Source organism: Miscanthus floridulus, chromosome 10 (genome assembly GCF_019320115.1).
Source record: "Miscanthus floridulus cultivar M001 chromosome 10, ASM1932011v1, whole genome shotgun sequence".
NCBI classification, from domain to species: Eukaryota; Viridiplantae; Streptophyta; class Magnoliopsida; order Poales; family Poaceae; genus Miscanthus; species Miscanthus floridulus.
In genome coordinates, this window is record NC_089589.1 from 64,856,802 (window position 1) to 64,928,647 (window position 71,846).

At 42.8% G+C, this 71,846-nt stretch overlaps 2 protein-coding genes and 1 non-coding gene across 5 annotated transcripts; 2 read left to right on the forward strand and 1 right to left on the reverse strand.

The window, feature by feature from the left end:
• Positions 1-23,497: 23,497 nt before the first annotated feature.
• LOC136484804 (uncharacterized) lies at positions 23,498-28,755 on the reverse strand. Of its 2 annotated transcripts, XM_066481759.1 has the most exons (4): positions 28,475-28,755; positions 26,837-26,951; positions 25,508-26,760; positions 23,498-24,016 (listed from the first exon to the last, which is right to left on the reverse strand). In XM_066481759.1, exons 3-4 carry the CDS (start codon positions 26,592-26,594, stop codon positions 23,976-23,978), a joined length of 1,128 nt encoding a protein of 375 aa, XP_066337856.1. In that variant the 5' UTR covers positions 26,595-26,760; positions 26,837-26,951; positions 28,475-28,755; the 3' UTR covers positions 23,498-23,975. The 2 variants fall into 2 exon arrangements, with proteins under 2 accessions (XP_066337856.1, XP_066337855.1); XM_066481758.1 differs by having other exon boundaries at positions 25,508-26,951.
• A 2,050-nt stretch (positions 28,756-30,805) lies between these two features.
• LOC136486687 (protein ACTIVITY OF BC1 COMPLEX KINASE 1, chloroplastic-like) lies at positions 30,806-39,176 on the forward strand. Of its 2 annotated transcripts, none has more exons than XM_066483649.1 (15): positions 30,806-30,978; positions 31,399-31,736; positions 31,823-32,029; positions 32,139-32,228; positions 32,349-32,495; positions 32,711-32,875; positions 33,068-33,208; positions 33,300-33,479; positions 33,714-33,909; positions 36,171-36,298; positions 36,400-36,471; positions 36,665-36,777; positions 36,853-37,000; positions 37,099-37,168; positions 37,272-39,176. In XM_066483649.1, the coding sequence occupies exons 2-15, from the start codon at positions 31,422-31,424 to the stop codon at positions 37,340-37,342; spliced, it is 2,043 nt and encodes a 680-aa protein (XP_066339746.1). In that variant the 5' UTR covers positions 30,806-30,978; positions 31,399-31,421; the 3' UTR covers positions 37,343-39,176. The 2 variants fall into 2 exon arrangements, with proteins under 2 accessions (XP_066339746.1, XP_066339745.1); XM_066483648.1 differs by having other exon boundaries at positions 30,807-30,978; positions 31,382-31,736.
• Positions 39,177-39,229: 53 nt separating this feature from the next.
• TRNAA-UGC (transfer RNA alanine (anticodon UGC)) lies at positions 39,230-39,302 on the forward strand. Its single transcript has one exon. It is a non-coding gene; the product is annotated as a tRNA-Ala (tRNA).
• The last annotated feature ends 32,544 nt before the right edge of the window (positions 39,303-71,846 follow it).

Genomic DNA, 71,846 nt, shown 5'->3' on the forward strand with positions numbered 1-71,846 from the left:
GAATTCTGGCAAAACTGCTACTGACCGAACGCTGAATCGTCCCGACTGGACGTGTCCGGTCGTCCCGATCGTTGAGCCAGCAATATACTGATCGGACGCTGGCCAGCGTCCGGTCGCCTGCCACCGGACGCGTTCGGTCACAGATTTGCCGCTCTGGAACCTCTCTGTACTCGATCGGACGCTGCTTCCCTACGTCCGGTCGGTTGCCGCCAGCGTCCGGTCCAGTGTCCAGTCGCCTATCTGCCGAGTGCTCTGCCCAGCGTCCGGTCGCTTGTCTAGCGTCCGGTCACTTCAGTGAGCTTATTTCTTCGTGATCTTGCGTACGGCTTGGTTTCAATCTTTGTGCTTGGACTTTGCTTGATATCTTGTGTCTTCTCTTGAGCTTCTATGTTTTTTCTTAAGGTGTTGATCATCGGATCACCACGTCGCCTTCGTCCAAGTCACGTCTTGCACCCTATTGAACTACAAAATAAACACTTGCAAATTCATTAGTCCAATTTGGTTGTGTTGGTCATTAAACACCAAAATCCAAAGTAAATGGGCCAAGGGTCCATTTTCTTTACAATCTCCCCCTTTTTGGTGATTGATGACAACACGACCAAAGCAAGTAAATGATAAGAATTTGGAGATTAAAAACTACCTACTTGCTAGGATGCAATGCAAAGGGAAAGGTTATATGATACTAATTGACAGATACCAATTAAAACTTTACTTAAAAGCTTGTCTTGCCCTTGCAAATGTCCCCATGTGATATTATGGATTAAAGCCTAGCTTTCTAAAAAAAATTCTCTCTTTACTTAGACTAATCCATAATTCACTTTCCTCCCTTTCTCGGATCATTACTACTTGTAACTAAATGCTTGTCTTTGGTCCTTCAAATTCTCCCCCTTTGGCATCAAACACCCAAAAAGGAATACATTAGTAGCACAAGGGAGGGTCAAACTTTGTGAACCAAAGGAAGGATTTGATTAGCATGGAATAGGTCACAAAACTTGACTATCACATTATATAGACTAAGCTCCCCCTAAATTTATGCATACATATGATAAAAAGCAAAGCATATGCATAATTAGCAATTTATTGCACAAGAGAGGTTAATCTATATAATGCATGGAGAAAGCAAATAAATATCAAAGAGAGATCAACATGGTGATATCGGTTTAGAAATACCACATGTGAAAATCAATTTGATTTCTACCAATTGAAGTATAATGCTTTCCTCCGGGGACTCTATTTTCCTTGCAATGAGACTACTACACACAAGATAAGCTTGAAAAGGTGTTAGTCTCAAAGCATCCAACTTGTAGATTAAGCTCCCCCTAAATTTATGCACACAAGTGTTGAATACTTATAAAATTTGTGCACATTGATTTAAGTATCAAAATACCACTTGAAAGATGATATTTGGGAGAGATTATCTACAATTTGGACTTTGGCACATATTAGATAAATAATTATAAAACAAGCTATGTGCCGTGCTCCTAAACAATTTTAAACCATGTAGGTTTGCTCCAAGGGTTGATAATGAAACCGAGCAAGCCTACCATATGATATACCTATTGAATGCAAGACAAAAGATTAAGCATGTAAATGCAAACATAGGCATGAAAGATAACTAGATGCTTTAAGAGTGTATCAATTGAAAAACAATACCAATTGAAATGAATACTAATTGAAAGTAATGACATCTAGTTACCTAGCATAGGAAGGGGAATTTGGGTCCATAGTATTCACTAACCTACTTGGTAATGATTTTGACCATCATGATGCACCCCATGAAATGCACCCAAACTTTGGCAAGTCTCCAAATTCCCCGATGTCCGATGGACTTCTCACTTCCCTTTCGGGATTCAAACCTTCTTGGTGCTCTTCACGTTTGAAATGATTTCCTTTGGCACCCAAAAGCATTTGACCCCATAGTTGGCTTGCTTGTTCACCTTGATGGCACAACTTTGTCGTTTTTCTTCTTCTTCAAGAGATAAGGTGTGGAGGCCTTCTTGTCCACCTTGTTGGTGTAGGTGTTGGAGAGCTTGCTTGTTTGCCTTTTCTCCTTCTTCTTTGCTCCTCCCCCATTCTTCACCTTGCACTCATAGGACTTGTGACCTTCCTTGTGGCACACGTAACAAACCACGGTTTGTCCTTCAATCAAGCTTCTTCACTTCCTTGACGGTGTTATCTTGATGAAGTTGGGTTTGCTTCGCCTTGCCTTTCACTTGAGTCAAGTCCTTGGTGAGGCGAGCTACTTCTTGCTTGAGTTGCTCATCCTCCTTTGCAACCTCTTGTGTGCATGTATCTACAACAACTTTCTCAACACAAGCTTGGTTGCACAAAGGTGAGTCTAAACATAAATCATTACAAGAAGTAGAGGCATCCTTTTTAGACATGTTAAAGATAGAACTTTTTTTAGATGCCTTGGTGGGGGTTTTGTTAACAGCTTCAAGATTAGCAACTTTATTAGTTAGCTCATCACAGTGTTTGCACATGGTTTCCATTTTAGCAAGCAAACTATTATATGCTTCTTGTGAGCTAGCTAACTTTTCTTTTAATTTTTCATTTTTTTAAAGAGTTGCTCATAATTGATTGTGCATGCATTTGTTGTTGCACTAGTCTCAAGTTTCTCAATTTTAGTCGATAGTTCAACATTGAGATTAGTAAAGTTCTCATATTGTTCAAGCAAGGTTTTGTATGCTTTTTGTGAACTATCTAGCTTTTCTTTTAAACTTTTGAGCTTCTTGTGTTGACTAGTGCAAGCTTTAGCATAATTAAGATTTTCTTGCACAAGATCATGATAAGAAGGCATATCATCATCACTATCACTCTCACTAGAGGAAGGGCTTTCGTTACCTCGTGCCATAAGGCACACACGAGAAGAGCTTGGTGATGAGTGCTTGCGACCTTGCCTCTTGTGATGGGGTTCTTCTTCACTTGAAGAATCATCCCATGATCTTATTGATGTGAGGGCTTGGTTCTTACATGCCTTCTTCTTTGTGTTGGGTGTGGGCTTGTTTGGACAAACTTCCACAAAGTGCCTCAACTCGCCGCATCCATAGCATCCTCTCTTTCTTTGCTCGTTTCTTTGATTAGTGAAAACGAGGTCTTGAATTTGGATGGGCGCACCCTTGACATTGAGCCTTACGATCATATTCTCCACCTTTTTGATAAGTTTGATTGATTCTTCATCAAGGTCGGAGGTGGAGGAGGAAGATTGATCATCATCACTTGATTCTTGTTCATCATCATCATCCTCATCTTCTTCTTCACTTGAGGAGCTTGAGCTTAAGCTTGACTCAACTTTCTTGCCCTTCATCTTTTTCTTCTTGCTACAAGCGAGAGCTTTGCCTTTGCTTGATGAAGAAGCTTCTTTTTGACCCATCTTATGTGACATTTCAAATGCCACTAGCTTGCCAATGGCTATGCCCGGGGTCATGTTGCTCAAATCCTCCATGTTGTGAAGGATGGTGATAATGCTTGCATATTTCTTTTGTGGTAGCACGAAGATGATCTTCCTCACGATGTCCGCATCATCTAGCTTTAATAATCCTATAGAATAGAGCTCATTGATAATTAGATTCAAACGAGAATACATATCACGTACAAGCTCATCATCATTCATAGTAAAGGAATCATAGTTTTGCTTAGCTAGACAATGTTTTTGCTCACGGACATTACTTGTGCTGTCATGGAGCTCTTGGAGTTTTAACCAAATTTCATGTGCCATATTTAAGGTGAACACTTGGTTAAACACATCTATGCTAAATGATTCAAACAAGCAATTCTTAGCTCTAGCATTAAAATGCATTTCTTTTTTGTCACTCTTTGTGGGCTTTTCGGGATTCTTAATGGGTTTCATCCCGTCACGAGTGACTCTCCATACACCTAAATCAACCGCCTCAAGGTGGCAAGCCATTCTAGCTTTATAGTAGGGGAAGTTAGTGCCATCAAATTGTGGAGGCCTAACGGTATCCATCCCAACCACTCTACAATAGCGTCGGCTCAACGGCGGTTAAGCCAAAGGTCCAAATATGAGCCAACCGGCTCTGATACCAATTGAAGGGACCATGACGCCTAAGAGGGGGGGTGAATTAGGCAACTTACAATTCTAACTCTAAACTATAGCCGTGTTTTCTAACCCAAGCAAAACCCATGCAATAGATAAACTATCTAGATGTGCAACTATGGTTTTGCTAGTGTGTTGCTATCTCTACCGCAAACGTAGTAAAGTAAATAATATAAATGCGGAAGCTAAAGAGCAAGGTAGAGATATGCAAACTCCCGTCGATGACTCCGGTATTTTTACCGAGGTATCGAGAAGCGCGTAAGCTTTCCCCTAGTCCTCGTTGGAGCCCCTCGCAAGGAATCCCTCGCAAGGGCCAAGCTCCCGGTCGGGTAACTCTGTGGATAGCCTCGGGCCTTCCCCACGCGCAAGTGGGTCTCCGACGTGCCTTCCGGCAAGCCTCTCCTGGATGCTCCCCGCCATCTTCACTATCAAGCTTCCAGCTAAAACACCGCGGGCCTTGTTCCCTCTGGTACACGGTGGCGGCCACACCACAAACGCGGTTGGTGTGATCTCGCAAGACTTCAAGCCCCTCCGATGTACAACAATGGTGCTCGCAAGCACCGAGTGGTAAGAGGTATGCAAACCTCACTAAACACTAGGCCTAAACCTAGAGCAAGCGCATAAGCGGTGGTCTAATCAACCTAAGCACTTCGCAAAGCACCTATGCTAATCACCTGATGAATCACTAAGCACTATGCAAGTGGAGATCACTAAAATGGTGTATCAACACCCTTGGTATGTTTCCTCAGCTCCACACTTCTCAAATGGCCGGTTGGGGGTTGTATTTATAAGCCCCACTGAGAAAGTAGCCGTTGGGGTCGAATTCCCACGAAACTGCTACTTACCGGACGCTGAATCGTCCTGACCGGACGCGTCCGGTCGTCCCGACCGTTGAGCCGGTAATATACTGATCGGACGCTGGCCAGCATCCGGTCTCCTGCCACCGGACGCATCCGGTCGTAGATTTGCCGCTCTGGAACCTCTCTGTACTCGATCGGACGTTGCTTCCCTACGTCCGATCGGTTGCCGCCAGCGTCTGGTCCAGTGTCCGGTTGTCTGTCTGTCGAGTCCTCTGCCTAGCGTCCGGTCGCTTGTTCAGTGTCCGGTCACTTCAGTGAGCTCGTTTCTTCGCGATCTTGCGTACAACTTGGTTCCAATCTTCGTGCTTGGACTTTGCTTGATATCTTGGGTCTTCTATTGTGCTTCTAAGGTTTTTCTTAAGGTGTTGATCATCGGATCACCACGTCGCCTTCGTCCAAGTCACGTCTTGCACCCTATTGAACTACAAAATAAACACTTGCAAATTCATTAGTCCAATTTGGTTGTGTTGGTCATTAAACACCAAAATCCAAAGTAAATGGGTTAAGGGTCCATTTTCTTTACAGGGGCTTATAAATACAACCCCCAACCGGTCATTTAAGGGGCGTGGAGCTGAGAAAACATATCAAGGGTGTTGATACACCATTTTAGTGATCTCCACTTGTATAGTGCTTAGTGATTCATTAGGTGATTAGCGTAGGTGTTTTTGCGAAGTGCTTAGGTTGATTAGACCACCGCTTTTGCGCTTGCTCTAGGTTTAGGCCTAGTGTTTAGTGAGGTTTGCATACCTCTTACCACTCGGTGCTTGTGCGCACCATTGTTGTACATTGGAGGGGCTTGTAGTCTTGCGAGATCACACCAACCGCGATTGTGGTGTGGCCGCCACCGTATACCGGAAGGAACAAGGCCCGCGGCGTTTTGACCGAAAGCTTGATAGTGAAGACGGCGGGGTGCATCCGAGAGAGGCTTGCCGGAAGGCACGTCGGAGACCCACTTGCGCGTGGGGAAGGCCCGAGGCTATCCACGGAGTTATCCGACCGGAAGCTTGGCCCTTGCGAGGGATTCCTTGCGAGGGGCTCCAACGAGGACTAAGGGGAAGCTTGTGCGCTTCTCGGTACCTCGATAAAAATATCGAAGTCGTCGACGGGAGTTTGCATATCTCTACCTTGCTCTTTAGCTTCCGCATTTACATTGATTGTATTACTCCTTTTTACGGTAGAGATAGCAACACATTAGCAAAACCGTAGTTACACATTTAGATAATTTATCTCTTGCATAGGTTTTGCTAGGGTTAGAAAAAGAGACAAAGTTTGGAGTTAGAATTTTAAGTTGCCTAATTCATCTCCCCCTCTTAGGCGTCACGGTCCCCACAATGCCATTTATAAATAAAGGAAGAAAAAATAAAGAAAAATGGCAACGCAATGTAAATGAAAATTCAGGCATATATGATGCATGCGACAAATCCTGCCATGTACTCTAGAAAAAAGAATAACTTCTGTTCTAAAAAGCTTTGAATGAAGGGAATAACTAGGTAGTGCAAAACAAGAGCAAAAGGTCAGATAATGATATATATATTATTTTCATAAAAAATGATATATATATATACATATACATACATACATATATATATATATATATATATATATATATATATATATATAGAACTGCTGTTCTGTCGCTGGCTATAAAATAACTTATTCTGTGGCTACTTTGAGTTACGATAATTACCATGCTAATTTACGAGATTACAGTAACTACTTACTAAATGATTTACTATAACATTATCGTAAATATCACCGTGAGTTGTAGTAACACGAGTATCATAAATACATATTCATATTATCGTAAATTGGTACAAATATTATCATAAATCAAAATGGTTATAGAATAAGTTATTCTATGACTAACTACAGAATAGCCTTAACCTATATATATTATTGGTTGCGTCAGATTACCTTCTCACTGATGTGAGCGAGCTTGGCCTTGTTCTCCTCTGTTTTACACCACTTCTCTAGTTCCTTGCAGTAGAGAATATCTAGGCTTTCGAGCTTGGTTAGCCGCTGTATGCTCTCTGGTAAAGATGTGATGTGGCCGCAATAGCTTATATACAAAGTATTTCGGGAGGGGTGAGGCACCCAATGCTCTCTCTGGTAATGACGTGATGCTTGAGAGAGCTGAGGCGCCCGATGCTCTCAGCCCTTGTTTAGGGCGCGTTTAGTTCCGAAATTTTTTGGCTTTTGGTTACTGTAGCATTTTTGTTTATATTTGGTAAAAATTGTTCAATTATGGATTATTTAGGCTTAAAAGATTCGTCTCGCCAATTACAGATAAACTGCGCAATTAGTTATTCTTTTTACCTACATTTAATACTCCATGCATGTGCCACAAGATTTGATGTGATGGGAAATCTTGAAAATTTTTTGTTTTTGGGTTGGATCTAAACAGGGCCTTAGTTTCACTAACTTTGCACCTCTAAATTTTACACAGTACAAGATTCTCCATCACATCACATCACATCAAATCTTTAAACACATAGAGTATTAAATATAGGTAAAAAAATAACTAATTACACAGTTTGGTTGTACTTTGGGAGACGAACGTTTTAAGCCTAATTAGTCAACGGTTGAATAATTATCACCAAATACAAACGAATGCTACAGTACCGCTACAGTACTGTTCGCTTTTTGATGTCCAAAATTTGGGCAAAACACACCCTCAGACAAATCATTCAGGTTTTCACATCTCGATATTTTCAACCGTTGCAGAGATGTAGGGGTCCCCACCCATTGCTGCAGTGTAGCCATGCTTCCAAACGCAGATAGATGCAGTGAACCCAACCGAGCGAGATGTGGGAACCCAACCTCGTGGCAGCGTGCTGTCAAATCCTCAAGTGATGCAAGCTGGCCCAACCAATGCGGCAGTTCTTCTATATATCTCGTATCGTGGATTATTTACTACTCACTGGTTTGATGTAAGAAAAAAACACTATTCTTAGCTAGAAATTTATGTTTATTTACGAGCAAGCGAACAGGCTGCTAGTGTGTGGAGGGAGGGGAGGGCTCCTGTGATCTCTGGTGAGCTACTCAGATCTCCACAATTATGAATTGGGCCTTATTTAGATTAGGGTTATGAATCAGTATTTAGCATTGTAGCACTTTCATTTGTATTTGATAATTATTATTCAATCATGACCTAACTAGGCTCAAAAGATTCGTCTCTTAATTTACAATTAAACTATGTACTTAGTTATTTTTTTTATCTACATTTAATACTCTATGCATATGTCCAAAAATTTAATATGATAAAAAGAGAGTAAAAAAACTTACAATCTAAACAAGGCCTTGTTAATTCAGTGAGCGAACGGAGGTAGTGAAGCAGCCTCCACTGATGCATACGGACTAGGCACCTTGCAGCCACTTACAATCAGACTATGTACCCGGAACAGAGGCGGAGGAAGTACTGTAACACTGATCTGAGATGCCCCCTCCCCCTCCCCCTCCCCCTCCCCCTCCCCCATGATGATATTACGTCATCACTTCTTCCCTCTATGGTCCACCGAGAAACTCTGAAATGCCATTCAGGCCTTGTTTAGGCCGCGTTTAGACGACGAATTTTTTTGGTTTGGGCTACTGTAGCACGTTCGTTTGTATTTGGTAATTAGTATCTAATTATAGACTAATTAGGTTCGAAAGTTTCGTCTCGTGATTTCTCACACAACTGTGTAATTATTTTTTTTTCGTCTACATTTAGTACTCTATGCATATGCCGTAAGATTCGATGTGACACTTTAGGGTGAAATTTTTTGGAAACTAAACAGGCCCTTAGTTCGGCCGGAATCGGCATTTACACAGTGTTTGATGTGACGGCAAACACTGTAGTAATTTCGTTTGTATTTGTGAATTATTGTCAAAACATTGACTAATTAGGCTCAAAAGATTCGTCTCGCAAAGTTCAACCAAACTGTGCAATTAGTTTTTGATTTCATCTACATTTAGTACTCCATACATGTACCGCAAATTTGATATGATAGAAAATCTTCTTTTTACATAGTGCCAAAGTTGGGAGTTTGGGGAACTAAACGTGGCCTCATTCGTTTAAGGTTCAGAAATTTCAAAGTGGTGGCAATGCTGTTGCACTTGGAGAAATCGGACATGGAAATAGAAACAAGATTTGGGAGATGAAAGGCAATGCTACCAACAAACCACTTAGGGTCTGTTTGGAATGCAGAAATCAAAAACACAGGAATAGGAAAAATGTAGAAATGGGGTAAGTGTGTAGTGGTAAAACAGAGGAAAGAAAAAACGCGGGAAATAACTAGAAGGGATGTTTGGAACGCATGAATTCATAACACAGGAAAAACACGAAAAATAACTAGAAGAAAGGAGTGTGCTGCGTGAGCGAGCAAGCGTCGTAGGAAAATTTCCCTTAGCTCTGAACACATGTTTTATTTCCTTTGTTTTATGAGCGATACAATCCTTTCCTCTAGAATGAACGGCATGTGTTCCCGCGTTCCAAACAGCATGTGACGTCATCAAACTTCCAAAATTCCTACGAAGATCCTCCGTTCCAAACGAGGCCTTAGGGACTCTGACACTATTGGAACCGGCTATGGTTAGGTACTCTAGAGTTGTTGGTGGCACTAGCTCTCCCAACACTTCCATGTCCTCCACAAACCTCTCAACATCTTTCGTCCAGTTGAGTTGCATTTGTTCCATTCTTTCTTTTCCAGCAAGTTTGATACTCCGCGCCTCTTGCACGGACTTTACGTTTTCAAGTTTGCTTATCACCAGGTCAGTACGATTTACATCATTAATCAGAAAGAGGTTGCTTCCAGAATCATGACTATCAGAGTGGACCACAAAGTATGGTAACACTGCTAGATTTTTGTTGAGGTGATCCTGCTTCAACATGTCTATCAAGCAACCATTCAGCTCTAGAAACTTTAGCCCATCCATTTCGTTGATAAATGATGGCAAACCCTGCAGATTCATGCAGTCCAAGAGATCAAGTGTATGTAGCAGACTTTCATTACTGGACAAGTCCAGATGCTCTAGATTCAGAAGGTTACCAATACATTCAAGGAAGACGAAAAATGCTTGTTTTGGATGTTCTTGAGTTCCTGAACAATGTGATAAATTCAAATAACGGAGTTCGGTGAGATTCCCGATGGCTTCTGACATGCGTGAAGGATACAACTCAGTGCAGGCATCAAAGCATGAACATCCTGACAAATTCAGATATTGGAGTTTAGTAAGGCTACCCAAGGTGTCCAGAACACCATGGACACCACTACAGCGTGATAAGTCAAGGTAAACCAGCTCTTTTAGATTCCCAAATGCTATTGGTCCTTCCCTTCTGTGGAGCCAGTGTTTTCTTAAACCTGATAAGTTTAAATACTTGAGGTTGGTGAACCTGTTCAAAGCTTCAGGTAGATTTTTTATAGTCATAGGTCGTGGCTGTGTTGATGACAAATTCAAACATTCTAAGTTTAGTGAGAGTAAACAAAACTTCTGCGTTGGGGCAACAGTTATCGTGACTGCAAACATATGAGCTATGTGATAGGTTCAAATTCCGCAGTTTCGAAAGGCTACCCAAATTTTCTGATAGCTCTCCAATATTCAAGCAGTATGACAAGTCCAAATATTCAAGGCTATTGAGGCTCTTGACGGATTCCGATACATATGTAACCTGATAACAATTCGAGAAATACAGATGCACCAACTTTATTAGCTTGCCAAATGATACTGGCAATTTTTTTATTCTGCAACAACCTGACAAATTAAGGTACATCAAGCCCTCCATTTCACCGATCGAATCTGGCAGTGCCAAGAGCGAAGAAGACCCACGGAGGCTGAGGTAAGTTAATTTTGAGAGCTTCATGACACAATAGGGAATCACCCAATATTGAACCTTTGGAGTCGCAGGTCCTCACCACCGCCACCGCTCCTTGCCTCCTTCCCAGGGTCCGCCACAGGTCCTCAACGGCCGGCGCCGCCAGAGATCCTCCACCCGCTGGCGCCGCCAGAGATCCTCACCAGCCAGCGGCCACGACAGCCACCCACCCGCAGATGGCCACATCTCACCGCCGGTAGCCACGGCAGCTCTCCGCAGGCCGGTACCCACAGCGTCCACAGCTCGTCATGGGCATCCACCACAACTCAGCACCACCGAAACCCGCCGCCGAAAGCATCGACTTCTGTAATCCTATCTCCTTCCGACACCAAATTAGCTCTGGGCGACGCCAAATTTTTCCCTGACGGTCGGCAGCCGACGGGAAAGATTTATATTTTCCCTGACAGTTTCCCTCGACCGGAAGGTTTTCGTGACGGAAAAGGAAAAACCGACGCGGAAGCCCTTTCCTGACGGTTAACCGTCAGGGATCAGTCACTGACGGTCTCCCGTCAGGAAATGTGGACTTTTCCCGTCATTTTTTCCCTGACGATTACCGTCACTTTCCGTGATGGTCCCGTGCGTCAGGAAAAAATTGGCTAGGGTAGTGGGCGATGAACTTGACAATACGCAACACCACCTGGCTTAAATGGAAGATGACTTGTGGTGAAAAAACACGTGAGCCACGAGAATTTTACTTCCTAAAAATCTTATCTCCTACAACTAAAAAAGAACAAAACTAAGACAACAGAATGGTGCGACAATTTTTTGGGGTCGCTCTGCCACCGCCCTGCGATCCTGTGAATGGCCGCACGCTCACTCGTCCCGTGTGACCTAGTTCCGTGGCCAGGGATCGATTCCCACGCTGCCCCTTTTCTCTACCAATTCCAAAACCGATAACCCTCCCCCCACCACAAAAAAAAAAGAAAAAAAGAAGGAAACACCTCCGGACCCCCGGTCTCCCTCCCGTCGTCGCCCTCCTCTCGGGCGAGGGGCGGGAGGCAAGAGGCTCAGGTGCCACTCTATAACTATGCTTATTTGAGACGGAGAATTGAGCGGGAGACGGAGGCTCCTGTGATAAAGCCGCCGGCACCAACTCTACCCCGACTCCTGCAGCAAAGCTGTCGGCTACTTCAGCCTGCAGTCAGTTCAGTGATAGGGTGGCAGAGTTCAAAAATTTGGGTGGCAGAGTTCACAAATTTGTGTGGCATCACTGGTTTGATACTCCGCGCCTCTTGCACGGACTTTACGTTTTCAAGTCTGCTTATCACCAGGTCAGTACGATTTACATCATTAATCAGAAAGAGGTTGCTTCCAGAATCATGACTATCAGAGTGGACCACAAAGTATGGTAACACTGCTAGATTTTTGTTGAGGTGATCCTGCTTCAACATGTCTATCAAGCAACCATTCAGCTCTAGAAACTTTAGCCTATCCATTTCGTTGATAAATGATGGCAAACCCTGCAGATTCATGCAGTCCAAGAGATCAAGTGTATGTAGCAGACTTTCATTACTGGACAAGTCCAGATGCTCTAGATTCAGAAGGTTACCAATACATTCAAGGAAGACCAAAAATGCTTGTTTTGGATGTTCTTGAGTTCCTGAACAATGTGATAAATTCAAATAACGGAGTTCGGTGAGATTCCCGATGGCTTCTGACATGCGTGAAGGATACAACTTAGTGCAGGGCCTATTCGTTTGGCTGTGGCTTGTCGTAAACGATCGTAAATTTCCAGCCGGAACAGTATTTTTCTCTCACACAAACCAGCCAGCAGTACTTCTTCACGAACCAGTAACGATACGAACCAGCCAACCGACCATGCAGCATGAACATCCTGACAAATTCAGATATTGGAGTTTAGTAAGGCTACCCAAGGTGTCCAGAACACCATGGACACCACTACAGCGTGATAAGTCAAGGTAAACCAGCTCTTTTAGATTCCCAAATGCTATTGGTCCCTTCCCTTCTGTGGAGCCAGTGTTTTCTTAAGCCTGATAAGTTTAAATACTTGAGGTTGGTGAACCTGTTCAAAGCTTCAGGTAGATTTTTTATAGTCATAGGTCGTGGCTGTGTTGATGACAAATTCAAACATTCTAAGTTTAGTGAGAGTAAACAAAACTTCTGCGTTGGGGCAACAGTTATCGTGACTGCAAACATATGAGCTATGTGATAGGTTCAAATTCCACAGTTTCGAAAGGCTACCCAAATTTTCTGATAGCTCTCCAATATTCAAGCAGTATGACAAGTCCAAATATTCAAGGCTATTGAGGCTCTTGACGGATTCCGATACATATGTAACCTGATAACAATTCGAGAAATCCAGATGCACCAACTTTATTAGCTTGCCAAATGATACTGGCAATTTTTTTATTCTGCAACAACCTGACAAATTAAGGTACATCAAGCCTTCCATTTCACCGATCGAATCTGGCCGTGCCAAGAGCGAAGAAGACCCACGGAGGCTGAGGTAAGTTAATTTTGAGAGCTTCATGACACAATAGGGAATCACCCAATATTGAACCTTTGGAGTCGCAGGTCCTCACCACCGCCACCGCTCCTTGCCTCCTTCCCAGGGTCCGCCACAGGTCCTCAACGGCCGGCGCCGCCAGAGATCCTCCATCCGCTGGCACCGCCAGAGATCCTCACCAGCCGGCGGCCACGACAGCCACCCACCCGCAGATGGCCACATCTCACCGCTGGTAGCCACGGCAGCTCTCCGCAGGCCGGTAGCCACAGCGTCCACAGCTCGTCATGGGCATCCACCACAACTCAGCGCCACCGAAACCCGCCGCCGAAAGCATCGACTTCTGTAATCCTATCTCCTTCCGACACCAAATTAGCTCTGGGCGACGCCAAATTTTTCCCTGACGGTCGGCAGCCGACGGAAAAGATTTATATTTTCCCTGACAGTTTTCCTCGACAGGAAGGTTTTCGTGACGGAAAAGGAAAAACCGACGCGGAAGCCCTTTCCTGACGGTTAACCGTCAGGGATCAGTCACTGACGGTCTCCCGTCAGGAAATGTGGACTTTTCCCATCATTTTTTCCCTGACGATTACCGTCACTTTCCGTGATGGTCCCGTGCGTCAGGAAAAAATTGGCTAGGGTAGTGGGAGATGAACTTGACAATACGCGACACCACCTGGCTTAAATGGAAGATGACTTGTGGTGAAAAAACACGTGAGCCACGAGAATTTTACTTCCTAAAAATCTTATCTCCTATAACTAAAAAGAACAAAACTAAGATGACCGAATGGTGCGATAATTTTTTAGGGTCGCTCTGCCACCGCCCTGCGATCCTGTGAATGGCCGCATGCTCACTCGTCCCGCGTGACCTAGTTCCGCGGCCAGGGATCGATTCCCACGCTACCCCTTTTCTCTACCAATTCCAAAACGGATAACCCTCCCCCCACCACAAAAAAAAAGAAAAAAAAGAAGGAAACGCCTCCGGACTCCCGGTCTCCCTCCCGTCGTCGCCCTCCTCTCGGGCGGGAGGCAAGAGGCTCAGGTGCCACTCTATAACTATGCTTATTTGAGACGGAGAACTGAGGTGGAGACGGAGGCTCCTGTGATAAAGCCGCCGGCACCAACTCTACCCCGACTCCTGCAGCAAAGTTGTCGGCTACTTCAGCCTGCAGTCAGTTCAGTGATAGGGTAGCAGAGTTCACAAATCTGTGTGGCATCACTGGTTGGAGGCACTTGACCCTTTAGTACCACGGCTATTGTGTGCCATCAAGGCATTTGGTGCCAGCTTCAGTCCTACAGATATTGGCACTCTATTTGCAGATAAATTCTCAAATAATTTCTACTCACCTGTGATTGGTGGATAATTGGCATGATTCTTTTTTACTCCATCCGTTCCAAATTATAAGTCTTTTTCGTTTTTTTGGGTATATCCATTTTGTTATGCATCTAAATAAATAATATGTCTAGATACATAGCAAAATGGATGAACAAAAAAAGTCAAAGCGACTTATAATTTGGAACGTAGGGATATATGCCCACTGATTTATTAGTTTTGATCTTGTTGCTAAAAAATACATGGAAGTTCAATGATGCTTGATTTGGCTATTGCCATGATGATTAGTTTTATCTATTTTAGGCTACAAATTTCAGAGTATCTGTACGGTATATTTCACTTAGTGAGTCACCTTTTTGTAGCATTGATTTCTCATCGATGTCAGCCTGAAATTCCTATGGTCATAGCATATATTTACATGTTTACTGAAAAATGTCCCCTTCTTTTGCATACAGTGATGAATGAAAAGTCACAAAATAACTAAATAAGAGTAATCATGATACATGAACTGCAGCCATTGTGCTGATAATTGTTTCAACTTTTATACACTCAAAAGCTTTCCTGTTCGGTAGTGATTAATTGCAGCCATTTCGGCTGCAGCTGCAAGCCAATTGTACTACCATCTACATGTTTTGCTTGTGGAAATGTAGGGGTGTGTGTTAAGTTATTGGAGCCTGCTGTCTCTTTTGCATTTAGCTGATAGCTAAATAATAAAAGCCACTTGTTTTGCACTTGCATTTAGTGCTTCTACTTGGACGAGAGGCGTGGGCTGATTTTTGTGCTGGTGATGGTGGTTATGCTGCCTGTATACTGTTGTAGCAAAAGGTATGGTTTAATGAAATTTTCACTTCTGATTTTTTCGATTTGGCCATATTGCTCAATGGAAAGTACTCTTCTATTGTTCCTGAAACTGCTCACCAGTCAGTAAATTAAAAAAAAAACAGGCAGCAGATTGCATAGGAACTTCTGGATACCTATGCCCATCTGGTCTCTGGCTCCTAGGGGCTCTTGTCGCTGCATCAACACAGGAAGGAATTCAGTGCCGCTCACAAGAAATTTTGCAAGCTTAGGGCCATATGTTCCGCCTCAAGGCAGGCAGGAGGTCGACGCCGCTAACTGATTTTAGATGCCTTAATTATATTTTTTGAGCAAGAACGAGGGAGTGTTGTATAAGGAATCTAAGCGTCCTGATGCACTATATAGTGTTTTGTATCCATACTATGCAAACATTCTATAAAAAACAATAGGTATTATAATCACTAAGATGTGAATATTCTGTTGGTCCTGATATTTGCATTTAAACAAATAAATTTCATTCAAGTTTCTTGCTTCGAAAGAATATATTTGACATGCAGTTACGTGCATATGTTTATTTTTTTATTATGGTATATGCACCATCCATTTTAGGCGGATGAGCATTATAGGGACCAGGGGAACTTGTGTTGTGAAGAAATCATTTCTCTCGTTCCAATAATAATGATGTTAACCAATGAGAAACAAAGGTAGCATTAAAATTTTTAATTCATTGTAAGTCCATAGAAGATATAAAATTTATGGCATGTAACTATAGCATATTGTTTTTTCTTTTCTCACACAACTATCACGAGTACTTTTAGTGTAGCATGGCTGACAAGATAGATATTGTTGAAGGGAAGTCTCATGTGGACGGTATAACACCCGTTGTAATGCACGTGCACGATCCTAGCTAGATAATGTTAGGATAATGCTTTTAGATTAATTTGGTCTAGCTATGACACTTTGTTTTTTTGATTAAATATCACTTTAATGTTGATATTTAATTTTTACAGTATTGTTATCTTATCGTGCGATCCGTGTGTTTTAGTATAAATTATTAGCTATCTCGTAGCAACGCACGGACACACTACCTAGTTCACCCTCTAAAGTACAATTAATAAGGACAAGAGGTTCAGGAGATGTGCTCGCATGCGCTGGGGATGGAGTAGTGTTTGAGAATTGTAAATACAATAAGCAACTGAAAAGATGGTAGGTCAAACCCATAACCCTGCTACAGCCCTAATTAATATGTCTGCTACGGCCCAAATCGGTACGTCTGTTGTGGTCCTAATCAGTATAATTCTGCAAGTCTAATCAGTATGAACCAGTACATGACTTATGTTTGAGCAGGCTGAGTAGACGGTAGGGCAATCCTTATTAGTGTGTGTTGGGTAAAGAAATCACACAAGCATCTAAGTTTGAACATAAGATAAAGTTGTATTCATTTCATGATAGTATTGTATATGTCAGAGAGGATATTTATAGGGGTCTTCGTACTTTACACAAAATGACTATTTTACTCCTAACTCAAATAGTTACATGGTAGTGCTGAGATAGTTCAATAGGGCGATGTTCTTTTTTTGAATTCAATGTAGTGCTGAGATAGTTCTATTGCCCATTTTCCCAATCTTCCAGATAATCTGCAACTTTGCAAAATTTCTTTCAGAGGATAATTTGTTGGTACTCTGATTTTGTGATCTTGGAAATAGTGCTTCAATTTTCTTGTTGCCGTTAAAACTGCATAAGCTATTTTCTCAATCTTCGAGTAATAGATTTTTGAGCCAGACAAGGCTTCTGAAACAAAGTAGACTGGGACTTATCTTTTTATGTGTTCATTTTCCTATTTTTCAACTAAGACTGCACTTTATGTTGCTGAAACATATAGGAGCAATTCAGCCCCTGGAGTTGGTGTGGCTAGAGTGTTTTGCTTTGACAAGTATCTTTTTATTTCTTCGAATGCGTGTTGCTGCGAAGGTCCCCATGCAAAGTTTGTTTTTGTTCCTTTGAGTGCTTGAAATATTGGAAGGCTTCGCTCAGCTAATTTTGAGATTAATCTATTTAAGGCAGCAGGTCTTTCTGTCAACTTTTGGACATCTTTTATATTTTCAGGAACTTTCATGTTGAGGATTGCTTGAACTTTGTCTGGGTTTGGGTCAATTCCTTTTGCTGATACAATGCAGCCTAAAATTTTTCCTTTCTGGCCTCCAAAAGTGCACTTTTCAGGATTTAACTTTAAGTTTGCTTCCTAAAGATTTGAAAAAGTTTCTTGGAGGTCTTTGATGTGATCTTCTCTTTTCTTGCTTTTGACTACTATGTCATCAACATAGGTGAGTAGATTTTTGTTGATTTGATCACATAGCACTGTTGAAGTCATTCTAACAAATGTTGTGGCAGTATTGCAAAGCCCCTCTGCCATTCTTACAAAATAGTAGGTCCCAAATGAAGTGATGAAACTTGTGAATTCTTCATCTTATTTTCTCATTCAAATTTGATGATAGCCAAAAAAACAATCCAAGAAACTTAACATTTGACTTCCAGCTGCTTGATCAACTAATGAGTCAATTCTTGGTAGTGAGAAATTGTCTTTTGGGCATGCTTTATTTAGATCTGTGAAATTGATGCACATTTGCCATTTTTCATTCTTTTTCCTGACCATGACAATGTTTGCTAGCCAAGTTGTGAATTGAACTTCTCTTATAACTTTTGCATCAAGCAATCTTTGGACTTCAGCTTTGGCAGCCTGAACTCTATCATCGGCTAGTTTTCTCAACTTTTGCTTTTTTGGTCTAACTTTTGGATCGATTTCTAGTTTATGCTCAATTATGTCTTTGCTGGCTCCTCCTAAGTCATTGGATGGCCAAGCAAATACATCTTTGTTGCTTCGAAGAAATTCCATAAGTTTGTCTTCTTCTTGAGAAAGTCCAGTACCAATGATGACTTGTTTGTCTAGGACTAATGGATCAAGAGGTACTCTTTTTGTCTCTTGACAAGCTTGAGCTTTGGGTTGAGGCTTCGTATTTTCTATTTCTTCTTTTTCTGCTTCTTCAGCGATTGCGTGAACATGCTTTTGTCCTAGAGTATATTCTTTTTCAATATTTCTTGCCTCGGTTTGGTGTCCATGGACTGTGATTACTCCATTTATTGCTGGCATTTTCATACATAAATATGAGTAGCTTATGACTGCTTCAAATGCATTTAATGTTCCTCTTCTGAAGAGTGCATTGTATGGATAGTACATGTCAACCACATCAAATGCTATTTGCTCTGTTCTTGCATTGCTTACTGTTCCAAAAGAGACTGGTAAAACTATTCTCCCAATTGAGTGTATCTTTTTTCCACCGAAGCCATAAAGTGGGTGTTCTGCTCTCCCTAATATTTTGCGATCAATTTTCATGGCATCTATTGTTGATGTGAATATGATATCTGTGGAGCTACCACTGTCAACCAAAATTTTTGAAACTGCCCATCCATCAATATTTGCTTCGATTATCATAGCTTCTATATGTGGGTAATCTTTCAACTGAAGGTCTTCTTCTGAAAATGTGATTGGCAGATGGGACCATCTTGTTTTCTTATATGTGCCTTCCATTGAAATTGAATTTACTCTTCGGAAGTAGTTTCTTCTTTGACTGTTATTTTCATGGTCCATGCTATTTTCTCCCATGATTGTCAATATGTTTCCTCTGCTTGGGATGATTGCATTATTGTCCACCGCTGAAACTAATGGGGAGTTGTTTTCTTACTTGGCTTGACTATTTTGAGGGTTGTTGTTTGCAATCGAAGCTTCTGGTTGTGTTGATTGAATATTGGATTGCTGAGGTTGATTTTGCCCCCATTGATTTTGCATGGGATGGTACATTGCTAGGGGTTCATAGCTGTATGCGGGTGGTGGCCCTGGAAGTAATGCTTGGTCATGTCCATAGTGCATTGGGTAAAAAGTTTGATGAGAATTTTGCTATTCTTGTCTCATATGATTGATAACTTTTGATTGGCTTGGTGCCTTGTTCTCTTCTTAGGCTTCTTCAATGCTTTTCTTTACTTTGGGACACATCTTGGATGTATGTCCAACCCCTTTGCCATGAATAATATAGTACATATATTTAGGTTTTAAAGGTGCTCTTCCTTTTCCTCTTCCTCCTCTTCCTCTTGTGCCGAAGCCTCCTCTTTCAAATGTTCTCTCATTGAATTGACTTTACTGGTTGTATTGACTTTGGTGAGCATAATCACTTTTAGCTGTTGAATTGTTGTCATTCTCGATTTGATTGACTTGGTTGTGGGATGTAAATGGTCTCCGCTCATAGTTGTTTGGTCTTGGAGGGTGGAAGTTGTTGTTGCTTTGCTTGATTTGAGCCCTGAAGTTATTTTCTTCCTCAATTTTTTTTTCTGTAATCATCATCTATTTGCAATATTTTTGAATGACTTCGTAAAGCTTAGCAATTGTACTTGTTTTTTCTCAAGCGAGATGAGAAGCACATTGGCCTACTCAAAGTCCTTGATTGCGGCTATTATCACCACTTCGTCTGGGATATTTGAAATGTGTGCCTTGATTTGGATGAATCTTTTGAAGTACTGGCTTAGGAGCTCTTTGATTTGTTGCTTCCAATTAAATAGATCTATGTTTGTGAGGCCAGCTGGTTAGAATCCTTAGAAGTCAACAAGCAAATTTGCTTTAAGTTGATCCCATGAATGTATGGATTTTGCTTTTAGTGAAGAGTATCATTGTTGTGCTGGTCCTTTAACTGCCATGACAAGAGATTTTGCTAACGTAGTTTTATCGTCACCCCCAGAAATTACTGTGGCTTCAAAACTCATCAGAAACTGCCTTGGGTCAGATTGGCCATCAAATGTTGATATCATGTTAAATTTGTATCCCAAGGGCCATTGTGCTAGCTGCAAGTTTATTGATAAGGGAGAGCTTGTGTCAATTGATATGAATGACTTTTGGGAATTCTTCACTTGAGAGGCTTTGGTTGCTGAATTTGGTTCTTCTAAATGTATAACTTCGTGACTTGCGCTTTGAAGTTGTTCGTTTAGTTCGCGAAGAGTGGCTTTGGCTTCTTCTATTCTTTGTTTGAGAGACTTTTCTCTTGCTCTTGCGCGACATTCTTCAAGTTCTTTTTATTTTCTCAACACTTGTTCTTCTAGTTCTTTGAGTCTTTGTTCTTTGACTTCGCTTGCTCCTGTCTTGGGGTGCATCTTTTTCAAGACTTTGGTCTTCGATTCTTGGTGGGTCATCTTCGGTTACCCTAGTGGTAACTTCTTGTTAGGCCTGCCCATTAGCTTCGCGTGGTCGTTGCCGTCTTCGAGCACACACAAACGGTGGGCGCAAGATGTTGGGTAAAGAAATCATACAAGCATCAAAGTTTGAACACAAGACAAAGTTGTATTCATTTCATGATCGTACTGTACATGTCAGAGGAGGTATTTATAGGGACTCCAGTCTTCGTACTTTACACAAAATGACTATTTTACCCCTAACTCAAATAGTTACAACCCTTTTCAACTATAAGGGCGAAGTGGTCCTTTTCCTTATCTAAGCTTTCATTCTTCAACTTTTGGTCTTCAACCTTCTTAATGTCTTCGTCTCTTGGACTTAGTTGATTTTCACTATGTCTCTTTTCTGACTCCATAATGTCAAGTGAAGTCAAACCTTTGTATTCGCTTGGTTTTGTTTCCTTCTTTTTGGCGAAGACGAATTCCTTCTTGCGAAGTCAAATTTTCATCTTCGCTCTGCTTCTTTTCCCTGCAGGCAAACTTTGTTATGGAAATCACTATTTCAACTCCAAAGTTCCAGGGGCTATGTTTTCTTGGCGAAGTCAAATCCCCAACATTGTGCCTAGTGTGACCCCTAATCAGTAGACGGTAGGACAATGCTTATTAGTGTGCCTAGTGTGACCCCCTAATTAGCATGAATGTTATGATGCTTGTCAGTATGATGGATTCTATGGGACTCTAAAGTATCAATATAATCGGACCGTGGGACAAATGCTATAACTCTAATTAGTATGTCTATTGTGACCCCTGATCATTATACTTGCTAGGACCTAATTAGTATTGTTGGTACATAAATTATGTTGGGGCATTTATACAGAATCTCTAGATGGGCAATAATGTAAAATTAGTTTTGTAGAAAATTGTGTGTATAATTGGTTGATAGAAGGGCTAGCGCCTGGACATCCCGCACCCCAATGCCTGCATCGCATCCCACACACTCAGTCATGTTCCCAACCATCGCCAGCGTCCGGAACTGTGGCCCGCGCCCCCCACGGCAGAACCGCACCCCCATGCCCATCCCACGTCCGCACGGTGGAACTTCGACCCACACCCACACGGTGGAACCGCGACCCACACCCACCTGCTCCGCCTACGGATGCACGCCGCGGAGGTGTCTACAAGCCTCAGGCGCCAGCACATGAGCCACGGTGGCGCCTCAGCAGCAACAGTAGGTGGACGGCCGCTTGCAACACCTGATCTATCTTTGAAACATTCAGATAAAACATTTGCAACATAAGTCCAAAACAGATGAAACACTTGAAACATGCATGTGTGGCCACTACAACATGTGCAGCACCAAGATCTATTTTTAAAACATTCAGATGATACATTTGAAACAAACGTCTGAAACACATGAAACGAATTAAATATAGGCGTGCAACATGCGTATATTGCGATTGCAACATATGCAACATCCAAGATCGATTTTTGCAACATTCAGATAAAACCCTTGAAACATAAGCCTGAAACACTTGAAACACCGCGTCAAAAACTGCGGCCATGGCCTACCTGGTGGGGGACTCCAGTAGCCAACAAGCTCGGGTCCAGGGGGAACGTTGAGAGCAAACGGCCTAGTGTGCGCATGCCTCCCCTTCCTACCGCGTGTCTTCGGGCGGCCATGGGAGACGAAGTCCAGACCGGCGCCAACCTCTCCTGATGGCGCCGGGGTGGTGATGGCATGGTGTCCGCCATGGCCGCGACGACCGAGATGGATGTGGGGCACCAGTGGACAGTGGCGAGCCGCGGGATGGTGGCGCGGCGTGGCCGGCGCTGGGGTGCGGCGCGGCAAGGGAAGGGTGCGCATGCGCGGGGCGGGCGCGCGGTGGGGGAAGGGGCGCACGGGTCAGACGCCTGTGGCCAAGCATTAGCATAGATTTAAAAATATGTTGCTATACATTTAATACATAATTAGCTACTATCATAAAACAAACTGAATTAAATAGACACTCTATAATGTTATCGCATTTTTTAAAGTAACGAGCATAAAGGAAAACACGTGGCCCTAACCACCGCCTCCCACAAGTGGTTCCCATGGTAAAAGTCCAATAGAAGCCTCCTGGGCTGGCCCAGCTCAGAGGAGCCGTGCGCTCGTGTTGGAGCATGATGGGTCGCCAGATATATTGCCGTGTCTTAACGACTCCTTTTTGTGCGTATGTGTCTAGGCTAGAGGCTGGGCCAAATATATTGCCGTGTTGTGCAAGAAGACTATTTACTTTTTACTCATTTACGATATTGATAACCTTACGATATTGATTTTTTTGAACAATTTGATCTGCCCCTGTTTACTCCACATAGTAGGCCTTCTTGCTGTGACCACACCTACAATATTTTTTCATGGCTCTTGTGTCCCTTCGGTTCATCAAACTGACTGCTTTCATATGCCTTGAGTATTTCACTTCTGACGAATTGGCTAACCAATGAACTAACAATTTATATTGTTCTATTTCCCTTCCTAATATGCTACTTCATGAAACAATCAACAGCAAGGTGCCAGCCTGAAATCATCTCTACAAGATGACATTTCAAGGCTAATATTGCTGTGCCATTGAGAAACTTTGATTTCTATCAGAAATTCTTCAATATCCTTTTTATCAGAACTTGTTCAATTTCTAACCTTTCTTCTCTATATGCTCATAACAGGCGTGTATCTTAAAGGTTTTATCATCACTATGCATCTTATAATCAACAAATATGGTACATATATGCATGAAATAATATACTATATTTAGCGCAAATTGGAATTCTTGCTTGCGGCTGCAGCAACGCTGGCTAGTATGGAAACCCTTGCGCCTAGTAATGCAGCTTTCTCCTCATGGAACTCAAGCAACCAAATGTGTATATCAAGGTAAAACGCCAGCACACCTTTCGAGTTTAAACCACCAAAGACCAGGAATTGTATGCATATAGTAAAGCATGAGTTTGGCCCAGCTACCCAACCAATTACATCTGGTTTCACACAAGAGCCCCATATATTGCAACGACTCTGCTAATATATATACAATATAGCCATGACTATTTATCTCTCAACAAACAACACAAGGAGAAATATTCAAATAATTCGAGACCACGACCACATGAAGCACAAGACAGCATTAAGCCGTTACGACCTTAAACACCAAACGATCCTTTCGAGTTGTAATAAGGTAGATACACAACCAACACAGTAAAATATATGAAACCAGAGAACTAGAGGTTCCCGATGGCACCCCTTGTATTGCCATTATGTCATTGGGTCACTGCTTACTTTATTATGCAGGAACGACAATCAGAAGTCAGCAGATATCATCGGCTATTATCTGCTTGTCAGTTGACGAAAGGAAGCCAGCAGATACCGTCTACTATTATTCAGCTGCAACATTTCCACCGCCGCGTCCAACAAGACCTATCAGCAGATAAACTTGTTTAGATGCTATCATAACTTCACAGGAAAGCGGGTACAAATTCATTGATTAGAGAAGCAAAATTAGCAATTGCATTTCACTTCAGCATAACAACCGATCAAAAGTTCAAGCAAGGTTTCATTCCTGCAACTAAACATGACATGTATGATTTATCTATTCCCCTGATGTAATGAAATAGAAACTAGTAAAGCATTCAGACCTGCTAAAGATAATACATTAGGATCTGCATAACAAGGAATAGAAAAAAATTATATATTTGTAATGAAAATAAATCTGTGCATCTTGGTGGAGAACAAGCACCTTGTCATTTTTTTCTATTAAACAGTGAGCAGCCTTCTGTGTTTTCTCAGCTAAATAATACAGAATAAAAACAGTTGTGCAACAGAGAACATCAGAACAATAGCCTAACACCTCAAAAAATATACAAGCGAGGCACCACAAAAGGGAAGAAACTGGGAATATTAAACACTACAGCAACAAATATTTTCTTCCTAACCACATATTTTCCCTCAATATAAGATAACAGAAACTAACTTAAAACTGAAAAGACTCAAGCAATCTTAAACGCTGATCACAGTTGGCACTGATTTATCATCAACAACTATAACCTATCAATTGTATAAGCGCTCATATAAGTCTAACTGGGATTAAAACAAGATGGCCCATCATTAACATGATTCATTAACACAAAATAAAATAATCTGACAAAAGAATAAACAATTATATCTTTCTTCTCTTGGATACAATAGTCAAAATTATTCTTTCCAGCATTGAAACATATATACTAGGAACAAGAATAGAACTGTTACGTTCTCAATGGTCACATAGATCCAGTATCGCTAAATTCATAATATCTCCGCCTATTTTTTATGTATACAACACATGCAAGTATCCTCTATTTTTTACAAGGAATATTTCATTTTGATAGGACAACGCTTTGACTGAAAATTACTCCATTAATATATTAATTTATGTGATACAAAATTATAACCATGATACAGTATTTTTAATACGGATTCAACAACATCAATCTTGGGTCATAAAATCTATGTATTAATAGAGTATAATTGCTGGTCAAAGGCATGTCCTAACAAAACATAGTAAGCCTTGTAATTTTAAATGGAGTTAGTGGAAATTAGGAATTCAATCAGTATTGAAGACCATGTCAATGACCCATGTGCAAAACAACCAATATTTAAAGACAAGGGAGTATTAAACTATTAATCACAAACTACAAATAACAAACCTGAAACCTCTATGTTCAAAACAAGGACACATTCTAGGAAATATAGGTAAATTCCAATCTATTCATCCATGAAACACAATAAAATATTCTAGTGCAGCCACCCAGTTCAAAGGTTACAGATAGCGAAGTTTACTAATACAAATTTCATAGAAAAACTCATGAAGGTGCATCAAGATGAAACAGAAAACAGGGCACAGGGTGATGTCAAATCATATGATGTAAGCACCTGCAATGTGAAAACCTGTGTAGGGATAAACAGTTGCAGAGACATCAGCCTCAAACACTTTTTTGAACTTCATTGACTTGAGATGAACCGCAAAGACCCCAGTTATTGTCCATAAGAAAACCAAATCATCATCCTCAACAAGACCCAATATCCTGACAGGAGGCCTTCCACATGAACCATTATCCGGTGAGGGCAGAGACGATACATCCAACGGCAGGAATCTATCCAACTCAATGATCCTGCGCAGTACCCATCCTGTAACACCCTCAGCATCAGTTTCCCATGCCCATAGGCGCAGGTTAAATTTTGCCAGAGCAGCAAGACCTAGACCACCATCCTCTGTTTTCATGATGTGGACATTCCTCCTGTATATATCATGTGTCTCTGGTGGACACTCAATATGATATAACCTATGTGTGACCAACTCAAATGCAAGGATATGCTTTGACTTCAACGGCCAATACAAGATATTCCTGACAAGGATGCTAGGCCTGAAATCAACATCAGATGGTATTGGTGAAGATTCCATCATCTCCCACCTGCCACTTTCTGATGAGTATCTAGTGGCATAAGCATAGCGGGTGCTGGTGAAAACCCATACTACAAAAAATGGACAAGAGTGGCAGTAACCATGGTCAGCATGGTTTGCTGCGCAAACCACAGCAGCATTGCTTTCAGGCACATTCCCATAATTAAAACGAGGATCCACATCAGACGGGGCTTGTATTAAGCGCTTGTGGCCGTTTATAGGGTTCCACACAAAGACCTGATGCCATGTTGAATCAACAAGGAGGACATGGCCGTGGCGGCAGCCAAGGACATTCCAGTAAAGATCAGGTAGAGAGAAAGATGCTGCAGCAACACGGTTAGGAGGATCCCCAGCAGGGAGAAATCGAGGGATGCGAGTGGAGTTGGTGAAGACACCAAGTAAAGGTAATCCATGGAGTGCCTGAAAGCGATGGAGGAACCGATTGTCGACGATGAGGGAATGCCAATGCTTGCATACAAGGGAAGAACGAAGGAGGTAGGAGGGGTGTGGAGGGAGGAAGAGAAAGATGCTGATGAGCAAATCATCTGGAAGCGTCATGATGATGCAGGAAAGGGCAGTGCGGCTTTCCTCAAAAGGAAAGCCTAGGAGACAGATAACATTTTCTTCACTGCTAACAAGACGCAATGCTAATGCTGATATGAAGTTGACAACACCTGTTGCAAGATGAACCAAGGAACCAAGATGGTTCACCACCTTCCCTTGACTTCAAAGTTCAAAATCAAGGTGATTAAATTGGCAGCAGTAGGCAGAGATAGTGTAGAGAGGTTTGACTATTCCACCTATTCTTGGAGCTTTGATATATCTTGACTCAATTTCCATTGATCCACAAACACAAAAACAGTCTCTTCAGCCTCTTCATCAACTAATGGTACCACTTTCTTGATGAAAGTCGACCTGCACATAGATAAATTCTGCAATTGTTACTGAGTAGGTACCAAAAGTGCTTAATGCAAAATCGACAAAGATACAGACCCATTTTTTAGGCAACGCTCGACCCCACTTCCATTAACCGGGAACAGAAATACATATGTTTCCCAGAAACAGAACAGAACTAGCACAACACTACCCTTAACGAACTATGGCTAAACTATCTGCTTCTGGTAGAAATATTTGGCTAATGCAACCTATCAACCCTTTGAACAGTAGCGATGGACCCACAGTCTGAGCCCAGGTACAAACCTAGTTGACTTACGCAACTTAAGAACCCTTTGAACAGTAGCAAAGAACCTACAGTCTGAGCCAACAACTCGTTTTTTACCAGTTACTACACAATCTTGGCTTTTGGCTATTGTGAACCACAGAACTGAACAGAGAGAGGGAGGGAGGGAGCGAGAGAGTTGAATGTGAAAAATGGAGATGAGGTGTGGAATGCAAAAAGTCATGCCCACGGGACATGCAGGATGGCAGCGACTGTTCTCTGTTCCTTATTTTGCATGTATGTAGGGTTAGGCTAGCTAGTGATCTACTTATTTTTTTAATTAATTATAACTAGTAATATTAAAAAAAAAATAAAACAAGGGATACAGTATCCTTTAGGCTATGTTATTTATTTGCAGTGGAATATGGACATGATACTGTTTGAGTTCACTTCCTTGCTACCAATTACTGGCCATCTCTGGCAGTGTCTCTATCGTCAGATTAACTTCCAAAACCCCCTCTCGCTAACCTAGTTTTCTTTGATTAATATGAGTACTTACTACTTAGTTATTCATTCAAAGTTTTTTATTAGTATAGCTATATCTTTAGATCGATCCATGTGCCTTTATCTTAGATCAGTCGTTTCAATTTAGCAACCACGAATGGTGATGGGTTTAGATCAAGTATCATCCCCAAACATATATCTATTTCAACACTACCTGGATAATACAAGGCATAACAACTAAGGGGCTGTTTGGTTCCCGGCCTTCGTTCGCCACGCCACGGATACGCTCGCCACAGAAAATCGGCCGCTGTTTGCTTTCCGCGTAAGGTGAGGCTTGCCACAGAAATAGCAGTTCATTTGCGTCAGCTTTTTTGCCACAGGTGCGGCGAGCTTTTCCTCCACCACAATAGTGTGGCGCGCCACAGCCTGGCGTGGCTTCCAACGGCGGGCAACCAAGCAGGCCCTAAGTTCTTCTCCCCTCCACACCTTTCTAATGTTGGATCAACATTCTTTACATTCGCTATTTGGCCAAGCTTACAATTACAAACAGTGGTAGAGTTGGTGACTTGGTGAATTTGCACACCTAGGGTCCCATGCAACACGGATACAGATACATGTATCGGTATCGGAAGGATACGGATACATGGATACATTAAATTAGGTAAATAACCAGGTATGTTGAACTTCTAAAAGCAATAGCAGCCTACTAGTGTGTAGGAATCCTGAAATTACATAGTATTTTCGCAAAGAATAGAATGAAATGACAATGACTGACCATTTTTTTGCACTGCATATCACCAGAGCAAATTATTATTGCAATTAAAGCATCCAAGTATTTGCGGTCTTCCAATATTGAAGATTTTCCAATGCAGAAATCCCCTAATCACTCGCGCTGGCTCGATACGGCCCTCTTACTCACGGCTGGGAAAAATCAAGACAAACCAGGAGGGAAATGGAAAAATCAGGAGGGGAAGACACTGGATACGTGGATCAGTACGGAAATGAACAAATCAATCAAGAGAGGGGACAGATCGATTGGAAGAAACCCATTTCTGCTCGTACTTGCCGGGGGGGGGGGGGGGGGGGGGGGGGGCGCAGCTCGTCGCGGACTGGCTGGCAGGCGGGTCGTACTCGCCGGCGTCGGGCGGATCGTGGCGGCCGGGCGTCGAGTGGGGGGCACTGGGATCTGGGGCACGAGGGAAAGGGACACACTCACACACGCATGGGTGAGGGGAAGGCTGCTGCTTGCGGCTTGCCAGCTTGAGTGGGCTAGGCCGCCGCATCGAAAGGCCTTATAGTACCCATTGCCTGCTTGAGTGGGCTGGGTCGGGATACAGGCCGATACTTTTTTTTTATTTCGAATCTACTACCATTCTACCATATTCCCGTATTCCTGGTTTTTATACCAAATAAATTCGGCACCTCAGCTGCCCACGTCATTACTTCAAAGGAACCGTCCTATCTACGAGCAATCGATCGTATTCCTAGTTTTTCATATCAAATTCGACGCCTGGGCTCGCAACCTCATAGAAACCGTCCAATACAATATATGTTGTTCGCTTGAACTTATCAGTCCGGCTTATCAGTCATGGTACAATATTTTTCTCTCACAACAAAGCAACCACAAAGGTCAACTCGGCACAAATTCACCACAAAAGATGGTTAATACAAATTTCCCGGTGCTCACCACAGATCGGAGCTCCCGGACTACACCTAGCCATCTAGGATTTGCAATGAATCAAAATCGAAGAGTAACAAATTCAAATCCAAGAACTGACAAGATCACAAGTGCTCAAAGATCTAGAAAATATAGTTCACAAGCTTTCTCACACATCCCTCAACCAATTCTTTTCACCAATCGAGGAGTCAATCACTAGATGCACAAGAGAGGGAGAAAGGGGGGCTTGAGATGAGAGCATATAGCGTTCTTGGTGTGTGTTAGGTGGTGGTGGTGGTGTGTAAGAGCTATGAGGTGAGAGGGTGGAGAGGAATATATACTCCCAACACAATTCTAGCCGTTATTGTGTATTCTGGTCAAGTATTGGAAATTTCGATACTTAAAAGCATTTTGAGGCTGTATGCAGTGCTTCGTGTGAGAAGTCAACAAAACTTCGAAAATTCCGACCAAGGTCCAGAATTTTCGACCTAAAAACTTCAAATAGGCCAGTGAACCCTAGATGGGAAATTTCCTCAGGAATTCTGGCTGCGCTCGGATTTTTTTTTAAAGCTCTAAGTTAGTAGTATGTTAAGTCCGAGTTTTGGTTAGTGACCAAAGAGCACTTAACACCTTAAGGATAGTTAATGTAAGTGTGGTAATATACTTTTCTGTAGTTTGATTTCTCGTTTTCTCGGTACAAATTGGGTTTCCAAAAATTATCAATTACTTGCGGATGAATACTTATAGACAACTAAATTGCATAGAATATCTGAATCCAAATTTGAAGTTGAACTATCCGTTTTGTATTCACCTTCGGGAGTATGGGAATTCAGGACTATGCATTTTGTATTCACATATGAAAATATTTGAATTTATATGTCATATATAAGATGCTACTGTATTTGGATTTGCCTTCGATCCATTTTCACCACTACCTAAAAGCTAAACCCCCTTTTTTTTTTGTTGATTGATGTCTACCTAAAATCCTTTTTCTTTCCACATTTGGCCATTTGGGCCTTGTTTAGTTCCCTTCAAAATTCCAAGTTTTTTCACTCTCTCTCCATCACATCAATTTTTAGCCGCTTGCATGGAGTATTAAATGTAGGTAAAAAAAATAACTAATTACACAGTTTAGTTGGAAATCACGAGATGAATCTTTTGAGCCTAGTTGGTCCACGATTGGATAATATTTGCCAAATAAGACGAAAGTGATACTATTCATCCGGTTGGAAAAAGTTGCAAACTAAACAAGGCCTTGGGCAAATTCCCTGTGGTCGAAGCGATCAGGAGGCGGCCAGCACCGTACAAGTTGTGGATAGCACGGTTTCCCCTTCTGGGCACGCCGTTACACCGAGTGGCCAGCATTTACTCCCACTCGGCCACTCCTCTTCGCCCGCCGCGGTAGCCATGGCTACGTCACGCGTGCTCCGCCGCTCCGGACCACACAAAGACAGAGGGAGAGAGAGAGAGAGAGAGAGAGAGAGAGAGCAGAGAAAGGAACGACGAAAAAAAAGCGCCGCGAGCCACCCAGCCGGCCGGCGACTCGGCACTGAGGACAGGGGAAGAGGGCGAGGTCGTCCGCCGCCGGTGCTCTAGTCAGCGACCGTCGAGCAGCACGCAAGGTGAGAGTTCCTTCTGCTGCTCCGTTCCCTTCACCGGCCGTCGTTGCTTTGCTTCCCCCGCGCGTGAGGCGTGAACCCCTCGAGCTGCGTCCACTTCCAATGGCCGCTGCAGTCCAGGAGCGCGATGCCGCCGCCGCCGCTCGCGCCCGTGACGCCCTGGAACGCGCGGCTGTGGTTGGCCCTGATTCTATTTGCCAAACCCTAGGACAATCCTTGCCTTATATATGCTTGTACTGTTGCGTCTCCATAATCTTACAATTCCTAGGCTATTCCATTGCCTTACCTCAGCGAGCAGATCAATGGAACTCTTTCTCTCTCTCTTTTTTTTTTCCAATTTAAAATTTAGAAATACTGTTGTAATACTGCTCCATATTGGTCGGATTATTAAAGCTTGCTGATGCAGGTTGCCATCTTATCCAGATATCAGCATTTGAGGCTAAAAAATGGAGCTCTGTACATCTTGTATCTGGACTTCAGCACAGTGGTCTCACACAATGACGACCAACCGACGAGCGGCATACCATGGATTTGCAAATTCAAGTTTCTCAGCGCCCCAAAGGAGAAGGCGAGCAGCGCTCTATGTCATGAATGCCGCATCGACCGGTGCTCCAATATCATCTCAAAACATAACCCAACTTCCACGCACCAACGGCGCAGCTATCAAAAGTATATCCAGCGACAAACCCAGCAGTGCAATGGAGCAACTTGATATTGAACGTGGTGTCTGTATTCCTTTCCGAAAGTACAGTCCAGAAATGGTACTGGAATCTGCATTCTTTTATGTTTATAGAATTGGTTTGGTTAAAAATTGTTTCAACTGTGTTCATTTTTCTACAATTGCTAGGTCAGGAAAAGAGTCTTGGATTCAAGAGGTTCCATACTGTCCCTTGCGAGTCGGGGAGTGGAGATAGTTTGGAAACTTGGATTTTACTGGTCATCTCTTGTGTATGACTTCTTGGTTGGACGGGATGAAGAAATTGTTCCATATCGTGCCCGGCAGCTCCGTAATCTTTTATGTGATCTGGGCCCATCTTTCATAAAAGCTGGACAGGTCATAACATTTAATCTTCATTATAAAGGATACATCTGATTGTACAATTCGAATTCATTGATCATATATCTTTACAATTGTCCTAACTTTCTTTGGTTCTGTTCTTCAGGTTCTAGCCAACAGGCCTGATATTATTCGAGAGGATTATATGAATGAACTTTGCATCTTGCAAGATGATGTCCCTCCAGTCCCTAACCAGGTATCGTCTTACAACAGAAAGTACCTGCAAATAGCTCTTTAGGATTTCATATATTAGAGTTTGCACAGATGAAAGCAGGGTGATTAACCGAGTTTTGTTTTGTTGCTGAATACTTGGTAGGTGGCTTTTACCATAATTGAGGAGGAACTTGGCCAACCTCTAGAGAGATTGTTCAGCAAAATTTCATCAGAGACAATAGCAGCTGCTAGTTTGGGCCAAGTTTACCGTGCCACACTTAGAGAAACTGGCGAGGATGTCGCTATTAAGGTTCCTATATTTACTTTGTTTCTGTTATCTGTACTTCCTTATTATTACATTTATTTACTCATTTTCTAACTAGATGCATTGTTTTTTCTAATTATGGTCCTTAAACAAGGATGGATATAAATATATTCTGTAACCTTTGATGATCATATTCTTTGTACAAATTGTGCTCTGGAAGTCATACTTTTCTTTTTGGTTTATGTCATTGACAATTTCAGGTTCAGAGACCAGGAATTGAACCAATAATATACCGAGATCTTTTCCTGTTCCGCACTTTGGCTTCATTTTTGAATGGGATTAGTCTTCAGAAACTAGGGTGCAATGCGGAGCTTATTGTTGATGAATTTGGTGAGAAACTTTTGGAAGAACTTGATTACACTCTTGTAAGTATTTTCTCAGCCTTTGTACTGTTGTCAATTTTAACGAAATAGAATTAGCTATTACAGACTTACAGTTCACATGTTCTTAACATAGAGTGCAATGATTATGTTTCAACAATGATTCCTTTATATTTCTTTCTCTTTCATAAGTGTATAGAATGCTGCTGATTTTAGTTCCTGTTTGCAATATTTTAGGAAGCTACAAATATCGAGGACTTCCTAGAAAATTTTAAGGATGATCCGACTGTCAAGATACCTCGAGTGTATAAGCAGCTTTCAGGTTCCCGTGTTCTGGTGATGGAGTGGATAGATGGAATTAGATGTACGAATCCACAGGTTTGACCATTCATATCATTGTTTATATTTCAATGGTGCAATAGTTCATTGTGATTCTGTAGCAGCATTGATTTCAAATTCACTCATGCAGGCTATAAAAGAAGCTGGAATTGATGTGGAAGGTTTTCTCACAGTTGGAGTGAGTGCTGCTTTGCGTCAGTTACTTGAATTTGGTCTTTTCCATGGAGATCCACATCCTGGAAATATTTTTGCAATGCGTGATGGTCGTATTGCTTATGTCGACTTTGGAAATGTGGCCGTTCTTAGCCAGGTCTGTAAAATGCACTTTTGTAGTGGTAGAATTCTTGGCACTTACAGTTTATTACATTTTCATTGCTGCTTTCCTGTCTATATATACATTTTGTGCTTGTAGTCCTGCAGCCAGCAGCAAAATCTGTTATTCCCTCCGGGTTGTGAACCCATGTTTGCACTGTTTCGTATTTGCATATTATATAAGGAAACAGAAGTTGTTAACATGTTATTTCATTGTTTGTTCCTTGTGCAGCAAAACAAACAAATCCTAATCGATGCTGTTGTTCATGCTGTTAACGAAGACTATGCTGAAATGGCAAATGACTTCACTAGGCTGGGTTTCCTTGCTAGTGGAACAGATGTAGCCCCAATTATTCCAGCTCTGGAATCCATTTGGCAAAACTCAGCTGGAAAAGGCTTGGCAGACTTCAATTTCCGGAGTGTGACTGGTAATATTGATTTGCATAGCATTGTTTTATTTTACTGTACACAAATTGTCATATTCTGAATTTGCTGTCATGTTATTTGTTTAGCAGTTGGTCATATGAGTTGTGAAAATTATTATTTTTACCGCATTTCAGCATGTTTGCTTATCCATGCAGCCATGCTTAGTGCATGCATTTTTTTTCTTTTTTCAATTTTAATGAGAAATGCTTAATGCAACATGTTATATATTAGATGTCTTCAAAAAGAATAAATTACATCCATCATACAACAACTTGTATGGTTGTATCACTCTAATCCACCAACTTGCAAAATGTGAAAATGAATACATCAGCTTATCATATGTGTGCATATACGGTCACATATAACTACCAAGTGTATTTAGGCAGGCCACGTGTAGCTAGTACGATTTGTATGAGACAAAGGCCCAAAATGCAAAATTGCATTACTTTGACGAAAATGTTCCTATAGCATTCCTTTGACAATGATGCTGATCGCTGCTGCTGACTTGTGCTGCATCCCTGCTAATCTTTTTCAAATAACGCCTAAGTTGAAGACATGATTGTTCTTATTGTCTCATTGTCAGTTCACTTCATTTGCAAGTTGCAATGAGGCCGGTGAATAAATAGATTAATCATGTTTCTCTCCCACGTAAATAGATTAATCATGGTTTGGACATGTGCAACGGAGACCTACAGATGCACCGGTGCGTAGTGGAATCCTAAGTCAGGATAGTAACGTGAAGAGAGGCAGAGGAAGACCGAAGTTGACTTGGGTAGAGGCAATAAAAGGAGACTTGAAAGGATGGAATATACCCAAAGACTTAGCCTTAGATAGGAGTGCTTGGAAGACAGCTATTCACGTGCCTGAACCTTGATTGTTTCTGTTGGGTTTCAACTCTAGCCTACCCCAACTTGTTTGGGACTTAAAGGCTTTGTTGTTGTTGTTGTCTCTCCCACGTAAATAAACACAGAGAATAAATGGAGGGAAGTGATTGCATCATTTATTTTGCAAATTCTAGAATCAATTCATCCAAGTCTTGTCCAAGCAAGGATCATGAGGAGATGATGCGAGTAAAATATATCAAGAACATCTAGATAGCATAAAGAAATATATTGAATTGAACTTAATAATTCAAAATAGAAGTGTAATAATTCTTCAAGAATAATAGTAAATTAGAATGTTGTAATAATAGGATATAAGTGTATAATAATAAGGAGCAATATATGTAGGCAAAGCCTTTGTGCTGGTCGCGTGTGTGCGATTAATGCACAAGCACAACACGCAGCCCCCCTCGTAGGGGCTGTGTGTTCTCCAGCTGTAAAAGGGGCTTCAAGGAGGCTGATTGATGGCAGTGGTGGCAGTAGAGACGGTGGGCGTGACGTTGCCCGCTGGACGGTGGAAGAAGCTGGTTAGGCGGTGCCGGCAGTGGGGGAATTGACCGGTGAAGAAGAAAAAGGGACTGGGATTAGTGATGGCCGCGGCGGAGGTGGCGGTGCGTGACGGAAGCCAGTGGGATGTGGTGAAGGTAGGGGAACTCTTGCCTGTCTAGAGAAGCCTCCCTGAATTTAGGGAAGGTGGTGGTGGAGGGTGGCAGCAGAGGCGGCATGGGCTGCACCGAAGCCAGATGCGGAGGGGCGCAGCGGTGGGAGAGCACACGAGGCTGAAGATGCAGGGGAATACGAGGAGGCGGGTGAAGAAGGATTGGCCTTACGTATTAGAGGCTAATCATACGGCTGGTCCTGTGTTATGTAATAATGTGGAATTATTCTTGAGCTTCATGCTCACTGGGTATGTCATGCGAATCTCCTTGGCAACTAGATTGGGTAGCTATGGTTCCATCATAGTTATCATCAGAGAAGTTAGTGCCAAGTTCTATGCGATCGCCTGCCTCTCTCTGTAAGCAATGTGATATATATAACCGCTGATCACCCTGCTCCAATGCAATGGTTCAGATTCCATTTCATGCACGATCAAAACGATATCTAAACTTCAGAAAAAAACAATGAATGTGGGTTTATGTGCATAAAGCCAATTTATGTTCCATGCCATATTGCCAACTTATCACAGATGCTCCTTCGTGTGTATTTGGACCGTATATGATTGTAAATGACTGGTTGATGCATCTGTTTGCACATTTTGAAAGCTATTGGACTAAAGTGGTACAACCATACAAGTTGTTGTATGGTGAATGCAATTTACTCCTTTAAAAAATATCTGAGGGAAGATATACTTCATCATTATCTAATCAAAATCAAAATCACAGGGAAGTTCAATCAGCTTGTGTACAACTATCCAATCCGCATCCCAGAAAGGTTTTCTTTGGTTATTCGTTCATTGTTGACGCAAGAAGGAATCTGCTTTACACTAAAGCGTGATTTTAAGTTTCTTGAGGTATGGCATATTGGCATGTGCTACCATTTGAGCTCCAAACAAAACATCAATGAACATTCTTTGGTTACTAACATCCTTCTTGTATGTTTCTTCATATTTAGGTTGCCTATCCATATATAGCAAAGCGTCTGTTGACAGATCCAAACCCTGCTCTCCGTGAACGCCTGATTCAGGTAACTTGTTTAATTGACATAACTGGAAGGACTATGTGAACCAAATTCTCAATTTAAGCATCGGTACTGGAAAAGAAAATGAAACTTTATGCTGTGAAAATGGACAGTTTCAAATGCATGTTCAAGTGCATTATTACAAATGTTTATACCATGTTATAGTTTTTAGCACTTTGCTCATTTCCCCCCTGTGCAGGTGCTATTCAAAGATGGGGCATTCCAGTGGAAACGACTAGAAAACCTTATAGTTCTTGCCAAGGAGAATGTGTCCAAGATGAGCAGCAACCCCGCACTGAAAAAGAATAGTTTGTGAGTATTGGAACCACTGTCTTTCTTTTCTGTGTGTTATTCGTCCTAGAAGCTTCTGATCCAGTGAACTGTCAGGCAAGCTGTAAGAAATCGACAATTGGAGAGCAAACTTGATCTCACTGAAACAATAAAAGATGGAGCACGGATGTTCCTTATCGATGCTGGTATCAGGAGACAACTTATACTGGCCTTCACTGAAGACTCCAAACTGCACGTAGAAGAGGTACTCTGTCCGATCTTCCTGTAAACGGTGGATGTTCCTGTAAAATATATTTGATTGAGTGCTCAATGGATGACTGTAATTCGTTTCCTCTTTCGCAGCTTGTGGATGTATACAGACTGGTCGAAGATCAAATAGATATGCCTTCAGTTGCCCTTGAGGTTCTTCAAGGTAAGTTGATGAAATATTCAGATTCTGCTTACTTATTCCTGTGACATTGAAAGGCATTCTCTATGGTCTAATTGTGATAAATTTACTTATGTTTTTTATGCAGATTTACCATCTGTTGCACGTGATTTCATGCTTTCCTGGTGTGATTCCATCCTGTCAGATCGCCAGTACTAATGACCTATTACTTCTAGAAGAGTAAGCAAACAGATTGAATAGGGCCCTTCATGGTTATGGTACCTCGATATAATCTACAAGAAAAATGGCTAGACAAGAATTCCTCCTTGCTGTATACAGTTTGTTTTTTGTTTTGATTTTTGTATAGCAAAATATGCAATGTGCAGTTTTTTTTTTCTTTTCTTGATCTTGTCAATTTTTCTGCACATGCCATTTGTATAGTATAGCGCAAGGGATCTTGTATATAAAAAAATGAGCTCGTGATTCGAATCTAATAGAAATACAGATGTACACATTTTTTTTTTTGGATAAGGAGCACATATATGTATTAAAATTAGCAACATTTTACATGGAGGAGATCCAAGTTGATCCCAGGATACAAAGTGAAGTGCTTCCTTGACAGGACAGTAGTTTCCATGATCAGCACTGGTACATACAAACTGAGTATGCAACTTTCTGGCCTGTGAGACGAGAGAATGTGCTGTGAGGTTTTGAGCTCTTGGAATCTTGAACATATGATGATCAATGTTTATGTTGCTGTCAGCGAAGAGAGTTAGCAGAGGTTTAAGACGCCAATCTTGGTGAGAGCTGGGCATGGTCCTCTGCAACAGCTTCACTAAGATCTCATTATCAGAAAGTAATTGACTTGGCCAATATGTAGAAGCCGAACAACTTTGGCCGCCAGGGATAGAGCTGTTGCTTCAGCCATCAGGACTGAACTAACTGCGGGAGATTTGGCTTTGATGTATATTGCAAGAGGCTGCATGGAGTTGGAGTTGAAGATGAATATTCCCAAACCAGTGGGTCTCATTGTACCTGAAGTATCATCTGGGGACAAAGCTGCATCAGTGTAGCATCTGGGGCCTGTCAGAAGCGGAGTAGGAGCACTGTAGTTGAGTACTTGTTCATCTAGCGAAGTTTGTGGAGCAAAGCTTTATTGTTCTTCATCTGTAAAGAAAGATAAAACTGCTGATTGCAGGTCAGCCTTAGCTTCGTAGTGGACTTTGGCTATGGTCCATTTCTTATGATTAAACCTGTGGTCATTTCTTGCTTTCCAAATATACCAAAGGTTGGTAAAGATTTTGTGCATCGTTAACTCCTCGAGGAAGGATGTGAGAGATGGATTCCTGAACAGCATCGTCCTCATTCGGGAGCTGGTCCGAACGAAGCGGGGGATCTGCACTAAACCAAAAAAAGCTCTTGTGAAATCCATCTTACCGCATAATTGGCAATTTTGGTTAATGTGCTTTGTGAAGCGCCCGGGCATGGAACCTGTTGCCAAGGCTTGCCTAAGTAGTCTCCAGGAGAATGTCTTTATGCGTGGAGGAGGTATGGTTTTGTGTCGCCAGATGCGCTTGAAAAAGGTCGAGAGTGTGTGACGTGATTCTTCTTGCTCCATGGGAGGGAATGGGTGTGGTAACCTGTTGGTTTAGGATTTCGAAAGCCTCTTTGGTGGTGCAATCGCCTGAAGTCGCCGGGTTTCCATCGCAAGAGGTCTGGTTCCTGCGAATGGACAATGGGGACCTGCAAAATTCTTTGAGCCATGGTTGTGTCAAAGATGTCAAAATAAGAGATGCATTCCATTGGGGGTGAGAGAGGGTGACAAAGGTCAGCCACTGTGTACACAGTTAGCATTCAAATCAAATATATGTAGAAGCATCAAAGGCTTGTGCAGCGTGTCGATCGATGGCACATGATTGTACCGAGGAAATGGTTACTTCGGAACAAAACATTTCTGTACCTTTTCTCCATTATTGCGTTCTGTCCATGTTAGTTCCACGAGTAATGATCCAGTCACAAATTGAAGTCCAGGCCTTTTGATTTAGTGGTAGTTCCTGGGTTTGGTAAAAGTGATTAGAGGCGGAAACTTATGGTCGTACCCACAACGGGGATGTAGCTCAAATGGTAGAGCGCTCGCTTTGCATGCGAGAGGCACGGGGTTCGATCCCCCGCATCTCCATTGTTTCTCTCTTTTTTTCTTTCATCTCTTCGCTCTGCAGACCGTTGGCTGCGATTCCATTGCTTCCCCAGTTTTCCTGGGCATCCGCGGGGCTATCGTATCCACCGGCATCGTTTTTCTTTGCCTCCCTGTGCGATTGACACGAATCATTATTTTTTCTTTTTTCTTTTAAACTCAACTCGTAGAGCTCTGACTTCTAATAAAAATAAAAGAAGTTACAGTTTATAAGAAAAATCAGGTCTGAAAACCTTTACATTTTCTTAATTAACTAAAGAAAAACCAACAAAAACTCTAATATTGATAGTACCCTGAAACGACCAACCCAAATTAACGCACAACCCACACTGAGCTCAAAAACCTAGCTGAACAACTTCGATTTCTAGCGATGGGTGGTCCAAGGCTCAAAGTTACAACACATACCTACAAGAAAACTAACACTGTCCTAAGGCTGTCCGCACTGGGCAGCGCTAAAGCTGCCGGTACGCTACCGGTAGCGTACCGGCTGCATAGGAGACCGCCACAGACACGCGCGAGAGCAGCCGCTAAACACTGTAGCATCGCTGTAGCAACAAGAGAGAGAGTTGTGGAGAGAGAGAAAGGGGAGGGAGGGGAATAAAATATGGAGTAGCTGGTATAGAGTATGGGATAGAGATAACATGAGTGCGGGAGAAATAAGTATAGAGTAGAGGATCTCGATGACTAGGATAGAATATTCTTTTTTAGAGATGAAAATAGAGGTGAACAGGTGCGGATATCCTAAAGAGCTTACTAAATGTAATCATTGTTGAGCTATGCCGAACCCGGCCTGCAACGTAGTAGCTTCGACTTCGCCATGGCACAATCTTAGAAGGAACTAGTGTCCCTGCGTGGTGTGGGGCAACACAAAAAGTAGAGCCTAATAGAAAATAAACAAGAGTGCCAAGCGGTGACCAATGAATAAGATCTCTGAAATGATCAACCTGTTCGGTTGGCTGGTTCGTATCGTTGCTGGTTCGTGAAGAAGTACTGCTGGCTAGTTTGTGTGAGAGAAAAATACTATTCCGGCTGAAAATTTACGATCGTTTACGACAAGCCATAGCCAAATGAACAGGCTGGATACCGCAAGGAAGGATGTAGCGCCCGAAGCGCCACCATTGCCCGTCTAGGGAATCTGAATAGGGCATTCACCAGAGAGTCCTAAAAAGGCCCCGTTCGCTTCACTGAAAAAACAAGCCGAAACACTGTTCCGGTTAATTTATTGTGAGAAAAAATATTGTTTCGACTAAAAAACTAAACTAAAAAAGACGAATTATAAGAGAAACGAACACGACAGCGAGGGCTCCTCAATGACGCTACCAATGGGGAGAGAAACGCCCATGAGTGTCATCGTCAGGGCTCCGGTCACATCGGCCAAGCTTTAAGTCCAGAGCCATCCATCCACACAAGCGTCAAGGTGTGGCACGCCAAAAGGATGTCAAACCATGATGCTACACACGGCCATAGCCTGCCAACACCACGATGCATACAATAAATGGCGAAGATAGGGGGAGATGGAGGAGGGTCGTCCCCTAACTTTAGTACTTTTCTATTACAACCTTTAATGATCTAGCTAAACTATTATGTAATTAAAAGGTAAATGACCCCTATTAACATTTGGCCATCCTAAATGCAAATCCTGACTTTGACCGGTGGGGCCTCTGGGATTAAGAAAAAAATTTTGCTATTTTTTGTCTAAATTCGTGATTTTTGGAAAAACAGATTTGTCGGGGTGGTTTTATATCCCGCCGCCTCTACCCAACCGATTTGGCCAACCGTCCTTACATTTGTAGCAACCGGCCCAACCTCGCCTATGAAATGTCACCCACCGCCTTAAAAAAAGGCTGCTGTAGTAGTAAGCCACGTTCATCCATCAGTCGGCAACTTAAACGCATCGGCTGGAGATATGCTATGCTACCTCTGTCGCACTCCTGTGTTGTGTCGCCGAAAAGTTTTGGGTGTCACTGTCACACTCCGAGTCGGATCACCTGCAGACACTGATGAAACTCAAGGCCTTGGCGACGTCACAGCTCAGGTCAGGTGCTCCGACACTGATGAAACTCAAGGCCTTGGCGACCTAGACGTCGCTTCCAGGCTCGCCTGTTTGTCCACATGGCTCTCCCAATCACCATCTTCGCTTAATAGAGATGAAGAATTTTTCTCTCACAGGCTCACCAGTGACAGCTTTCTGAGTACTTCGTGTTCTACAAGCCTCTAACTCTAACTACACTTTTCCCCTTGTCAAAAAAAAAAAACCTACACCTTTCTGATGTAGCCTGCTTTGTTTGACTGACTATGAATACTGACCAATCATTTTTTCTGCTTAGAGGAAAGTTAGTACATATGCTGAAGCAATAGCTCCTTAGTTGCTGCTGAAGAGTGAAGACCCCTCTCCCTCGGTCCCCCTCTTTCAGCTAGATACTAATGGCGGAAATCGTAGCATCTGCGGTGGCTAGCGAGGCATTGAGCAGGATATCCACACTTGTATCAGGCGACAAAACTGCAGAGTGCTGAGGACAAAGCCGAGAGACGGGAGATGGCAGTACTGAAGATCCAAAGCATCGTTGCCGTCTCAGAAGACCTCCATATCACCCACCTCCCACTACGTAAAAAACGATTTTTAGCAACCGTTCGATTTTTTAAGGACGACCGGTGATGGAGCCACCCCTACAGTGACGTGCTCAGGTACCCAGACATCAGCCGCCCCTACAAATGAAACAGCAGGGACGGCTGGTGTTACGAGCCACCCCTACAAATGGGGTCTGATTTGTAGGGGCGACTCAATCACCAGCCGTCCCTGGAAATGCTATTTGTAGGGGCGGCTGGTGATTGAGCCGTCCTACAAATGGCCCCGTATTTATAGCTCCGATTTGTAGGGGCGGCTCAATCACCAGCCGCCCCTACAAATGTCCCCATATAAAACAGATGCAGCACCTTCTTTCTCCTCGGGCCACTCACTCCAGCCCGTGAAAGAAAGGCAGGGAGGTCTTGGACACCTCCCAAAAATTGCTCTACTAAGGGGGAATGTTTTGGTCTCAAATTCTTTGGTGGAGAGGTTGTAGAAGGTAAGAAAATGCTATTCCATATTTTTTTTGAAGTTTTAATGGTTGGTTAGTGAGTAATTAGAGTTTTATTTTTCTCTCTCTTCTATGGTGCTTAAGCTACTTATGAAGCAAATTAGACCCAAGTTTTAAATGTACTAGGGTAAATTAGGGAGGGGAACAAGATCATACCCTTGTTTGGTCCATGTTTCTTGATTTTAGTGAACAATTATTTAGTTTTATGGATGTTTCATGTGCATGTGGATCTAGATCTAGGGTTTAGTTTTTTTATTAATTTTGTTTTTGTAAATTTATATTTGATGAAATTGGACTAGGGTTTGTATGAAAGATATTGGGTAAAGTATAATTGTTGCTAATTGTTGTCTTTGAAATTGTTTATTGTAATCAATAATTATGCATTTTAATTATTTATGGATAAATAGGCCATTAATTAATTTTCCTTTATCATGGTGTGTTTGCATGCTTCATGTAATTATATTAGATTTGTATTCATATATATCTGAAGTATATACAATTATTCTCAAGTAATTATTAATTTGTTTCATTTTTATATATATCTGAATAAGTAGTCCTTTAATGTTTGTTTTGTTGTTGTTGTAAAAGATGGAGTACAAGAACTCTTGGATGTATGGTTCGTTACGGTTCAAGGTAGGTTTCCATGAAGAGGTGGATAAATTTATTGAAGCCGCAAAGAAGCATGCAACGACATTGAAAGAGAATAAGGATACAATTATTTGCCCATGTAAAGATTGTAAGAACCGTATGGCATGGACAGATGTGACTATCATTAGATCACATTTGATTATGCGAGGATTTGTTGATGACTACACAGTGTGGATTTATCATGGTGAAACGGTTATTGTTAACGATGAGGATGAGAAGGAATATATAACACCTCGGTGTTAAGCATGCATTAACATTCCATCTCATGAGCATAATCATCATTTCATTATGCATAAGCAGCATCTATGCATTCCATTCTAAAGAAAGGAAGTGTCATTTCATGTGGTGCTGAAATTAAATTGAAATTCATCATGTTTAAACTATTTGAAATGCCATGCTCATGTTTGGGTGATATGATTTCTTGGTTTGATCACTAAGATAGCTTATAAATATTTAGGATACAATTTGGAGCAAAGTTTATATTTAAATTTTTGCCAAATTTTTCTTTTAAAAATAATCTTCCAAAATAGGGTTTTGAAATTTAATTGACTTTAATTTTATAATTCAAAATCTAGCAAGAATTTGACTTTGGTCATTAAAGCAAAGTTGTAGAGTACATTTTTCTGAGCAACTTCTATTTTGGGTCCAACTTTTGAAACTGCTTTAAAAAAGTTCAAAAATTCATTTGAATGAATTTGGGAGAGAAAAGAAATTGAAAAAAAATCATTTTCACCTTGAATGGGCCGCCGCCTCCTTTTCGGCCCAGCTCGCAGAACCAGCCCGGTCTGCCTCCGCGCCGCCGTCCGCTCGCCCGCACCAGCGCCCCGACCAACGTCAGGGCGCGCACGCCGCGTGGCGGCCATGCGCCGGCGAACTCGCCGCGCGGCACCACCGGCCTACCCGTCCCGACCAGCCCCGCCTGCCTTAGCCACAGTCGAGCCGCGCTCCTCCCCACTCCGTCATTTCGCTTCGCCACCCTCTCGCGCGGACAGCAGCAGCGCACGCGCCCGCCACCGCCCGCACCAGCTCCCTCGCCGGAGTTGGCTCGCCCGACCACCACAGCTCGCCGTCGACCACTCCGTCTCGCCCGTAGCTCCGCCTCCACCTCGCGCACGCCGTGCTCGCGTCGCTTCGCCGTGGTAAGCATCCCTTCCTCAGGAATCACTCGCCGGAGCTAGGTCGAGTTCGCCGGAGTGCTCTGCTCCGTGGACTCTCCCTCTCCACTCCACCTCGCTCCCTCTTTTCTCGCGCACGAGCACCGCACGAACGTCGTGTAGCTCCCAAGCCACTCTCCGCGCCACCTCTCGGCCGGAGCTGGCCGACCGACGTTGAGTCGCGCCGCCGCGCCGCCATGGACGCCGGTGAGCTTGCTCCCGAGCTCCACTGTCAGCCGCTGGGGTGCAAGGCTAGGTAGAAATCCGGGTGGATCTAGCAGTTTTGAACCGGAATTTTCAGAAAGAATTAAAGAAATGATTTTCAGATTTCTGTTTAAATGCTTTGGAAATTTATAACTTGCTCAAAATAGCTCCAAATTTGTTGAAATAAGTTTTGCTAGGTTTCTTGTGACTAGATCTATCTGTTAAAAATATTTCATGTCAAATTTGTGATACTTTTCTGTGTAGCTTTATTTAAATTGAATAAATGCTGATTTCTTAGAAAATGTCTAATAAATAGAATGTACATCAGAAAAATATGATTCCAAGTTGGTTGATCTATGCTTGAGATGTACTTTGTAGGAAAAATATATGTCATGCATGTTCTGTAGAGAAATATTGATGTGTAGTTCAAGTGCCATTAATTGATGATTTTTGTTATTTTATATAGAGAGCAAAAATTGTATAAAACATGTGTATGATAATTTTTGTGCAGTGATTGTTTACTGTGTAGAACATAGAAAAAATACCAAATCTATTGTTTGACACTTTTTATAGTACAAAGTAATTTCATGCTTAATTATCAACCATAGCTTGTCATTTTTGTGTAGGCTATTTTACTTATCCAAATGCCATAAAAATTTTATGGTAGTCTACTTAGAGTAGTACTATGCTACTGTAATTTTCTCAGATTTTTATGAGCACCAAAAATATATGTTGCTGTTGTAGCCCTAGTTTAAAATAAAATAAACTAATCTTCTTTAATGCATGATTAGTTAATAATGTTTGCCTTGGTGTATCTTTGAAGCATCTTAGATTGTTGTGGTGACTTGGCATGTTAGTACAGTGGTTGTAGTAGTAGTATAGTAGTACATGTTCTTGGATGATATTGGCTACCTTGTTGAAGGGCTTTACTTCTACTATGTTCAATGAAGTTAAACATGTTCATCTACATTCCATGCATCATGATCATTACATGTCATCTCTCCGATACACCTATGCCTGAGCACTTATGCATCTGCATCATACAGGATCACAGGAGGAGTTGCTAGTAGTAGTTCAGGAAGAGCAGACCGGGACAGATCCATAAGAAGTCCAGGCACAAGAGGTGCCAGAGGAAGAGGAGCCGGGAGAGAACTTGCCCGAGTGCGTGGATCATCAACCTAGTTCGTTCAAATGAGGCAAGCCTCGGAGCATTATAAGTCTCCTAATTTATAAAAGCAATTCTTTCTTTATATATGAGTTTATATATTGTTGCATTAAGTTGTAGGAGTTGATTGAAACCATTGATGCATTTATTACTATCCTTGCCTACCTTATTACCTTTTACCCTGTTAGGTCAGAATTGAATAACTGCTTAGCCTTGCTTAGACCAGTAGCGATCGGTGATATCCGGTCACCTACATTATAGGTGGTTACTGGAAGAATTTAGCTATGGAAAGAATGATATCCTGGAATTAACCATGTGTGATGGATAATTGAAGACCAGACGGAAAAAGTTGGAGGCAACCAGACAGGGTTCTGGGGTGCTGTTAGTTTCTATCTGTGTCAATTAAGGACCGATTGTTGCTCGTCCCTCTTGTCATGTTGAACTCATGCATCACATTTAGCTGGCCGAATAAAGTACCTTTCGACCGCGAAGCTAGTGACACTATTCAAGCCGGGATAAACTCGGATTGGTAGACTGGTGCTGAAGGGGGTATGACGGGGACGCGAAGAGTGAGCCCAAGGTGCGTCCTGGCAGTCGGGCGGTCCCTGGGTAGTGCGGTCTCGGACTGTTATCCCGCGGCTACTTGGAAAGTGTCATTGGTGATCTGTAGCTCACTTGATCGATGAGTGTGGTTTGTGTGAGGAATAAATCACCAGCTGGTTAGGAATCAATTCGAATCGCCATCGCTCCTGGATAGTGAGCACTTGACTCGAGCTACGGCATCGTAGTAATTATTATGGAACAATGATGGTTATCTGGATGGTATGGAATATGCTAAATCTAAATTGGTAACTGGATGTTATTGGTTAATCAAGTGATTGCTATAGTACAGGTGCTTACCTAGATGGATAGGTCATAATAAAGATGATGCAAAGTACTTAAAATGGTTCCTTCATGATAGTTTATGCTTTTCACAAACAAGTCAGCTAGCCCACTAAAGAAAGCCTTGCATAATCCTTGGCGTCGCTTTATTTTGGTTTAAGACGGGTAAGTCTAGTTGAGTACCTTCTCGTACTCAGGGCGTTGTTCCCATTGTTGTTGCAGATGGTCAAATGTACTACGGCTATTGCATTAACTGCCTGTACCCGGCGATGGGTGACAACTAGGACCAAGGGCAATGATCACTCCGTATCTCTCATCTGATGCTTTTGTTGAAGATGACTACCTACTGGCACTGTATCTGAACCAAAAGTGTGTGTGTGACTTTAAAACTATTTGCTTCCACTATTTCAGATTTAACTTGGTTTGTAATAACTTTATGTTCTAAACTCTGATGTATCCAACTGTCATTGCAAACTTTATGTAACATGTGACGGTAATTGCTAAACTTGTACGATCTTGGTTTGTATGTCGATTGGTTTGAAATCCTTCGTGGTTTCACGGACTACCGGGTTATACGAGCTTAAGTTTGCTAAATTATCTGCTTCGACGGAAGATTTCCTTACTTAATCTCATATAATTGGTCAGTTCTATTACAGAATACGACGATAAAACCATAGAATCCCTGTCCCAATATTTAGCAGAGCTTGATGCACGAATGGATTTCGAGTTTGGCAATGAACAAGGTGGTGATACTAGTGGTTGGGATGGTAACGACGAAGGTGATGCCAATAATGATGGTGGAGCATGTGTTGGGGATGAAGATGATTTGGAGGACATGATTCGAGCCCTTGGACCAGAGATTTTACTAAATAGCCTAAAAGGTCTAGAAAATTTGAAAAGGGTGACAAAAGCATTGAAGGAGACTGTGTATGGTGTTGAAAAGGGTTGTCTGACACATTGGACATTGCTACGTTTTGTGCTTGAGCTGCTCATCCTGAAGGCTAAATACGGCTAGTCAGACTGTAGTTTCAATGATCTATTGCATCTCCTGTCATGGGTGCTGCCACAACCAAACTTAGTTCCCACCAACACATACCAAGCGAAGAAGGTCATAAGTCCATTGACAATGGGGGTTGAAAAAAATCCATGCATGCCCCAACCACTGTATACTTTTTCATGGTGAAACGTTCAAGTCACTGGATAAATGTCCCCGGTGTGAGGCCAGCCGATACAAGAACAATGACCTTTACGGTGGGGACGAAGCCTCCACGGGGAAAAAGAGGAATAAGAAGGGTACAAAAAAGATGGTACAAGAATCTCAGCCCCTAGAGGACACTCCATTAGGCAACGATGCAAAGCAGAGAAGAATTCCTGCCTTGGTAATGTGGTACCTGCCAGCGACTGACCGCTTGAGTCGTATCTTCCTAAACCCTAAAGAAACCACACTCATGACATGGTGGGATGATGAGCGCAAGGTGGATGATGATAAGATTGCACACCCGACTGATTGTAGTTAGTGGCAAAGGTTTGATGAGAAGCACAAAGAATTCAGCGATTACCCAAGGAATGTACGGTTTGGCTTGAGCACCGATGAAATGAATCCCTTCAATGAGAGGATGAGCGACCACAACACATGGCCAGTGATCTTGACCATGTACAACATCCCAATATGGTTATGTCAGAAGAGAAAGTACCTTCTCCTCACTATTCTTATTTCTGGCCCTAAACAACTAGGCATTGATATAGACGTGTTCCTCGAGTCTTTGATGCAAGAAATGGAGATGCTATGGAGGCATGGGGAGCAGATGTACAATGCGTTCCAAAAGGAGGACTTCATATGTAGAGCAATAATATTTGTTACTACAAATGATTACCCCGCGCTGTTTGCTTTGTCTGGACAGATCAAAGGGAAGACGGGATGCTTGGTTTGCTTGGATGGTACTACATGGGTGTACCTGGATGCATCGAAGAAGATAGTTTACCTAAGGAACCGATGCTTCTTAAAGACAAGTCACAAGTACCGCAGCAAATTGTTCTTTAGATTTTATGACAATGCCCTAGAGATTGAACCCCCTCTAGAGAGACGTCATAACGGAGAACACGTGTACAGAATGGTGAAAAACATACACGTCGTCTATGGAAAGAAGAATCCAGATGGGACGAACAGAGATAGAAGCACACCTCCTGTCGAAGGAGTACCTTTCAAGAAACAATCAATCTTCTTTCAGTATCTGCCTTATTGGCCAGACTTGGAGGTCCCCCATGCCATTGATGCTATGCACGTGGAGAAGAATGTCTTTAAGAGTCTCATTGCAACCTTGATGGACATAGGCAAGTCAAAGGATGGTCTGAAAGCATAGAAAGACATGGTGCAGCTAAACGTGATGCCACAGCTTCACCTGGTACCTGAGGCTAATGGAAAATACACTCTGCCCGCGGCGTGCTTCAACCTAACACCAGACAAGAAGAGAGCTATATGCACTTTCCTGAGGGAGATCAAAGTCCCGACTGGGTTTTCAGCAAATGTGAAGAAGCTAGTATCGATGAAGGACTTGTCAATAACACACTGCAAGGCTCACGATTGCTATGTGATGCTGACAGTGTTTCTACCTATTGCAATCAGGGCTATAAAACCAGAGTTCTTGAAAATGGCCATCACCCACATGTGCTACTTCTTTTCGAAGATCTCACAGAAGGCGATTGGCAAGCAATGTAACATCCCGACCTAGAGCTTAACAGGATTAATAGGATACTCGTATCAATAAGTTGCAACTTCTTTTCTGGAAGCCCATCTCTACAGAACTCTGAGGTTAAGCGTGCTTGGTCTAGAGCAATTTCAGGATGGGTGACCGACCGGGAAGTCCTTCCCGGGTGCGCATGAGTGAGGATAAAGTGCGCAGAAAAGACTTGTGTGGTTCTGTGAGGGCAGTCTATGTCCTAGAAAAGCTGTCAGATGTAAGCGGGCCCGGCCTTGTAGAGGCGGGACATTACAGAATAGTATCAGAGCTGACTCTCGTGGTTTCATAGGCGCGTGTGTCGTAGTTGCGCAGGCATGGTGCACATGGCTGGGGTGGTCCTAGAGTGGTCACACAGCATGGCACATGTAATGGCACTGGACACACGGATGTGGCCAAGAGGGGACGTTCCTGGCTTGGGATTGACCGACGAGGACGTCGGTCTCTTAAGGGGGTGAGGATGTAACATCCCGGCCCAGAGCTTAACTGGATTAATAGGATACTCATACCAATAAGTTGCAACTTCTTTTCTGGAAGCCCATCTCTAAAGAACTCTGAGGTTAAGCGTGCTTGGTCTAGAGTAATTTCAGGATGGGTGACCGACCGGGAAGTCCTTCCTGGGTGCGCATGAGTGAGGACAAAGTGCGCAGAAAAGACTTGTGTGGGTCTGTGAGGGCAGTCTATGTCCTAGAAAAGCTGCCAGATGTAAGCGGGGCAGTCTATGTCCTAGAAAAGCTGCCAGATGTAAGCGGGCCCAGCCTTGTAGAGGCGGGACGTTACACGCAAGAGCTGAGTGACCTACATGAATTTGTGGTGGAGACACAAAATCAACTGGAGATGTGTTTACCTTCTGCTTTTTTTAATATAATGCCACATCTCATGATTCACATGGTTCATCAGATACAGGCGCTAGGCCCTTGCTACTTGCATGAAATGTGGTCCTACGAGCGGTTCATGTCGGTTCTAAGTCAATACGTGCATAATTGAGCATACCCAGAGGGCTCCATGATAGAGGGTTACAGTACTGAAAAAGTCATCGAGTGCTGTCAAGAGTACCTAAAAGTACAGAAAGGGATTGGTAAACCCGATTCTTGTCACAAGGGTAGGTTGGCTGGGAAGGGCACCAGTGGTAGAAAAGTGTTCATCAACCATGATTACAAAGAGGTGAGTCGGGCGCATTATAGTGTCTTGCAGAGTACACAACTGATGCAACCGTACATTGATGAACACTTGGTTATCATTATGGCGAAGAGAAATAGCCGTTCGGATGATTGGGTCATGAAACAACACAAGCAACGACTAACTACATGGTTGAAGGACCAAAATATACCGCCTGGAGAAACCATAGACTCTATTACCATCAGTAGGTTAGCGGAGGGGCCATCGAGACAAGTAACATCTTGGAATGCTTATGACATCAATGGGTATATGTACTATACCCACACAAAGGATAGTAAATATGTGAACTAAAACAACGGCGTTCGAATAGAGGCTATCGATGGATTGGGGTGAAAGATCCAATACTTTGGCATCATTGAAGAGATATGTGAACTTGACTATGGAAATAGATATAACGGTGGCCCTGTTTTGATGCCGCTGGATCAAACAACACCAACTAAACAAGATTGGATTGAGAGTCCTGGACCTCGAGAATCTAGGTTACCAAGATGACCCTTGGGTGCTCGCTTTACGTGTCGCACAAGTTTTCTATATGTCTGACCCATAAAGTAACCTCCCCCCGAAGAAGAAGACAAAGCACGTGGTTGCCTTCGGAAAACAGCACATTATTGGAGTTAATGGCGTGGATGATATTGAAGCTTACAATAACTATGATGAGATGCCGCTATTTACAGACTTTCCTAAAAAGATCAGTGTTGTGGAAAAGAACCTCTCCAAAGACATAATGCCATGGGAACGAAAAGGTGTCAAGGGGAAAGTCGTTACAACGGGCTAGCTAGTTGTTGTTAGTGTAGTGTTTGTGTAAGTGTGTGTTTGTAAGACTTCATTTATGCATGCGTGTGAGACTATATATTTATGTACGTGTTTAAGACTACATATTTTTGTATGTGTGTAAGACTACATTTTATGCATGTGTGTGAGACTACCCTTTGCAACATCCAGATGACTCTATTTGAACATCCACTCTATTACTACTAAAACTTTATGAAATCACTTAACACTTTATGAAATGAAGGAATGACCAAAATAAAAGTAGGAGATCTTGAGGAGTTATACAACTTTTATATTCATCACCTTTACAGCTGAAATCATTTAGTGTTTGAAAATCAGGTTTGAAGCTGTCATTTTCTGAAATTTAAAATTTGAATTGTTCAAAATTAGTGACAAAGATAGATGACTAGACTAAAACGATAGAGCATGATTTCAGAAAATTTTAGGGAAAAAAACCATCATATTTGGAGTTAGTATGAGGAAGAAAAACTAGTTACAAGTTTCAGCCACATATTAAAAAGAGAAATCACACTAGTTACAAGTTTCAGCCACATATTAAAAAGAGAAATCATACTTGTTCATCATTGATCATCATGAACAGCTGTGATTTTTCTTTTTAATCTCTGGTTAAAATTTGTAACTAGTCTTTCTCCCTCATACTAACTCCAAATGTGATGATTTTTTTCCTAAAATTTTCTAAAATCTTGCCCTATCAAGTTAGTGTGTTGATTTGGTCATTCTTTTCATTTGACAAAGTTTGAGCACTGTCGATGTTTGACCACCGATAGCCTGCCACGGGGTACCCGGGGCAGTATGTTCGGGCTTCAGCGTATGCAGAACTCGATGGTAAACGCAAGAGACAGTCGATTTATCCTGGTTCGGGCCCTCGATCTTTGATCGAGTAATAGCCCTATGTCCAGTCGGTATTAGCCTTTGTGTTGGATTGATTGTAAAGTGTTGTGTTGTGTAAAAGTCGTCCGTCCTTAGGAACCCTGCCCTCCTTTATATAGTCAGGAGGTTAGAATCCTAGTCGGTTTACAATGAGAGTTCCTAGTAGGATTACAGACTAATACTACTACTAAGATTACAGAGGAAGAATCCTAATTAGACTAGATCTTCTCCCTTCCTTGCGGGGTATCCCGTGGGTCCCACACCGACAAGCCCCCGAGCACTTCATGGTTGAGTTCTAGAAGCCTCGTCTTGTTCCTTCAAGTCTTGTCGAGCAGGAACAAGCGTCGTCCGAGTGCTTTCTTGAGTGAAACCATGCAGTGCTTCTTTGGATCTTCGAGTGGTGTGTGCTTTTTGAAAAAAGTTCATCTATCTGGGTGTAGCCCCCGAGCCTCTTGCTATTTGGAACAAGGAGCTGGAGGATCTTGTCTTGAAACTGCTCTGTTTCTTCGTTGAAGGTAAAAAAGAACTCAGATATGGCTCGTTCCAGGTTCTTTTTATCTTAAGGTCTTGAAGTGGTCTGCCTTGAAGAAGTCTTTTCTGTGACATGCGTTTTTTTAAAGAAAAAGTGCACTCACTGAGTGTAGCCCCCGAGCCTCTTGCTATTTGGAACAAAAAGTTGGAGGGTCTTGATTCTGGGTTGTTTGAAGAATTGAAAACCTTTCTTATTCAGCCCCGAAGCACATTTCTGGGTTCTTTTATTCAAAAAGTACTCGGATAAACTACCTTGGCGTATTCTCTGGTAGTTTGCTGTTTGTCAGGTGTAGTTGCATGGTGGCAGTTGAGTATAAATGATGTTTGTTCACAAGTTGCACAGTGTTGGTATATTCTTCCGAATATGCTCATTTTCGAGTATTGTTCCTTCACTTCTGAGTCCTCTATTATTGAGTTCTGTTTTTTCACTGTGTCCTTTGTTAGGCTTGTTTCATTGGTGCTCCTGGTCCATGTGCACCGCTCCTTCAGTCTATAAATACCCTCCTAGAGTGCTATTTTGATTCATTGAGCATTTTGTTGCTTGTTCTGAAGTCTCTGTAGTCATGAATATGGTAGTTTATGAAGTAGAGTAGCCCCCGAGCGTATTTTGTAGTTCTTGTATATCTTGTCGTAGCTGGAGGAAGTCTTGTGATAGAGATTAGAGGTAGACTAATCCCGCAGCAGCAATGTACCAGGATGTACGTGGTGGTAGTTGGAGGAAGTCTTATGATGTGGGCTTCGTTCCTTCATCTGGCAGTTCTATGTTGATCCTCGTCGCCTGCCCTGAGACTGTCTGGTGCAGATTAACACCATATCTAGCATCACATCGGACTTGGGTAGACAGATGCTTGCCGGCCTTCTCTGCTCCATGTTGTCCCACCGTGCTGCTGATTTCCGCCTTGGATGCACTGCGTCCGTCCTTTGAAGAAAACAGTGTAGCCGAGTGCGGTTTGTTCTACCGAGTAGCAATTTGGAACACGTAGTCATTCCAGAGTCTAGCTGTGTCCGGGTTCCTCTTTGCTACCTTGCTTGTCATAGTACCGAGTTCGTTGGGTCTTGTAAGATATGTAATATTCTATTTTTTGAAACCATTTATAATGGAAAGAGTCTTGTCTTCTGAGTTGTCATTCTTTTATTCTCCTGATGTCCCAGTTGTTGATGAGATTTCCGAGTTCTTTCTATAAGGACTAGGTTGTTATGTTCCTTGTGAGGTAACCTTCTGTTGCTTCATGGCTGATGAGTTCTTTTTGCAGCAATATGATAACTCTGCCGTTTTGCTGGATGGATAAGTCCAAAATCTGCCCGTTGAACTGTACCGTTGTGTGGATTTGTGCCTTCTGTCATTTTAGCTGTGTCAGTAAATGGACCATTGCGTTCTCACACCATGTTTTAACGAGCCTGGTGGGGTGTGTTTTTACTGGCGTAAAATCTATTTAAGGGCCTTTCTCCTCCTTTTCTTTGGTACCCTGCCTTTGCCTTGAAACCCTAGCCTTCGAAATTCCGCCATCGCCATTGCCGCCGTCATCTGAGCGCTGTCGTCTTAGCCTCATCTTTCCCTAGTGCCTTTTTGCTTCCGCTAGTACATGGGTCGGAAGAAAGCCGCGAGCAAGTCCTAGGCAGCCTTTGTGGATGAGGAGTCATCACTTTCCGTGATCGAGAACCAAGAGTTCATGGCCATGAGGGCTGCCCAGAAGGTTTGGCCGGCTCCGATAATGACTGAAGACCAGCTTCATGAGCTTGTTGGCGATGGTCTGATCTAGAGCAAGGACATTGCTGAATGGAGGGCTCCAGGCGAGCATCGGGTCCCTGCTCCAGGTCCTGGTGAGATTATTCTTTTCTTCTCCTTTATCCGTGCTGGACTTTGCCTCCCGGCTTCTGCTTTTCTTCATCGGCTTCTCAGCTATTTTGGGATTAGCCTGAATCATCTTGCTCCCAATGCTGTCCTTCATCTTTCTGTCTTTGTTCATCTCTGTGAAACTTTCCTTGGAATTCCTCCTTCTCTTTCCCTCTTTCGTTACTTCTTTTGTCTGAAGCCCCAACCTCGCTACGATGACACCAGTGTTCTTGGTGGCTGCGGGATTCAGTTTTGCTAGGGTTTTAGAAGCAAATTCTTTGACTATGACCTGGTTGATTCTATGAGGGATTGGCGTGCTGACTAGTTTTATGCTGCCAACTTGATTCCTCCTCTTTCTGTTCACTCCGGATCTGGTCCCTTGGTTAATGACCGATGGGAAAAGAACCCTGTGATGATTGCTGAGCTCTAGACAATCAAGCCTTTTCTCAAGAGGATTTGCACTCTGAAACAGCAAGGCTTGACTGGCTTTGGGATTATTTCAAGTTTTCTTCGCCGCTGAGTTCAACCTTTGAAGGAGCGCGAACATTATGGTTTCGAGTACTCTAGGGCGGAGGACCCTTCTTGTATGGTCCTTGCCCTTGAGTTGACCGACGAGGAGGTGCTCGAGCGTCTCCAGAAGATGTTGAAAGGAGTAAGCGTCGTTCCGCTTGCTGTCCTTGAGTACAGCGCTAAGAACCTACCCCCTACTGTGAGTTGTTCTTTTCTTTATGCGGATACTTTTGATTCTCTTTCGTTGTATCCACTTTTGCTTAATCTTCCTTGTCTTGTTGTTTTACTCTTTTATAGGAATTGGGGCGTAATTTTGCTGATCCAATTCCCCTTGATGATATCCCTACAAATGTGGAGGCTGGGGGTAGTCTTGCTAGGGCATCCTTGACCAGTAAGCTTCAAACTACCATGATGCTTTCGGGTGTTTCTTCTTCATTTTCTGACGTATATGAAGAGTATGTTGCTCGTCCAGTTCCTCGAGCTCCTCATACTTTTAGAAAGAGGGGGCGAGCAAATAGTTCTTCTTCTGCTCCATCTGCTGCCAAGAAGTCTCGCCAGTCGAGTACTCGTCCAGGTACTCCAGTTGTAGCTAGCATGCTCTTAGGTGAGCATATTAATACGCTCTGTCCTTTTGCTGTTTGTTTTTATCTTTGACCGAGCACTTTTGTCCTTTTTTCAGCTAGAGCTATGGTGGCCTTGGTCGAGAGTGAGGAAGACGAGGCTGATGATGCGCCTCTTGTCGCGCGTCGGTGAGTTCTTTTCTTGTTTTCCTATTGTTGAACCCCTCCTTTGTTCTAACTTTGGTCTTGATTTCTTTGTAGTAAGCGGTCATCGGGTACCAGTTCTTCTGGGGCTCCGGCACCGAGTTCTTCTGTAGCTCCGGTACCGAGTTCTTCTAGGGCTCCGGTACCGGCTATGCCGCTCCTATCGCCGAGTGGCGGTGACGTTTTTGCCGCTGTGGTTCCCCCTGCGAGGTCTTCTGTTGGTCTTCTGAAGAAGAAGATAGCTGAGTAAGTGATCCCTTGTTATGCTTCTTTGCTTCTCTTCTCGTTTTTCCTTGACTCATATTCTTATTGTCGATTTTTCTTATCATCTTGCAGACCCTCGCTTTCCCTTAACCCTCTACCGACTTCTTCTTAGTCCTTTGACCCGCCTCTGCGCGCTGAGTCTCGGGACTTGGAATGCTCGGTCGGCGAGGTGGCTGTGAGGGAAGCTGGTTCCCCTGCTGCCGCTGATCCTGTTGCTCCGGAGGTGACCATGGCCACGGCGGTGGGTACTTCTAAGGAGGTAGCCGGGGCTTCCTAGGATTCGGCCCTGGTTTTGCCCTCTTTGCCTGCGCCGGCTTCTCCCTCTGCTCTCCTTGGAACCATCAGTCAGCGCTTGGACGATGATGTGTTGCATCAATTTGATGCTACTCATCGGTTGTCAGAGCTGACCGGTGCCTGGGGAAACTTGGTGATGTTTGCGACTTCTTTTGGGGAAAAGCTCTAGGTAAGTTTTTCTGAAGTTCTTTCTTTGGATGTTTGTCTTTGTTTTGTTCTTTTTGCCTTTTCTCTCTCTTTCTTTTTGTTCAGTCTTTTTCTTAGGATCATACTGGCTTCTTTTTCTCGTCTGAAAATGAGAAAAAGTTGTCTTCTGAGGTAAGCGCCCTGAAGGCAGAGCTTGATCTCTACCGAGCCGAGATGGAGACTGAGCGCCAAACGCACCAAAAGGAGGAGAAGGCTCTTCGTGCCTAGGTGGTAGAGGCAGAGAAGCAAAAGGATGCTGCGGTGGAGTATATGAAGAACGAGTGCAAAGGTATTGCGGGTTCTGTTTGTTTCCTTTTGTATTCTGACTTCCCTTTTTGCTGACTTGTTTTTCTTTTGTACTCTGATTTCCCTTTCTGTTGACTTGTTTTTCTTTTGTACTCTGATTTTCCTTTCTGCTGACTTGTTTTTGTTTTGTACTCTGATTTTCCTTTCTGCTGACTTGTTTTTGTTGCTTAGCCTAGCTCTCCGAGTTGAAAAGCAGAAGCTCTCGGAGGGTATCGAGGAGATGAAGACACTCGTCCGCACTAACCACAACAAGGCTGAGGAGGTAATTACTCGAGTTGAAGAAGAACTCGTGCTTGCTAAGTTGATTAGGCATGGAGCTGACATAGATCTTGTGCAGGCCCAAAAAACTGTTCAAGACTTGACTGGTAAGTTGGCAACGGCTACTGATAACTAGAATGCTTTGTGGAAGTCTTTTCGGTCGGTAGCCAACCATCTCCGGACTCCAGCAGATGATGGTCAATCTTGGGCTCAATTTATTCCCCAAGTGCCGACTCGTTTCCAGGAGTTCGTGAAGAGGTGCGCCCATCTGTGTACCAGGAATGTTCTTGCCCAGGTCTGGGTTCTTTCTTCGGAGTTTCCTTTGTCCAAGGTTGCTGATGAAGCCGAGAGCCAAGAGTACTTGGATGCTGTTGAGAGGTTGGAGCCTGAGGTCGATGACTTAGCCAGGAAGATTGTAGATAATCTTAACATTGATGTTTCTTCTCCTGATGACAATGCCTGATGTAATTGACCTTTGTATTCTAGCTTCTATAACAAAACACTATACTTGAAAACTGAATGGAGATTCTTTATTTTTTGTTGATGTCTTCTTTGTCTGTATTTCTTTGTCTCATAAACTACTCAGCTTAGGTAAATCACTGTCTTGACAAACTTTCTTGATCTGTCGAGTGCTTTTCTAGCTTTCGTTTGTGCCTTGTAAACAACTCGGTATATGTAGATTGATATCTTGACAGGTTTCCTTGATTTGTCGAGTGCTTGTCTGGTTTTCATCTGTGACTTATAAACAACTCGGTATAGATCGTTGTCTCGACAAACTTTGTGTTCTCGTTAGTACTGAAAAGACTTAGGACATCTCTAGCTTCTTCTTTTTGGCTTAACTCAGAGTGTGGTCAGCATCTGGTCCTATCTTTGGTTGCAAAAACATCCTATGATCGACAAGCCCCTGAGCACTTCATGGTTGAATTATGGAAGCCTCGTCTTAATCCTTCAAGTCTTGTTGAGCAGGAACAATCGTCGTCCGAGTGCTTTCTTGAGCAAAACCATGTAGCGCTTCTTGGGATCCACTGAGTGTAGCCCCCGCGCCTCTTGCTATTTGGAACAAGGAGCTGGAGGGCCTTGTCTTGAAATTGCTCTGATTTATGCTCAGGCTTAGTTTCAGTCGTTTTGCTTTTTTGGTTCAGGTGTTAGCTTATTAGCTACCCTCATCGGCAGGCTCAAGCATGTTTTCAGCTCTTTTGCTCTCGGCCGGTATGCTCAGGCGTCTTTTTAGCCATTTTGCTTTTTTGTTCGGGTGTTAGCTTATTAGCTACCCTCATCGGCGGGCTCAAGCATGTTTTCATCTCTTTTGCTCTACGGCCGGTATGCTCAGGCGTCTTTTCAGCCATTTTGCTTTTTGGTTCGGGTGTTAGCTTATTAGCTACCCTCATCGGCGGGCTCAAGCATGTTTTCAGATCTTTTGCTCTCGGCCGGTATGCTCAGGCATCTTTTTAGCCATTTTGCTTTTTGGTTTGGGTGTTAGCTTATTAGCTACCCTTATCGGCGGGCTCAAGCATGTTTTCAGCTCTTTTGCTCTCGACCGATATGCTCAGGCATCTTTTCAGCCATTTTGCTTTTTGGTTCGGGTGTTAGCTTATTAGCTACCCTCATCGGCGGGCTCAAGCATGTTTTTAGCTATTTTGCTCTCGGCCGGTATGCTCAGGCGTCTTTTCAGCCATTTTGCTTTTTGGTTCGGGTGTTAGCTTATTAGCTACCCTCATCAGTGGGCTCAAGCATGTTTTCAGCTCTTTTGCTCTCGGCTGGTATGCTCAGGCGTCTTTTCAGCCATTTTGCTTTTTTGTTGTTCATTGGAAACAACTCGGGGAAAGCCATAATAAGACATATGTTTGTTGAGAAAGAACCATCTTTATTGATCATGAATATTGATAGGTCATAATAGTACATATGTTGTTTATGAGCTCTATCTCTGTTGATCATGAACGTTGATCTCTTGTGGCTTGTATATATATTTTCCCTTGAGTTGTTTTCATGCGTAGAATCTTCGTAGCTGGCTGATGTGCCATGTATTATTGACTTCTTTTCCGTCTTCAGTTATCAACTTGTATGTGCCCGGTCCGGTGACTTTTGTGATGATAAAAGGACCTTCCTATGGACTGAGTAGTTTATGGCGTCCGTCGGTTTTTTTGTATTCTTCTTAGTACTAGATCTCCGACTTGTAATGATCGAGACTAGGTATTTTTGTTGTAGTGACGCCTTAATCCTTGGTGGTATCTTGCTGATTGAAGGGTAGCGTTTACTCTGACTTCTTCTGTACAGTCGAGCTCTAATCTTTGGGTTTGTTCTGCTTCTCCTTTGTCATATTGTTCTATCCTTGGTGACGTCCAGATCAAGTCAGCGGGTAGTACAGCTTCTGATCCATAAACCAGGAAGAAAGGTGAGTATCCGGTGGCTCTACTTATTTGAGTTCGTAGCCCCCATACGACCTTGGGTAATTCTTTAATCCATTTTGATCCATAGTCCACTAGTTCTTCATATAGTCTTGGTTTTAATCTGGCTAGTATGAGTCCGTTAGCCCTTTTGACCTATCCATTGGCCTCTGGATGTGCGACTGATGCGTAATCTATTCTGAAGTCGTAGTCCTGTGCCCAACTTTGGAATTCTGTGGCTGTGAAGGGAGAACCAAAATCTATGATGATTCGATTGGGCATGCCGAAGCGGTGCATAATGTCTTGGATGAACTCGACTGCTTTGGCTGCGCTGTATTTTGCGAGTGGTTTGTATTCAATCCACTTGGTGAACTTGTCAATTGCTACGAAGATGTACTCAAAACTGCCTTTTGCCTTCTTGAGAGGTCCTACTTGATCCAGCCCCTAGTAGGAGAAAGGCCAAGCAGGTGGGATGCAGATGAGGTTGTGAGCTGGCACATGAGCTTGTCTTGTGAACATTTGACAACCTTTGCATCTTCTGACGAGTTCTTCTACGTCTTTCAAAGCGGTTGGCCAGTAGAAACCGGTGCGGAATGCTTTGCCAACTAGTGTTCTCGAAGCGACGTGATTTCCACAGCAACCTGAGTGTATTTCATCTAGGATCTCTTTGCCCTCTTCAAATGAGATGCATTTTAGGAGTACTCCTGATGATGTGGCTCTTCTGTAGAGCTTGTCTCCTACTAGGACGTAATTCTTGCTTCTATGAACAACTCGGGTAGCTCCCTCTTTTTCTGCTGGCAACTTATTCTCTTTGATGTAATCAATAAAAACCTGGGTCCATGAAGTGGTGATTACCAAAATCTGGGTGCCTTTAGCTAAGATTTCAGGGGTTATCTCACCGGGTTGTTTGATAGAGGGAGCTGATAACTCCTCTATGAATACACCGGGTGGGACCTTTGCCCTGTCTGATCCAAGTTTGACGAGGACGTCTGCCGCAATATTAGAATCGCGCAGGACATGTAGAATTTCCAATCCTTGAAAATATTTTTTGAGCTTTCGTATTTCAGCATAGTAAGCGCCCATGTTTTCTTTGGTGCAATCCCAATCTTTGTTGACTTGATTGATGACTAGTGCCGAATCGTCGTATACGAGTAAACGCTTGATTCCAAGGGTAATTGCCACTCGTAGCCCGTGGATGAGGGCTTCGTATTCTGCTTCATTGTTTGTAGCTTGCCATAGTATCTGAAGGACATACTTGAGTTGTTTTCCATGTGGAGAAATGAGGAGAATGCCTGCACTGGCTCCACCTAGCTTGAGTGATCCATCAAAGTACATCTTCCAATGATCGAGGATGGTATTTGACATAGGTTGTTGAATTTCTGTCCACTCGGCAACAAAATTGGCCAGGGCTTGAGATTTAATTGCCTTCCATGGGGTGAAATCGATATTGAGAGCACCAAGTTCAACTGCCCACTTAGATATGCGCCCTGTTGCGTCTCTATTGTGTAGGATGTCTCTGAGTGGGAAATCTATTACCACGGTAATCTTATGGCTTTCAAAATAGTGGCGAAGCTTGCATGAAGTGATCAATAGGGCGTAGAATAGTTTTTGTACATGCAGGTACTGGATTTTTGATTCTGATAGTACTTCGCTGATGTAGTATATGAGGCATTGTACTTTATATGTATGCCCTTCTTCTTCTCTTTCTACGACAATCGCAGTGCTGATCACAGTAGAAGTTGCCGCAATGTACAGTATCATGTCTTCGTATTTCTTCGGAGGTGTGAGAATGGGTGAGGAGGTGAGGTATGCCTTGAGCTTCTTGAAAGCTTCGTTGGCTTCTTCTGTCCACTCGAACTTGTCTGTCTTCTTTAGTAATTTAAAGAAAGGTAACCCTTTTTCACCCAGTCTTGATATAAAATGATTGAGGGCCGCCATGCAGCCTGTTAGTTTCTGCACATCTTTGACACTTCGAGGAGGGCCCATCTCTGTTATGGCTCGAATCTGCTTGGCGCTTGCTTCGATTCTGCGATGACTGACCAAGAATCCGAGTAGTTGTCTCAGAGGAACTCTGAATACACACTTGTTTGGGTTCAATTTCCACCTCCATCTTTTTAGGTTTTCAAAGGTTTGCTTTAAGTCTTCAATGAGTGTATCCGGGTTCTTTGTTTTTACTACTACATCATCCACGTATGCCTCTATGTTCTCACCGATCTGATCACCGAGGCACATTTGGATAGCTCTTTGGTAAGTGGCACCAGCATTCTTGAGTCCAAATGACATTGTTTTGTAGCAGTAGGCTCCGAATGGAGTGATGAAAGATGTCTTGCTCTAGTCTTGTTCCATTAATGCAATCTGGTGATATCCTAAATAGCAATCAAGGAAGGATAATAGGGTAGATCCTGCTGTTGAATCAACTATCTGATCAATGCGTGGTAGCCCGAACGGATCTTTCGGGCAGTGTTTGTTGAGATCTGTGTAGTCGACACACATGCGCCATTCGTCCGTATTCTTTTTCTGTACCAGAACTAGGTTTGGTAGCCAATCTGGATGGAGGATTTCTCTGATGAATCCGGCTGCCATTAGTTTCATGATTTCTTTTTTAATTGCTGCCTTCTTGTCGGGTGAGAATCGTTGTAGTCGTTGCTTCATAGGCTTGGAGCCTTCATTGATATCAATTCTGTGCTCAGCCAACTCTCTTAGGACCCCTGGCATGTCGGTCGGCTTCCAAGCGAAGATATCTTTTTTGTCTCAAAGAAAATTGGTGAGCGCGAGTTCCTATTTTGCTGAGAGGTGGGCACTGATGGTTGCTATTTTAGAGGGATCACCGGTGCCTAGGTCGATTTGCTTGACGTTTGCTTCTTTTGGTGGTGCTAGAATATTGGGTTTTTTAGCCAGTATCACTAGCTCTTCTGGGCTCATTTCTGCTGCAACAGTGGCTATTTCTTTTCTTCCATCGGCGGCCTATGCTTTTGCTGCAATTTGGATTGCCTGAACATCACAATCAAAAGCGCGCTTCAAATCACTCCTAAGAGAAAGGACACCGTTAGGCCTGGGCATTTTAAGCAATAGTTACAGATAATGCGGTATCGCCATGAACTTTGCTAGTGCTGGGCGCCCGAGGATTGCGTGATATGATGAATCGAAGTCCGCAACTTCGAACTTGATGAACTCTGTACGGTAGTTCGAGGGAGTCCCAAAAGTAACTGGTAGAGTGATTTGTCCAAGCGGCATTGCTGCCTTGTCGGGTATTATGCCATAAAAAGGCATGCTTGTTGGTGTAATCATCCCGGCGAGTTGTAGTCCCATCTTCCTTAGAGTTTCTGAGAAAATGATGTTGAGTCTGGCTCCCTCGTCGATTAGTACCTTTGTGACAGTCATACCGGTAATAGTTGGATCTAGAACCAGTGGGTAATGGCCTACATTTCCTACGCTAGTCCATTGGTCTTCTCTTGAGAATTGGATTGGGTACTGTGACCAGTTGAGATATCTTGGGGTAGCCGGTTCTGTTGCCATGATGGTTCGCAGCGCTAGCTTTTCTTGATGTTTGCTTCTGGAATCTAGGACCCCGGCAAAGATTACTGCTACTGTCCCCCTGGATTTTTGGAATCCCTTGTCTTCATGGTTGTCTTCTTCTTTTTTCTGATTGCCTTCTTTGGTATTTTCCTTACTATCCTTTCTTGTGTATCGATCTTTGAAGGTGTAGCAATCTCCGATGGTGTGATTTCCTTTGGGGTGCAAGATGCAACGCATGTTTTCAATGTCGTCATACCTCCTAGGCTTGGAAAACTTCCTTGATTTGTTAGTGACTACTATGGTGTTGCCTGGTCCACGTTTTCTTTCCTAATGTCTGTTATTTCGAAGATTATTCTTGTCCAGGTTGTCTCGGTTGTTTCTGTCCGGGAATCTTTCTCGTGTCTTTTCCTCTGCGGTGATCATCTTTTCCACTGTTCGTCTGAATTCTTCATTATTTCTTGGGTTTTCTTTGCAAAAGTCTTAAAATTGCCACCTAGCCATGATTCCATGAGAGAAAGCTTCGATTACTTCTCGTTGGGTGATGTCATGTACTTGAGCTTGTAGTTCGCCAAATCGTCGATAGTAATTTCTGAGACTTTCACCTCCTTTCTGCTTGAGTCCTTTTAGCTCTGCGTGGGTGATTGGGTGTGTAATGATACCCATGAAATTTTCATAGAAAGCTCTTTGCAAGTCCTCCCAATTTCTGATTGATCCTGGATTCAATTTGTCAAACCATTAAAGTGGCATGGTTTCTAGGGCCATAGGAAAGAACAAGGTCTTGATGTCATCGTCTCCTCCGGCCAATTCAATCGATTGCGAGTAAATCCTGGGCCATTGCTTTGGTTCTGTCTTGCCATCATACTTGGAATGGTTGGACGGCTTGAACTTGTGAGGCAATCGTATTGAAGCAAGTCTATTTGCGAAACAGGGGAATCTATCGTGTGTTCTGGCTTCTGTGTATTCTGATTCAGCGCCCCCTTCTTGCCAACTGTTGTCTTGGTGAGAGTAGTTTTGCGTAGCTATCCGTGTAGGTGCTTTGCTTCTGGCCTTTCTTGGTTGTTCGACTCGGTCGTTTTGACTATGGTTTCTTTTACTTTCTCTGTTGTGACTTCCACTTGGTCCAAGTCTCTCGAAGGCGGACTTCCTTTGATTTTGATCTTCCTGCTTATGAGATGTCGCCCTTCCATCGTGCGTCCTTAGGACTGTTGATCGGAGGAAGTCCTAGAGCTGTTCTTGTTTTTCATTGGGATGTGAAGTCGCCCTGAGTTCTTCTAGTGCTTCTCGGATCTTATCGTAGGGTGTATTCGCTGCTCGTCCTTCTTCGACCTCTCGCTCTGATTTTCTTCTATTGTACTTGGCTAGGTCTGACTTATATTTGATCCAAGCTTCCTTGTGCTGCTTAGCACGGCGTTGACATCCTTGTTTCAATTTGTTCTTTCTTTCTCTGGCTTGCCTCTGACTCTCGGTCTCACCATCGTGCCCCTGGGTAAATAGTGATATGTTTGACTCAGATTCATCTGAAGACCTGACGTCGGGCGCTTCTAGGGGGACCAATGGTGATTGAGGACGGCGAATCATGAATACTTCTCTAGCGTGAGTTGTTCTATCATCGGTGTTGGTTTCCGTATTGTTAGAGTTGTTGATAACTTCAGTAGAGGCTTCGAGGTCGCAGATCGAGTCTCCTTCTTGGTAGGGTAGAGTTGTTGTTGTCGCATTGTCGACTAGTTGGGTGCCGCTATCCTCAGGAATGGAACCTGGCCAGTGGACGATGTAGACTTGAGTCATTATAGTTAAGACGAGACCTTCTTAAGCTCCCGTCAGTGGTATTCCAAGCACTGGATTCAGAGATCTTTCGAGCTGTGCCCGATAAGATGTTGCCTTGTTGTGGAGTCCGAACGAAAGAGGATCCGGCTTCTTTAGAGTACTCTGAGTGTACTCCGAGTTGTTTTCTTGATAGGTTGATGTCGTGTTCTGGAACCTTGTCGGAAAAGAACTCGGTTTTCCGAAAGAACTCGGATAAGACTCCATCTCGGAAGCGAAACCTGAGTTTGAATTAGATGCGTGAAGCTGCAAAATCTGAGTCAGATTAGACATCGTGAGCTACGCAAATCTTCCAGCAAGTTGATCTGTCGTTGTCGCCGAAATGGAAAGGTCTTGATGATGATCTGAATCTTCGAGGAGATGGCCTTGGAGCTTGCCATTGTCACCTGCCTTGCAGATCCATAAACCGAAGATGAAGGTTGATCCTATCGAGAGGATCATGTTGTCGAGGTCCATCGAGCTCTTGGATGCAAAGTCGCCGAAAGCCCCTACCTGGCGTGCCAGCTGTCAATGTTTGACCACCGATAGCCTGCCATGGGGGTACCCGGGGCAGTATGTTTGGGCTTCAGCGTATGCTGAACTCGATGGTAAACGCAAGAGACAGTCGATTTGTCCTGGTTCGGGCCCTCGATCTTTGATCGAGTAATAGCCCTACATCCAGTCAGCGTTAGCCTTTGCGTTGGATTGATTGTAAAGTGTTGTGTTGTGTAAAAGTCGTCCGTCCTTAGGAACCCTGCCCTCCTTTATATAGTCAGGAGGTCAGAATCCTAGTCGGTTTATAATGAGAGTTTCTAGTAGGATTACAGAATAATACTACTACTAAGATTACAGGGGAAGAATCCTAATTAGACTAGATCTTCTCCCTTCCTTGTGGGGTATCTCGTGGGTCCTGCACCGACAAGCACTTCAAATTTTCAAATTTAAAAAAATAATAAGTTCGAATGAGATTTTCAACCATTAAATGATTTCAGTTGAAAAAGTGATGAATACCAAAGTTGTATAACTCATCAAGATCTACAACTTGTATTTTGATCATTTCTTCATCTGACAAAGTGATAGTAAACATTGTTCATAAATCAACATGTTTCTCGTATAGTTCATGAAACTATGAGTCATATGTGAATTTATGAACAATGTTTACTAATACTTTGTCACATAAAGAAGTGACCAAAATAAAAGTTGTAGATAGTGAGGATTTCAACAACTTTTATGTTCACGACTTTTATTGTTGAAATCATTTAAGGTTTTAAAATCTTGTTTGAAGTTGCCATTTAGTGAAATTCAAAATTTCAACTATTCAAATTTGGTCAAATAAAAATATGATCAAAATAAAAGTTGTACATATTGATGAGTTCTACAACTTTTATATTCATGAGTTTTTCATCTGAAATCATTTACTCTTTCAAAATATTGTTTCAAGTTGAAATTGTTTGAATTTCAAAATTTGAATCATTCAAACAAAGTCACATGATAAGATGACCAAAATAAAAGTTGTACATATTGATGAGTTATACAACTTTTATGTTTACAACATTTTCATTTTATTTCATTTAATGTCATAAAATTGTAGTCGAAGTTTTAAAATTCAAATTTTTAATTTTTTTTTGTTTTCTATATTGTTTTGACTACAATTGTTTATATATATATATATATTTCTTCATATATAGAATAATACAAAATATTATATTTGTGCATATAAACAATTTTTTATATTACTTTATGTTTTTATGATATAAAAAATGTAGAATTTATAATTAAAAAAATAGAAAATATTTGTAGGGACGGTTGGATCAGGAACCGCCCCTAAAAATGCATTTGTAGGGGCGGCTGGATCAGGAACCGCCCCTACAAATGTATTTGTAGGGGCGGCTGGATCAGGAACCACCCCAACAAATAGTACCGAGTATAAATAGGAAGAAGCGCACGGGAGTCATCGTCTGGGCGCTGTCTTCTTCCTCTGACACCGTCAGGCTGCCCACGCCTAGGGTTTCCGCCGCCGGTCCCGCGCCCGCCCACACCAGCCCCTGGCGCTCGGCGTCCGCACCCGGCCCCCGGCGCCCGCCCTCGCGCGCCGACCCAGGCGTCCCGCCCCCGCATGCCCTCGGCGCCTGCCCCGGCGCGCCAACCCCCGGCGTCCCGCGCCCGACCCCGGCCTCGCCCCGTGCGCCGACCCTCGGCGTCCCACCCCTGTACGCCCCCAGCGTCCCACCCCCGCACGCCAATGCACATCGTCCATCTGGACCGGTAAGTGTCAGATCTCTGCTTGCTGATGTGTAGCTGAATAATGGAGGCATGGGCTGATAGATAGCTCTTGCTGATGTGTCTACACTTGACCTAATTTTTTTATGGATGCATCTAATTTTTTGTGCTGCTTTTGGATAATCCTAGCCTGATAACAATATACCTGACACCTTGACCCAGTGGCCCATGCTTGAAGCATTTTTATTTTTGATGTATAGAAATGAAACAGAAGAAAATAGATGCTTTTATAAGTTGACTTGATTGATTGCATGGCTTACATAGGATGTTCTCCTCTTATGCTGATGTCGTTCATATATAGGAAGAAATAGCACTTACAGTGTTACCACCAGTACTTAATGCAGTTATTTGTGAGGCCACCTTCCCTGATTCCAAAGCTCTATCAATTTGTTTTGGTTCTTATCTGGTAATTTTTAGTTGATACATGCTAATATGAAGATGATGAGTATTACGTGCTATGCATTGATGTTTCTTTTAGTCACTACTAAACTTCATTATGTGCTTATTATTGCTGATTCTGACTTCATTGAAGAGTTTGCATGCTTCTCAATGTTCTTTGCAACCACAAATCATTTCTCATGCCATTGGTTGATTGAGGTGTGGCTTGTCTATATTTTTTTAACGCAGTGGCTTGTCTATATTCCTGCTTGCATTACGCTGTTACCAAGACATCTAGTTTTATTCCTCACTTTTTAGAAACTTCGGTTCCCAACAAATTGTCACTTGCCCCATGCCACAAGTCCCAGTTTTTGTTGTCACCAGTCTTGGCCACGATAGCTTAAGCCATTTTTAACTAGCCTGTTGTCTTCAATCCACTTGCACCAGCAGAGGGGCCTTCTCATCTCGCCTCCTCGCATCCGATCGATCCCCATTTTCCATTGTGTGCTGGAGCTGGCCGGCCTCCTCCGCTTTCTCTGGTGGCACCATCCATGTCTCCTCCCCCTCCTCTCCTCCTAGCTGCACATTGATTGAGCTCTCCATTCTTCTCTCTCTGTCCTACTGTTAGCTGCTACCTAGGGTTTGCTATGGCCATCTCCTTTTTTGAGCCATCACCTTTTGCTCTCTCTCATGACCCATGACACTTCCATCCAGCCATCCCCACTAGTAGCTCTCTCTCTCTAGCTATCCTCATTAGCACCCTCTCTGCCCCTCTCTCTCTCTATCTCTACTACTGTCTCTTGCTATCTTGGAGCACTGTTCTTAGCTGCATGTAGCTTCGTCCAGCTTGATCGTTCTCTCTTAGCAGCTAAGGAAGGCCACATAAATTATAAAAGGCACCACTTGAGGGCAGGTCAAAGGAAAGTTGTGGTTTCCATCTCCTCACACTCTTCTTTTCCTTCAATTATCAAAGGCCTATTCTGTAAGAGTAAACTTGCCATACATGATTTTACAAAGGCTCTATTTTGGGTCCACGTAGCACATAGTAGACATTATCCCAGAATGGAAGTTGTGGGCATTGCCATATCTTTGCAGTTGAAAGGATCAGGACAACTTAATTTGGAATGTTGATCGATATGGGATTAATACTCTCATCTTCGTATTTGTCATTACCTTTAGATGTGTACTTTCCATTCATATTCATCGGTTCCTCCATAAATCAATGTGTTATTACTATTATCTAGTAATATGTTGTTAACATATGAGAACCTGACTAAGAGAAGGAATGCCGCCTATCCCTCACCTTTTTAGTATAGAGAAGAAACCATGTCATTGTTTTTTAGGGAAATATTTTCGTGCACAAACCATCGGTACAACTCTGTTGCAACCAAGTAATTTGAACATTTTGTTACATAAGAGGAATGGCCCAAGTGAGTTGCACATAGACCATTACTCCATCGCTTACACCATCGCTTGTTGTCCAGCTTTACGCAAGTAGGAGCTATGCACTATTTGCATTTATATTATTCTTCTTACATTGTCATTTGTCAGTATTATGATGATCCTCAAGTTTTAGTAAAAATTAAAAATACACTACTACTACCACTCTACTGCTACACTTGCTCTACTCTACTACTTTCTACTTACTACTACTACTTGCTACTCCTAAGTGGCTGCTGCTCTTACTCTACTACTACCACTCCTTCTCTATTTTTATTTTGCTTATATACTGCTGGTGTGTAGTGGCTGCTGCTGCTGCTACTACTACTACTCCTCCTACCACTACTACTCCTCCTCCTCCTACTACTACTACTCCTCTTACTACTCCTACTACTCCTCCTCTTACTACTCCTACTACTCCTCTTACTACTTGCTACTCCTAAGTGGCTGCTGCTCTTACTCTACTACTACCACTCTACTACTATGACTCTACTGCTACACTTACTCTACTCAACTACTTTCTACTTACTACTACTACTTGCTACTTCTAGCTACTAACTGTTGGCTGCTGTTGCTTTTTTTGCCAAATCTCCCAGGACTCGCCCAGGACTTGTTGTCCTGTCTTTTGCCATCAGCTGCTGCACTATGTTTGCTAAGCAGCTGTTGGTTTTTTTTGCCAAATCTCCCCTCTCCTCTCCTCTCCTTTGTATTGCCGATGATGAAATTGTCCAAGTCCATACATTATATGGAATATGAGTTGATGATCAAGAACTTGTGAGGAACTTGGCATCATTAGCAGCTGCCCCTACATTATCTTCTCCTCTCTTCTCTGTTATGATGCCTTGATGCTCCAAATTCAAGATCAGATGATGATTGACATGTTTCTGAGGCCTCTACCACTGCTACTACTCTTTTTTTATATATAATCTGTCATTATAGCACCTACTACTACCACTCTACTGCTAAGTGGCTGCTGCTCTTACTCTACTACTACCACTCTACTGCTACACTTACTCTACTCTACTACTTTCTACTCACTACTAGTACTTGCTACTCCTAAGTGGCTGATGCTCTTACTCTACTACTACCACTCCTTCTCTGTTTTTTGCTTATATATTGCTGGTGTGTAGTGGCTATTGCTACTACTACTACTCCTACTCCTACCACTACTCCTACTAGTACTCCTCCTGCTCCTACTACTACTCCTCTATTTTTTTGCTTATATACTGCTGGTGTGTAGTGGCTGTTGCTGCTGCTACTACTACTACTCCTCCTCCTACTACTACTACTCCTACTACTCCTCCTCCTCTTACTACTCCTACTACTCCTCCTCTTACTACTCCTATTACTCCTCCCTGTACTTGCTACTCCTACTGCTGCTCTTCTTTCAGTGATGCTCCTACTACTACTCCTAAGTGGCTGCTGCTCTTACTCTACTACTACCACTCTATTGCTACACTTACTCTACTCAACTACTTTCTACTTACTACTCCTAAGTGGCTACTTCTAGCTACTAACTGTTGGTTGTTGTTGCTTTTTTTGCCAAATCTCCCAGGACTTGTTGTCCTGTCTTTTGCCATCAGCTACTGCACTTTGTTTGCTAAGCAACTGTTGGTTTTTTTGCCAAATCTCCCCTCTCCTCTCCTTTGTTTTGCCGATAATGAAATTGTCCAAGTCCATACATTATATGGAATATGAGCTGATGATCAAGAACTTGTGAGGAACTTGGCATCATTAGCAGTCGCACCTACATTACCTTCTCTCTTCTCTGTTATGATGCCTTGATGCTCTAAGTTCAAGATCAGATGATGATTGACATGTTTCTGAGGCCTCTACCACTGCTACTACTCTTTTTTTTGATATATTGTTGTTTTATAGGACTACTTTGGTTTATAGCCCTTTTTTATTTCTTATACATTCTCTCATACCTAAAGCACACTTTCTTGCATCTATTAGAACAAAGCGCGAAATAATGTCATGGACACCAGACAGTGCAGCCTGATGCCCCGAGCTTGATGAGCACCTAACCAATGAGGAGCAAGCACTAGAGGACCAGCTAACTCAGGAGCAGTTCGATAACGAGTTAGAAAATGATCTAGAAGTGATGCTTACTCAGGAGCAGTGTGACGAGGAGGAAGGGGGAGCAGGAGAGGTTGTTGAAGGCGAAGAAGAAGAGGATGATGATGATGATGACTCAGAAGAGGGATATGAAAGTCTCGAGGATCCTTTCCCACGTGAAGCCAGAAGGAGGCTAACGGAGGAAGATTTGGACAAGGATTTTGACCCAAACAAGGAGGTAGGGAAAAAGCCTTAGCTTGTAAATTTTGCTAAAGCTTTGGCTGTGTTACCTCTGCTAACACTTTGACCTGTCGTATATATAGGTCCCTCCTGAAACTCAGAAAAGACGACGTCGACGTCCGCGATATCTCGCTGGACAAGACAGAGTAGAGGAAAGGAGAGCAGAGGCAACAGCCACAGAGACAGATCACGATGCCTCTGCTCCACAAACTCAAGACACAACCACAACTACCAAGCCTAAGAGGAAACGAGGGGATAGAAAAGGAAATTTATATCCAGATAAGGCATGCTATGTGATAATGGAGGTCGGACCAGCAGGGGAGATCCTTGAGCCGAAGGAATTAAGAGGAAAATTCCGTAATGCGATTGGGGCCCTAGTAAGAGATAAATTAAACCCAGCAATCCCTAACTAGAAAGAGGTACCTAAGAACACAAAGAATGCACTATGGGATAGGCAGCTAAAGGTTAATTTTAGATTTCCAGAGGGTAAGCACGAATTGGTAAAAAAATGCTATCAGAATGATGGGAGAGTCATTCCGACGTTGGAGGTCGGAGCTCAACACGAAGTATATCCAAAAGGGGTTAACTCCCTTCAACGAGTTCGGCAAAATAACTCCTAGTTAATGGGAGGAGCTCGTGGCTCAGAAGACTTCACCGAAGGCATTGGAGCTCAGTGCCCGTAACACTGAGCTAGCGAAGAGGAACAAACACCACCATCATCTAGGCCCTGGTGGCTACTATGCCAAGGAAGAACAGTTTAGGAAGATGGACGAAGAGGCC

What these genes read in the sequence shown, in the direction of transcription:
- LOC136484804 (XM_066481759.1), bottom strand. Translation starts at nt 26,594, where the DNA reads ATGACGCTTCCAGATGATTTGCTCATCAGCATCTTTCTCTTCCTCCCT. An exon ending in CACAGGTTTTCACATTGCAG is followed by an intron (nt 24,017 to 25,507) that starts GTGCTTACATCA and finishes ATCTGCTGATAG; the next exon opens with GTCTTGTTGGACGCGGCGGT.
- LOC136486687 (XM_066483649.1), top strand. Translation starts at nt 31,422, where the DNA reads ATGGAGCTCTGTACATCTTGTATCTGGACTTCAGCACAGTGGTCTCAC. An exon ending in CTTTCATAAAAGCTGGACAG is followed by an intron (nt 32,030 to 32,138) that starts GTCATAACATTT and finishes TCTGTTCTTCAG; the next exon opens with GTTCTAGCCAACAGGCCTGA. An exon ending in GCGAGGATGTCGCTATTAAG is followed by an intron (nt 32,496 to 32,710) that starts GTTCCTATATTT and finishes TGACAATTTCAG; the next exon opens with GTTCAGAGACCAGGAATTGA.